Genomic DNA, 72089 nt, shown 5'->3' on the forward strand with positions numbered 1-72089 from the left:
TTACTTTCTCCTCAACTAATAACAATCTATAGGCCTGGAGTGTTAGAAGCATATCCAGTTGAGGATGGGAAAGATTATAATAGAAACTTTAACTTGCCATTAACATAGTGAGGGGACAGAAATACTTGAAACAATTAAAGGGGCTTCAAAATGTACTGGTTTGATGAGGGCAGATGTTGCTTTCTCATTGAAGTCAAGGATCTGATACTTGCTTAGATAAAGAGGAAATCACTGTTTTGGTAGGGACTGGTGTCTGATAGTATTAGAAGAGATGCAATTTTTTTTCTTTATGTGGATAAAGTCCAATAGGGCCAGCATTTTATTGGACTAACTCTAATCTAGCCAACCTTAACTAAAGAAAAATAGGCAGCATTTTAACACTATTGTCTGCTCAATGTTCTGTGGATCTGTGATTTTTCACATAGAACAAGCAATAATAAACAAGAAAAAGAAAATTAAGAATGACATTTTATGACAATCCATTTTAAAGATACTTTTATAATGATAATATTGAATGATAGTAATCTTAATTCTTGATAATTAAAGAAGTTTTATTATGACTGTTTTTGAATAACATATTTGATTTTAAATGTACATATTTAAAAATTTTAATTGCTATAAGAATACAATGCATTTATAAATGTTCAAGTGGTATCATCTAATAATGATTGTGGATAATATCAATGTTAAATGCAACAATAAAGTGATATGTAATACTTCATTATCAAATTGTACATTCCTGAAGAATATACATAATATATTCTTCAGGATTATTGCATTCAAATGCAATAATAAAGTATATGTTATACTTCAGTAAAGCAAAAAAAATGTTCTCATAAGAAAATGACACATTTTGGACTGCTTAGCAGGGGAGGATATTTTGAATTTGTTATCCTAATATAGGTGTCATATAACTTAAATATGTTATTGAATGAAGTCAGATACTATGCTGGTTATAAAGAGCTCCCCTAATATTGGTATTTGCAGTGAAAAACAGGACATGGGCAATTTAAAATGAGACCTTAGTCAAAAACAGAGGATCAAAATGTTATGTGGGCAGGCTGAAATATGAGGAATGTATCAATCAGCCTAACAGGAGAGAGTGAGGGTGTTGAAAAATAAAAACAAGATGAAATACGTAAATACCAGTTCAAATGTGATTACATGACAATACTTTGGGTGTAATAAGCCTTTTTTTAATGTTTGATTAGAACTTTTGTTTTATAGACTTAACAATCAGAACTAGAAACTAGACTGTTTCAATATAATAAAGTTCTGATGAGTTAACTGTACTCCAGAAAGCAATGTGTCTTTACAATGCTTATGTTTGCCAGATAAATTGAACTACCTTGCTCATATTAAGCCCTGAAATCTTATTTCTTTTGAAGATATTTTTTCACATCAACTTTTTATGATTTAGCACTGCATTTCATCAGTTGATCAATTTAAAAATAATTGATTTAGTGAAATTATAGTTTTGAGTCTGTATTCTCTCTGTTAGTCTTTTTTCATTCTTTGATTTCATGCATCGATTCTGTACATTCCTGAAGAATATATTATGTACCTGTAAAATTTCTTAGGTTTTATAAGCTGAGATCATCATGTGCCTATTCATATATGATTTTTTAATCATTATATTTTTGGATATTAGTCATATTAATGGATTTATATGTAATTTAATTATTTACTCTCTTATTATATTCATTCTTTTTATTCAAGTCCTTCATGTGGGTCAAGAATAAACAAGAAATGAAAGAGTTTTCTTCTTTGTTTATTATTCATTGACACACTTTGTCTTTTAACTACAAAATTAAATTAATTTATATATATTATAACTGACATGTTAAGATTTGTTTTACATATTATGTGTGCTTTTCTGTTCCTATGTCAAGACAATTAATCTCCTCAAGCTATGAGATAGTAAATGTGCTATTCTAAACCACTAAGTTTTGGGGTTTTTTGTTACATAGCAATAGATAAGTAATACAATTCACTAAAATATTAAGAGAAGACAATCTCTTAACTAACATTCTATTTGAAGGATGACTTTGATGAGGTATTTCTTACCTTCCTTCATTAGATCATTATGTAGTGTAAAAAAATTCCTTCAAATAACAGTTACATGGCAAGTGTTGAACAGATCTTCTAATTAAAACATAGACCTATGTAACAGAGCTTTTCTGTTCTTTTTCCCTTTTTTCTCTTGACAATCCTGTAAATATCAGACCCTTATGAAAGTTGTGGATAGGCAACCTTTCATTATAAAATTACCGAAAACACATACATTTTGGTTAACAAAGGTGATACCGGAAAAGCCAGCATTCATCCTGTCACCTGCCAGACCCAATAAGCAGAGACAGGGACTGAATCTTGATGGGCACTTTATTCAGGTGGCCCACTATGTGAGAAGACGGTGGGTTTGTACCCTAACAGACTGTCTTACATTTCCTTTCAAGCCAGTCTTTTTATAAGGGGGCAAAAGTGTAAGTAAGGGATTTGGAATTCAAGGGAAAAAAAGTGTAGGTAAGGGATTTGGGATTCAGGAAAGAGATTAATCAGATAAAAGCTGCAGTCTCACAATTTCCCTCACATCCTTTCCTCCCCTGACCTGTGATTTTCTTTATCTGTGTCCTGGGCGGCAGACTGTCTCTCCCTGGAACACAATGGCTGAGATAGCACCTTGACTGCTTATGGTCTCTCCTGGAGTACAAAAGTCAATCACTTGTGGTCTCCTAGAGTCAGGGAGGGTGGTACCTGCATTTCCTGAAAAAACAGCATTTTACATACATTAATGACTAGGCTTATTAACTATTACCTAAAACTAAAATTTTCTGACTCTTGATTTCCCCCATCAAAAATAATGTGAAAGGTCATTATTAGATGTAGCGCATGATAGCAGTTAAGAATTTACGTAAATATTGGATCTGCACTTTACTATGTGACCTTTGGCTGTTTGGTTCATTTCTTGAAGCCTCAATATTTTTACCTTTAAAATGAGGTTGAAAATAAAATACCGATCACAGAGTTGTGATGGTTAAATGGCCACTTCATGTAAAGTGGTGAGATCAGTACCTGGTTTATAACGAACACTCGAGAACTAATGATTACTTAAAGAAATATTGTCCTCGTGGTTTTTGCCTTTAGGGTGACTATATATATATGCACACATTTTTTTTCCTTACCCTATACCTTCCCAAATACCCAGGAAATCAGATTTCCAGTGGTATTCACTAGGAAATCAGGAAGCCAAAGGACAGACAACACATGGAAAATCTGAATCATAAAAGACTGATGTTAAAGAGGAAGGAGTTCCAGGGGGAGAAGTAGCTTTGAAAACCTTGAAGGGGAAGGAGGGAGACGTTTGATACCCTATTGTCAATAACTCAGTACCGGTGTCAGTGAAGAGAACCAGGAGAGGAGTAAACAGTAGGATAGGCTGCAGAGTTAGTTTTCAATCTCTACCAGATGAGAATATGGTAATTTGCAATTTGAAATGAAAGAAAATACAGCCCTGACTCATATACCATAGTGGGTTGGTGGTTGTTCTGCAAACTGAAAGATCAACGATTCGATTCCCAGTCAGGGCACATGCCTGGGTTGTGGGCCAGTTTTCTGATTGGGGACATGGCAGAGAAAACCAATCGGTTCACTTATCGGTATTTCTCTCCCCTCTTTGTCCCTCAATTCCCTCTCTCTAAAAATAAATAAATAAATCTTACAAAAAGAAAAGATTGACTTAGAGCTATTCATTTGCTCACTAGCTAGAAGTAATGCCATTGGTATTTATAAATTATATTTGTCTTTTGCTTTCATGATAAGGTGGTAGCAGTACTGTGAGTACACATACAAAAGGACAAACAATATTATTAAATGTTATTTTTAAAAATTTATAAATAATGTTGAAATTACATACAATTTTAAATCTCTTCATGTATGCTGCATGTATGAAGAACTAATGTGTACATAATATTTCCTTATTTTCTGAATGAGAAGAGTGTTTTTCAATTTATAACTATAGTGTGCATAATCAAATATTAATTTTCCATGTCTTTTTTTCTTCTACAAACTTTTTTTAAAAATTCTAATTGCAAACTATTGTATTGTCATTGTGGTTTCCAAAACCTCAGAATTTTTGCCAAAATATTAAAAGCTCTCTCCAGTATTTATTTACTTTATCTATGGACTTGTTTAATAAAATTATTGTGTTCCTGGCAAAATATATACCCTTAAAGACAAATATAATATTGCAGCTGTAGTTCACTTTTGGTGGTAATCTCAAGAGCTTTCAGAAACTGGCGATGTATGCTGTGATAAGCACTTACTGTAATTTAGCTCCATAGATGAATCTTTTGAAATGGTTTCCTTCATAAACAATTTAGTGATGTTAAGTTAGATTCAACAAACTCTAATTTTAATGTTTTAAAACTTTTCCTCTTGAGAGATTTTTTTGGGGGGTTTCTTTTTCTGCTTCTTTAAAAAAATAATATCAAAATATTTTAGAAAAGAAATCATGCAATCTAGTCAAATATGCAAAATACTTGGAGAAGTCTGAGTGAAGGAATGGGGTTAAATATATTTTTTATCATATAAATTTGATAATAAATAATTTAGGAAGCAGAAATGTTTAATCTTTGTTTTGTTTGTAATAAATAAAAATAATCCAAATATTTTGCATTTTTATGACTCTTCATTTTAACTAGTATATTCTGGCTTACTAAACTATTCTATTTACTGTGGATATAAAACTTATGAAATCATTTTATCTTTGTAATAATTATGGAGGAAATATATATGTAGTTTGTGTAGCATTTTTTCTATAAAACTTTCCTATGAGTTTCTTAATAATTTAAATGTATTATCTCAGTTACAATATAATTGCATAAAACTTGTGATTAGTTGTTGCTAAACATTATCTTTCATGCTAATTATTAGCTCTTCTATTAAAGCCATATTTTAAAATCGTTATTGTGAAAAACAATTATCATTGTTAAAATATTGAAGACACTTGATTATTTTTTCAATCATTTTCAGTTGTCTATCTAAAAGAGATGGGAATTATAAAAGATTTTCTGAATTCATTTTTTAAATGAATTTGAATTAGTTGTCATGTTTAAATTGTTAGACATGTTCTTACTCATTTAGTTTATGTCATTTTATACATGTAGTTTTGATTCCCCTGTGGGAGGAAAATATTTTGAAAGCAGCACATGGCACTTTATCAATTCTGATGCAAGTTAAATAATAACCAAGTAAAATGTATGTATTTTACAGGTGAAAAAATGTTACATAACCTATGTAATGACAGTTACTAATATGAAAATATTTGGAACAAATTTAAATAATTAAACAATTATTAGTTATTTCTTATTCAACATACTTATTCACTCATATTCACAATTGCAAGAGATGTCCAGATAACTACTCTCAACAATTTAGCCTTTAGCTTTAAAAAATATATTACTTTCAGTACATTACATTAATTCCCTAGAGTTACATATTAAGTAAATCCCAGATCCTGTAAGAAGTATATGTTTTATTTAACTTGCTGAGGAAAACAAATGCACTGAAATATAACAATCATTTTAAAAATGGAAAATATATACTAATTAAACTTTTTTGTTTAATTAGTATTACCTTTAATATTACCTTTTATCACAATGTTTTCAATATTCTATTTTTAATATTATGGAAAATTTTAAATTACCCTTGATAATATCTTAGATCATTCCTGTTTAACATGGCTTTTAAGTTTAATAGGTACTGGAGAAAATAATTGAAACCACAAACACCACCAAAACTAATTTAGAGTTCAATAAGAATTGATTATAAGAAGTTGACATTACAGAATTCTGAAAAAGACACATGTATTTTAAGAGTACAAACATATCTGCGGTTTTGTAAACTTATGCTACATAATCAAGACTTCTAACCTTTTAAACCTATAGATTATCCCTTTTTATTCTTTTTAATTGTGGTAAAAACACAACATAAAATTTAATAGCTTAACCATTTTCACCTGTGCAATCAGCAGTGTTAAATATATTTGCATCATTGTACAATCTCCAATAACTTTTCATTTTGCAAAGCTGAAACTCTATATCTGTTAAAAAAAAAAAAACTCCCCATTTTTCCCTCCCCCTAATCCCTGGAAACAATCATTCTACTATCTGTTTCTATGAATTCAACTATTCTAAATACCTCATATGAGTGGAATCACACAATATTTGTCTTATTGTGACTGGCTTAATTTACTTAGCAAAATGTTTTCAAGTTTCATCTATGTTGTATATATTATATTTGATTTATTTATTCATCCATCAGTTGAAACCTAGGTTGCTTCTACCTCTTGACTATAGTGAGTGCTTCTATTTACATTGGGAATGGGAGTGCAATTTCTTCTAGATCTTGCTTTCAATTGTTTTGGGAATATATACCCAGAAGTACCATCGCTGGATACACTTTTTCATTTTTTAATCATAAGACTTGATTACTGTAACTTTGACTATATATGTGATGATTTTACTTTGTAACTATATTTAATTTGCACATACACAAACACCAGAGTACCATAGTTATATTTATTCATTAATTAAATTCAAATTTTAGAGATATAAGCTGACAAATATTATTTTTATTAATTTTAAAAGTACTTATAAAACTCAGCACCAAAAGAAAAAAATACAAAAAAAACCCAACCCAATTTAACAATGGGCAAAGACCTGAAGAGACCTTTCTCTAAGAAGGACATGCAGATGGGCAAGAGACATCAGAGAGAAAAGATGCTCAATGTACTAATCATCAGAGAATGCAAATTAAAACCACAGTGAGATATCACCTCATACCAATCAGAATGGCTATCATCAATAAATCAAGAAACAGTAACTGCTGGGGAGGATATGAAGAAAGGGGAACCCTTTTGCATTCTTGATGGGAATGCAGATTGGTGCAGCCACTGTGAAAAGCATGGAGGTACCTCAAAAAATAAAAATGGATCTGCTTTTTGACCCAGCCATCCCACTTCCAGGAATATATCCAAAGGAACTCAAAACACTAACTGGAAAGAATATACACACACCTATATTCATTGCAGTGTTATTTACAATCACCAAGATATGGAAGCAGCCAAGTGTCTACCAGGAGATGAATGGAGGAACAATTATGGGACTTTACACAATAGAATGCTTCTCAGCTGTAAAAAAAGAAGAAAATTTTACCCTTTGCAATAGTATGGATGGACCTGGAGAACACTATGCTAAGCGAAATAAGCCAGTCAGAGAAAGACAAGTACTATATGATTTCACTCACATGTGGAATCTAATGAACAAACTGAACTGACAAGGAAAATAGGGGCAGACTCATAGATGGAGAGCAGGATGACAACTAGTGGGGAGGGAGTCTAGAGGGTGGAGGGACTGAGCAAAAAGTAAAAGGTCTCATGGACATCGACAACAGTTTGGAGATTGCTGGGGGCGGGGGGCATAAGGGGACTAAATGGTAATGGAAAACATACAATAAAGATTAAATTCAAACAGAAAAAAATTATTTCATTTATCATTACATATTTATTGAAGTGTTATATTCCAGTGTGATTCCCACCATCATGGATGTGAAATGACAACCATAACACAACTAACTATAGTGGGTTGATGGAAGGGAAGTTTATTGGTATTAAATAGAAGGAGAGTTGGGCTATCAGATACAAAGGCTGTCGTCTCCTGAAATCCCAATAAAAAGGTGATTCAAAAAAGGGTGATGTTGATCTATCTAACTGCTAAAATGCTATGGTGAAGTAGAACATAGCAGCAAATGTATATCAAATAAAGAATGTTCATATTAAAGTAAAAGTCATTGCCAGTTTAGGGAATCAAGTTCTTAGCCAGGAAATTGTGGGGAAATTTTTTCTGGAAAACTAAAGCGATAAAGATACAAATTAAAAAAAAAAATCTTGAACATCCTCTAACTCAAAGACAAAAAAATTTTCTATAAAAGACAAAAGTAAATTAGGAACTTACTACTATGCAATAAAAACAGGAACAAACAAACAAACAAATAAGAGCTTTGAAAAAATATATCTGAATCTAGAAGAAAATAAATACAGAATGACACAAAATGGTATTGTTGTATTTCTATATCCAAGAAAATATATTTGTTTAATTCCCATTTATGAACCTGGTTCCTTTTTTATACTCACAATGTAATGCCTAAATTATTTCTTTACTTATGGGAGTAAATAGAACAAGCAGATTGTGATATTTGACTATATAAACACAGTAAGATTTGCTGTGTTCCTTTTTCCAGACAACAACCTATAGATATTACAAAAACTGAACATGTAATGCTGTGTAATTGTTTTGGGAAATATTGTTCTGTATAGAAATTACTATTACTTGCTGGTTAATATATCTATTAGAGGTAGCCCATCCAGTGAAACTGTCTCAAATAAAGCAACATAGTTATGAGTACATATTAGCAAAGACATCATTTCCACCTCAAAAGGAGCAATAGATAAGAGAAACCACCTCTTCAGAGCAACCTCTTGTTCTTCTGGAGCTTAAATCAAGTTTTGGGTTAAACCACTTTGTGTCACCCCATCAATCAATAGAGCTTGTTTCCTGAACTACTGTTTAAAAAGAAAAAATCTCACAATAATGGTATGGAAAACTACTTCTACAACATCTGAATGTTGACTAAGGCTGCGTTTTATAAAACAAAATGGAAGGTAGCAAAGGAAAAACAACAAACGTTGATCTCTATTTCTTTATGTACTTCACTTTCAATGTCATTGCTGATATTAAGGAATCAAAGTTGATTTAGGAAAGAGAAGGCAGCCAAAGTTATACTTGTTCATAATTTTATACATTCATTTGTTTATTCATTAAACTATATATATATATTATGCTTCTCATTTAAAACTGTGATATTTTTAATTAAATCAATATTTTTGGTAGTCAAATGTTATGCCTTAATAAGTCCCTCTAGGCAGAGTTTCCTGAAGTCATATGAACTAGTAGATTCTACCAGAAAAATTAACATAAGAATTTGATATGCATTGATTGCAAACTTGATTAAGAGAACACCCTCAACAGAAGAGCATCTTATTGTTATTTCTACTTAGGAATATCACACACCTTATGTAAGCACTGTGGTAATATTTGAGATACAATGCTAACCAATTCTCAGAGACTTCATAGTTTATTGAAAGAACCAACATAAAACTATATATTCATGTATAATTTTGAAAATGTGAATGCAACATTTCTTTAAATATTGCAACATATTGGTATGTAATGTTTCTTTTTCAGAAATATACTCTATTACCTCCTTATGTCTTAGTAGTAAGGTTTTGTTAAAACTATGTAAAATACCTTACCATAAATTTATATGATGGAATTAATATCGTAATGTGAGGAAGGGCAATTTATGACAAAATATTAAAAGATAAATATCTCAGATATTTTTTTTTCTAGAAAATTATTTACTAACTAGACTATTGCCAAAATTATAATATTCTGTGTTGGGAAATGCAGTCTTATGCATGCATTTAGACCCACTCAACCACATAAGAATAAATTGGGACTGGAACACTTACCAAGGAATAATCCACGTAGCCTGTTGGCTTATCGTCCTGTGCGGGGACATCTTTCCTGGTTGCATTCAATAACTATGACCTTGATTTGCTTCAGTTTGTGTCATATGGCCCCTGGACATTCCTATAACTCTATCTGTCCTTTGCAGTGATGGCACATGTGATGTAGGTTTGCTTAGGCCACTTGCCCTGCTTCAGTTGCTGAGATTACCCCCGGCCATGAGGGACAGATCTTCACTATTTGAGCCAATCTTGTTCTTTCTCTTTTTATGTAAGTAAAACACTGTTCCATCCTGTGCTTGACTGTGTTGCAGATTTCCTGATGACTTCCATACCAAGATGCAATGTACAAAGACATGTGAAGTCTTCCCTGGGATCAAGAACTCATACACAGTACTCTATTCATATTCAGTAATTTGAATCTGTCAACTAGCATTGTGCTATGTAATTTTGGACTCCTTTGGGTAACTATCAGAAACTAACTTAAACAGAATAGGAATTAATAAGCTACTATAACTGAGGATTTCAAGGGGTATAATTATTATAAACAATGGTTCTGTTCTTAGATTTGGAGAGTGAAAATTTTTCTCCAGTGCCCCTCTCCTTTATTTATGGCTCAGTTCTGCTCATTTCTGCACTATTTCATTCTTATTAGACTTTGCACATATAAGATTCCCCCTCTTCTTGTCATCCAGCTCCAAGACCTTAAAACTGGTGAATATAGAGAAATAGGCATTTTCCTTAGCACCAGTAGAAACATCAGGGAAAAGTCTGATTGGACCTGGTAAAGCATATACCCATATCTGATTCAATCATTGTGGTAGAGAGATGAACTACTCTTATGGCCTAAGTCTGAGTCTCATGCTCACATGTAGAGCTAACGGGACTTGTTATGCATGATCCTAATCATTGTGTAAATTGCATTGTGTAAATGCATTGTGTAATGCATTGTGTAAATGATGTTTAACATAAAACATACTAAATCTAGTAAGGTCGTATACTTTAAAAGCACTCTTAACTTCACCACTTAGTAACAGTAAAACACTGAGCAAGTTATACAACGTCTCTTTACCCCAATAAATGAACTGCTTAGTTTGCATACTTTTATAAAATATATTAATGACCTACTGAAGATAAAAAACTTACTTCACGGGTATTTTTATATTTCATAAAATTGAATACAGTTACTTCATAAAATACAAATAAAATAAATGTACTATAGAGAAACATGTCTAATGTGATATGTTCAGATGTTAATTCAATGAGATATTGTTGATTTACCAGAATATAAATATTTTGAATGAAATTTACTATATTCTCATCAGCTAAAAAGAAGGTCAGTATAACTAATTTTTTTAATTTATTTTTTATTTTATTGTATTTTTTTCATTACCATTTATCTTCTCTGTACCCTCTCCCACTCCGCACAAACCCCTCCTGCAAGGCAGTGTGACTACTTTATGACAGGGATCTAAAGCTGCTGTGATTGAAATATTAGATAATAAAACTTACATCTCATCAAACAGCTTTAAAAACAAAGTTCTAGGATTTTGATGAAAGAGTAGTTTACAGGCTCATACTGAAAAAAAGAAAAATATTAAGAGGGTCATATTCTATGATTTTAATTTTATTTGTGAATGACAAAGTTTTTCTAAATAACATTAACTCGTGTTGAGAGTAGGGGCGATAAAATGGCATTGGTCTGATCAAGATAGCATGAAGTATGTAAAACAAAGTGGAGTCACTCGTGTCAACCAGGATGGCTGCCAGTTAACCCTGACATTTTGGATCAAGAGGGAAATTACCTAAGTCATGTAGACACATCTGACAAGGAGACACACCCAAGATATCTGCTCGTGATCAGAACAGCCCTGTCTGCAGAGCGGGACCACCCATGGATAGTCTCCTGGGGAAATTCCACACTTGCCTTCAGGGGCGTCATGACATTTATTGAAAAGATCCAGAAGGGTGAAGTACACCATTTTCAAGGTGTAACTGAGGCAGGTTCCAGACCACTGGTGAGAGGCTGAGCTCCCCACACCAGAGTGCCACTCCATGCCAGCTGATCTCCCTTGGCACTGGCCAGCTGGTCCAAGGACTTCACCTGCCCTGCTGCCCACCTTGCTCTGGAGACTCTTCCTTGAAAGACGCTGGCAACTCCCTAGCCCACCCTGCTGTCTCCTTGACCTGCACACTGAGACTCTGGAACTCAGGTTTGTTATCCCCCATTGATTGCTGTGTGTGTGTGTGTTATATTCCTCTTAGATTGTTAGAGTGTGAGTAAGATATTAATGTATGTTGATATTTGAGTGAACCTGCATTCAACAAAAACTGACTAAATAGTATAGTTACCGTGTGTAACTCTTGTCTATGCCTTGGTGCTGGGCTGCTCAGCAGGCAGCTAGCTGAGCAGTTGCCCAGCTGACTTACAAGAAAGTCTATATCAGGAACAAGCATGATATGGGGACTGGCAAGCATGACTTGCTGCAATACCCTTTTCTACTTGTATACACCAAACCACTTCATACCTTGCAGGTACAGAGAGAATTCGAGAGAAATGAATAGTTTAAACTGAGGCAGAACTGAAGAACTGACCTAAGGATGTCAACACTGAGCAGGAAAAGAAGTGGGGCACTGTATTTTGGCTCTCTGTACTGCTCATAATATAACAAAGTATTTGAAGAGAATTGATTGCATTGTCTCACACAGGACATGAAAATCCATGTTAGAGACTTTTTGGCTACTAATTATCTTCAAGGAATTTTTTTTTGTTATCAAGTGAAAATGTGTTTAGCCTATTTGTTTCAACCTTTCCTCTTGCCCTTCAATCACTTTTGGGCATTTTCAATATTACTAGTAATATACTTTTATAGATAGAATGAATCTTTTTATTTTTTGTTTGAATATTTTAAATGTTTATATGTTTTTAAAATCTTTACTCATAAGTCACTGGCAATAATAAATTCCAGATGGGGTAAAGGAGGTGCCCATTATAGTTTAAAACAATGTCTGTCTATAAAGGTAATAAACCTTGGAATTTCTGGATTATATAAAATTTTGAAAACTTTGGAAATCTTTATTGTGAAGAAAATATTTCTATCAATCATCACCTATAATAAATTAATGCAATGGAGATAAATTGATAAATACTTGATAGCTGAAAAATGATAAGCTATGGCACTGTAATTTTATCATATATTTCATATTATTTAAATTAAAATCTAAAAAGGAAATGGGTAGTTTATGTTTGATTTAACCAGTTCATTCTTTAATTGTAATGGGAAGATTTGTCTGTTTCATAACCAACATGTCACCAAAATAAAAGTTCAATATTTTCTAAAGGAAACTAGCCAACTGCATTTCACATGCAGATAACCCTCCCCCACAAATTCTCTGAGTATGTGTATAGATTATATTTCAGACATCTTCAGTGAGGGAAACTCACTACCTTTCAAATATGCCTATTTCTTAACTATACTGTGTAATAAATATTTTGCTTATATTAAGATATTCTTTTTAAAAGAAATGTTCACTTCTTAGTAATATCTCTGCATCTTGTGTTCATATTGAGTAAACTCACCTTTTTTTTCCAGAGATGATCTTTCCAACTTTTATTAAATTCATCTCTCTAATATTTTCATTGCAAAAACATCTGTTTTTCAAACTGACCTCTATTTGGCATTAGAGGTTGATTCAGCTCCGGATGCTAAGGATCCACACTCTGTAAAATGTGTCCTTGTAAAATTATTTTAAGTTGGCCACATTATGGTCATGTTTCTTTTTCTCACATTAACAAAATCAATTTCTTTGAAGACTATCATTACCCCACCCAGAAATAAACTCTTACACAGCCAGTTAGAGTAATGTGCCCAAGATTATATGGCTAGCAAGTTATGGAAGTGGTTTTCCAATTCACACAATAAAACACAATGGCTATGATTTTGTGGATAAGTTGTAGGACTAACTAAACCAATAATGGCCCACAGTCAGAAAAAATCCTAAAACTCTTTGAAGTTTAATAAACATTACTTTGAATAAAGTTGTTAAACATTTGTTTTAGCATCCATTCTATTTTCCTAAATGTTGTCAACAAGAATGAGATAATGTTTCACTGAAGTCTCAATACATTATGTTACATACATTTAAATACTGATCTAGGAATCTAAAACAATATAGATTTAAAACACCTATTCCTATTCAGCTACATAAGAGCTGCCCAATAATCCATTCTAGAATCTTATCTGAGATTAGTGACTTGGCTTACAAAAATTTAGTAAAATAGTAATTTTGCTTCTTGACTAAGCATGAAAAAAAATGAAAAATTCTGAAAAATAGAATAATAGGCCATATTTTACCCCAATAGTCATAAATACAAAGAATGTAGATTTCCAAAATTTTACAATATAGTATACTAAATCAGAGCTAATTTAGACCAGCTTTGGCAATAGAATTTTTTATAATGATAGAAATATTCTATATCTTTGTTGTTCAATATTGTAAGTAGTAGTCATGTGAGTCTGTTGAGCACTTGAAATTGGGGTAATGTAAGTGAGGGACAATTTTAAATATCACTTATATTTAATTAATTAAAATTAAAATTTATTTAGCCATACTTGGAAAGTGGCTACTTTATTGGCCAGCACAAAACTACACAAAGAACTTTGCACATATGCTGGGCAAAATATTTCTTCTTCATCCATTTGATGAGTATTAGAGATGGGGACTCACTTTAGTAGAGTTTTGTTTTCCCCAACAATCTTTTCAGTCTGAATTTCTCTACTCTTCATAGAAATGGAACTGAGGGTTCGTTGTTTTTTTTCATTTTACTTTCATTTAGATTAAATGGTCAGCTTAAAACAACAGGCCCTTTTGATCTTTCAGTTTCTGTCTCTGAACATAATTAATCAACAAACATAAAAAGCAGTGTTAAATACTAAGAACAAGACCCAGAACCAAACCAACAGATTATTTTGAGATCCATTTCTCTTAATATTTATTATTAGAGATTAATGTCACTCTTTCAATCTTGGCTATGTGCCCTCCATACTTTAATAATTTTCATACATTTTGTCAATGGAAAACCCTTTTTAAGACCACCATATTTTCTTCTGTTATTTTCTCTGCTTTCTCCCGTAGATCATTCATCTGCACAGTCAGAACTTTAAGAACTTCTCATTCCTTTCCATGAATGTCAGTCCTCTGCATTGGACTTGCTCTTATAACTTTTCTGGCATTTTAAGATTGTTTATCTAAAATCTAGAATGTACATGTCTACTTATCCTCCAGCCTTACACTCCCAAACTGTAACTTAGTCTATGGTGACATATTGGGACTACTTCATTTTTAAGAGTGTCTTCCCTGTCTTTCTCAGCTCCTCTCTTGCTCTCAAGAAATGAAATATGTATTTTGATATCTAATTTTTTTCACACCAAATGATAATAACAATCTCAATCTACATTAATTAAGTGAAATGAAATTTAACCTTCAGGGGATGAGAAGGAATATAATAATAATAATATGGGGCAGAGATTAAGTCTGTAAAATCAATTCAATTGGCAAAATAGAAAAGAAAATGCTAATATTAGGATCAATATAATAGTATTTTAGTTTATTTTTTTCCCCACTAGGAGACTCAGTTATCAGAGGGAAATTAAAATGCTTATCAGTTAAATGATGTTTTGGTAAATGAGCTTCGGTGAAGCTATGAAGACAGTGGAAATCATTAGACGCTTTGCTCCTATTTCAGGTTTGAGAGCCCTTATGATCCATGGTAGAAAAACCTCAGCTATTCTCTGCACCAGACAAGTGGGTCTGCAGTATATTATGTTTTAAACATATTAATTCTGCTCTTTCTTCTGGTATTTTAATATTCTCTTGATCATCTACTGCTCTTCTAAATAAGAAGTATTTTGCTTTTGAGAATCAGTAGCTATGAGAATGTAGTCCTGCCGATGCTGTCTTGAGTATATATACACAATACATTCCAAAACAAGGTAAATGACAATGCTTATTAAGTGATAGCATAATTTGGTATGAATAAGATGAATATGTCCATTTATATAAGGATTTTACAATTATATAAAAATTACGGACATTAATCTTAGAATTTGAAAAAGCGGTTATGGTTGTGGTAGCTAAGAAGGGAATAGGGACTTCATGATAAGCAGATAAACACATTTCTCAGTGTATGGTCCTATTTAAGATTTCACTATGCATTAAAATTCCAATTTTCAAAGTATAAATACCAAATACCCTAAATCATTGGAACTGGAGTTTGATAACTAAATTCTTTTGAAAAAGTATAATGTTAACATGCAACTCTAAATTCTACATTCATCATAGTATAAGAAGACATTTGATTTTTGCTGCAAGTCACAATATATTTTTTATTTTATAGTAATTCTCATTTGTGTGCAATTATTAAGTTATATAGAATGAGGAAACTGTTTTTCAGCCATGTGTTATTTTGTTTTACTTTATTTTTTTCTTAGTATTTATCTATTTGGCACCAAAAACAAAGAAACAAAAGGTAATCAATTAAGATCTCATTGCAAATTATTCATGCACTGTTGTTAGCTCAAGAGAAATATACTTTGATGTTCTTTAAAAGGTTGTCATGAATGTTATAAACAAAAATGAGAGGAAAAAAAATTTCCTGGCTGGTGTGATTATAACACACCATCAGTGAAAGTCAGGTTTCCTATCTTTGACTGCCAAAGGTGTAAATGAGCATCTGAGGTTACTGTTAATTACAACAGTCTAAAGGCAGAAACTTCTGTTCTTAAGTCTAAGAGGCAAAGTGAGATCCAGCATTGATTACCAAAGTGTGTAATTTTAAAACTCCTCCCTGTGATACTATGTGTTTGATCTTTCTAAAGACAGTTCACATTTAAATTACACAACTGAAGAACTGCATTTGAAACTACTTTTAAATCATTTATAAATACAAATTTATAATTAATCAGTATATGTTATTTGTAAATTATTAATGTTTTGTGATGTGATATATCGGATAGCCCAAGTTAGCTGGATATTCAAAATAATTCTGCTGATAATTGAAAGGGAGCCTTTCGAAATGGTAGTACTAAAAAGGGCCCATAAAAATTTTGGCAATGATGTATGAATTGCAGATATAAATGATAGATTTAGATTTTGAAGGTAATGAATTGATGTTGTTAAAGTATGTAAGCATCAGTCTCTGTCTCTTAGAGGTAGAGGAAGCAGTATGTTATGGCAGAGTAGAGTAAAACATGGCATTATGAAATACAGTCATTGAGTGAGTTACTCATTCCTTTTGCTCCTCGGGTTTCTAACAAATAAATAAAGATAGAACTTCTTTACTTCTTTAATGGGATTATTATGAAGACCTCTATACTGATTCATTCTCTTCTCCTTATGATCAATCATGTTAATTTTTTCTATCATAAAGCCATGTTCTATTGAGACTATGACTTACAAAATATGTCACCCTTTCTATCTTTCCTTTTACTGAAAACCTTCTTAAAATAATTTATATTTTGTGTCCCTAATCATCATAAATTCCATGCATTTTTATATATATACATAATTAGATATGTGTATAAATATGGGCTTATAATATCCTTAATATTTTGCCCTGATTCTCCTCATTAAATTATTTGTGTGAACATATTTATTGTTCAGCAAATTTATAACTGTATCATTTTTCATCATCGCATAACTATAGTACCATAATTTCCCAGTACCTTCATAAATATATAATATTTTCCTGGTTTTGTTTTTCCCTCTATTGGAAAAGTGGTATGGTATAGTGCTTCACATCAGAAGCTCTACATTCTAGGATGCTAAAGTACAAATCTTGGCACTGATGCTTAATAGTTGAGCAACCTTAGATGAAAAACTCCTTTGGGATGAGCAGAGTGTTGTTCCTGGATGCTACAATGAAAAGCATATTGCCCCATAAGGTTTTCAAATCTGAACCAATTGTCACCTAGAAGCTATGATTTAAAGAGTAAATTAACCCCCAAGAGTAAGAACTCTGCAATACTAATGCAAGTATATACATGTGTATCTTGTTCTTTCCACTAGAGTATACTGGGAAAAGAATACTACCCAGATATAGGGGTTGGATATACCAAGTCTGATTTGACACTGACATCAGGGGACAAAAAAAAAAAAAAAGCTATTATAGTCCCCTGATAATATTACTGGCGAAAATGAGCTTTTACGATGTCAAGAGAAAAGAACTTCAAACAGCATGTGCATGGAGAAGTTTAAACATGATGGCAAGATTTTATTAGGATTAAGGGAATTTATACACCCTCCGAGACATAGTGGGCAGACTCTAGCAGCAACTTCCTGGAGATTCCTGTTAATCTTCCATTTATTTTCTTGGTTCTCAGCAAAAAACAAGGTACCACGCAAACCACTTAGCTCACCTTCTTGATTCTTCCCATACTGGAGTCCAGGGCCCCCAACCAAACCGATCTCTTTCTTGGACCTTCTGGGGTTTCATATCCTCTATCCAATCAGATTACCTTTCTAGTATTTCCCAGGCTAGGCTCTGATTCCATAATTCCTCACCCTGGCTTTCACTGCACATGTCCAAAAATAGAAACACACCTCTATTATCTTGACTTTTTTTGAGCATGGGATTAACAAAGGAATTTTTCCTCTTCATCCCTCTAGGAATTGGTACTGAGCCAGAAGCACCCAGTACTGGCAGGGAGATTTTCCTGTGAGGATTAAGTCTCCTAAGAGGCAGTCCCCTGGGGTGTATGAATGAGTCTTTCTAAGCTGTATCTTCCTAGTAAACTCAATGAAATGTCCTAATACTGTCTTCAACTTCCCAGTTTATTAAGTTTAATATTTGATTAAGCTCCCTAGTTCATTAAGTGTAATATTTTACTCCCTTTGCTTTCTTCCTTATATTAATAATTAGCTAACTACACTAACAATAGTACTAAAGTGGTTGGGGACTGGGTGATAATTCGAATTTTAAACCAATTTTGTCTCTAGGGGTTATATTCCCACTTCAGGAGTTCATATTTGTCACAGATATTCTCAGCAGTTGGCAGAATCCTCCCATAAATCCTTGAACTGAAAAATAAAGGCTAGGGAGGCTAGGTGGAAGTGCTGAATTATACTCCCCACATGGCCAAGATAGTAAGTCAAAATAAAAAATATATCCCCAATGCAAGCTAAACATCTTTTTTTTTTTAAACTCAGAGACTTAACAAATATAGGAGTGATGGGATCCCATGATTCTTTTTAATTCATAGCTCTTACTACTGTGAATGACTGCAAAGGCAAGGTAAATCATGGTGAATATTGTTGAACAACTATAACATACCAAGGAGCACTTCCAATCATAGCTGTTGTAGAGAAGGTAGTGACTTTATTTTAATAGACTGCAGAACTTCTAGGTCTAATATGTGGCTATTTTTCTGGTGATTTTTTTTTTTGTTTTGTTTTTTGTTTTGTTTTTCCCTATCTCCATCAGTAAAGAGGATCAAATGCAAGTCACATGCATCTGAGATGGAGAGTTATATGTGTATATATTTACATCATGCCAGAGGTAAGTTATATACCCCTGTTTTCTGTTACAATATAATACATTTACCAAAAATGTTACACTGGTCTAGTATATTGATGGCAGAAAATGATTAAGTATTATGAATATTCTGAAATACATACAATGCAGATAAGAGATATTTCATTTTTGAAGTAATTTTAGGTGCTCAAAGATCTAGATATTCTGAGATTTCTCCCCAAGAAAAAGAATGAATGTTTTTCCTAAAGCCACAAGAAAAAAAGATGGCTTCTGTTCATCAAATTTGGAAAGTTTTAAGCCATTATTTTTTCAAATATTCTTTTGAATCCTTTTATTTCTCTTCTCCTCCGGTGACTTTCACAATGCACTTAACTGTGTCTTACAAGTCCTTTAGACTCTATTCATTTTCCTTCAACCTCTTTTTCCTTTCTGTTCCTCAGACTCAATAATTTCTATTGCCCTATCTTTAAGTTTGCTAATTCTTTCTCCAGCCTACTTAATCTGTCTTCAGTAATTTTTTTTTCATCTTAGTTGTTTTATTTTTCAGTTCCAGAATTTCTTTTTAGGTTTCCTATCTCTTTATTAATATTTCTATTTTGGTCATACACATTTTCTTGACTTATTCCACATCTTCCTGCAGTTTTTTGAGCAATTTTAAAACAAGTGTTTACAAGTCTTTATCTAGTATACCTGACATCACATCTTTTTCAAGAACTGTTTTTTTTATTAATTTTTCTATTTATGTTAGCTATACTGTTTTGTTTCTTTGTATGACTTGAGATTTTTTTGTTGTTAAAAACTGACACTTGAATAACATGGTAATTTTTGAAATCAGATTCTCTCTGTTTTCCAAGGTTTGATGGTTTTTGCTGTTGTTGTTTTTGTTTTTTGTTTAGTTTTTGTTGTTGATGATGTTGTTGTAGGCTGTCTATATGCCAAGAATCAGCCTGATGTATAAACTTAACAGTTTTCTCAGTTCTTTTGAGCATATATGATGGCTTTCTAGTTTCTCCTATATGAAGTTGCTTTGAATGTTCTAATAATTAATATCTGGCTCCCAAAAGGGGAAAAAAATAGAAAAATGAGAACAGAGAAAGACATTGCTTTCCCTTTAAAACCCCTGGAAGTCACTTCAGCAGGAACCCTTTACTGCAGGGGATCGCAATACCAGTGGCCACTGGATTCTTAGTCTGCCCCTCTGAGATCAGAAGGAGCAATCAGTGATCAGAGCACAGATTCCTTCATATTTTGAGTACAGCTTCATTTTGCTCCTTCTGGCTCCCCAAAATGTGTGAAAACTTCTGTAGGAGCAAGCGCACAGCTATCTGTTGCCTAGAAGGGCCAGGAATAGATAGACACTGCCAAACTAAGAGCTAAAATTGACTAAAATTCACCTCATTTTTTTCCTAAGCTTTTCCATGAAAGTTGCAAGTTTTCAATAGACTCTAGAGTTTCAAAATAGTAAAAAAACTCAGATTCTGTGAGAACAATTATTGTCTAGATTCATTGCACTTCCTACTCCACCATTTTCTATCTTTCTTAAATCAAAATTATAATAGCCTAGAAACCCACATTTATAATCTTTGCTCTATCCACTACCAGGAGAAAATTTAAAAAAGATCAAGACAATACAATTTTCCTTCTTTAAATTAGAGTTGAACAAGGTTGCTAATATCACCACTGAAGTTTCTTTAACATAAAAGATGTTGTTAAATTGCTCAAATGCCAGTCTTTATTCTTCCCAGAACTAAACACTTCCTTCTTGCTTTATTTGCTAGTTGACCTGCTTAAAATTTTCCACTTGTTGCTCTGACTGATATTGTCCAAAGCTTTTCAATTTACCTAAAAATCTGTTCTAAGTTATCCCAGTTGCTCCTGATGGGCTTTACATCCTATGACTTTTACACTGAAGTAAGGTATTCAGTGAGTAGAATGTGACCGAATCTTGACTTAGTGACAATGGTTGATAAAGTATTATCTTTAAGTGATTTGAATGTTTTGAAGTCAGAATTATATCTACATGTTGGCACTGTTTCATCTTACCATTTTTGTTGAAGAGACACTCATTGCTTAAAACTATTTAAGCAATTATCCAGTTATTCATTCACTAAAAAAAAAAAAAGAAAAAGAAAAGAAAAGAAAAAGAAGAAAGAAAGAACTATGATGTGAGGGACATATTTTTGGATGAAGCAGAAATGAGTAATACCTAATCCTTGTTCTCAGGGATGACCTTTCAAGTCACTAATTGCTGTATTATGCTTACAGACTTGATGTCAACTAAGGGATGTGATTATCACAACTAAGTGATGCGATTATCAGTGCAGTGTGTGTGTGCAGATGTGTTAGTTGTTTCATAGTTGTTCTTTTTTTTTTTTTTTTTTTAGCAGTCCTGGGAGTGAATAACAACATACTTTTGGATCAAAATAAAGGTTCCTTTTATTGGAGTTTGGGAACTCATGAAAGTAGAAATAATCTGTCCACTCATATAAACTATAATTCAGCAATTTTGAAGTTATCTCCACCCTGGCCGGCATGCCTCAGTGGATTGAATGCTGGCCTGCAAACCAAAAGGTTGCTGGTTTGATTCCCAGTCAGGGCACATGCCTGGGTTGTGGGCCAGGTCCCCATTTAGGCAGGTGCAAGATAACCTATTGATATTTCTCTCACACATAGATGTTTCTCTCCCTCTCTGTCTCCCTCCCTTCTTCTCTCTCTAAAAATAAATAAAATAAAAAAAATAAGTTATCTCCCCTCAAAAATTTACTGGCAAATAGGGTGCAGTACTACCGGGTAGTGATTTTGCAATAGCCTGTGAACCTGTGCTTTGAATGTGTATTTGTAGCATAACATGGTAATTACAGACTATCAGGTTGATTTCTCAGTTATAATATTTTCTTACAAAATATGTCTGCATAAGAACAAAAGAAATAAACTATAAAGAAATTGTTTTAAAAGTAACCACAATTACAAGTTATAGTTCTATTTTTTTTTCCTTCACTCATCTAAGAAATGTATCAAAAGCCTAGTATTTATAAACCTTTCTTCTGTGCCAAGAAAAAAATAAGAAAGACCAGGATAGAGGCTATATCTTAGCTATTTAAAATTACAATCCACTAGAACTGATAAAAGATGTACACATAAAAAATGCAAAGAAATATAGTTAATAATAAATGCCATAAAAATGGTCCAGACAGTAACTGTTAAAATAATTCAAAGGAGGATAAGGCTCTTAACTGTCATCAATTTTTCCAAATATTTTATTTTGTTCCTAGTTCTTAATTATAATGCTCTTTTATAACTCACCCAATTTTTCTTAACAAATAAAAATATAACTTCATCCCATCCAGAACTTATTCTGGAAAACCTGGTGTCAAAAATCCCTGTAAGTGAATTTTCTCATCTGTCATGGTTTCTTTTTCTTCATTTAGAGAGTTTTTCCCCACCCCTTCCAAATGTTACCCATTTAATTAAAAGAAAGCTTTGAGTTACCATCTATGGTTCAGTTTTCCTCTTGATTTTTTTCTGTACTCACGGAAACAACTAAGATTTTAGTTATACAGTTTATTTTATACAAATAGAATGGGCGTTTTTGTGTATATTTATTATTTAGCTTTAAATATTTTCTTTAACTTTTCCTATTATAAAATGAAATAATCAGTTTATCATCCTTTGGTGTGCTAAATGCTCACTATGCTTTCCATTTTATTAATAGTCTTGATTTCAATATCAAGATATTACAATATTTTCTTATTATCAATAATAAGATATTACAGAACAAATAACTACTTTTAAAAATAAAGTTATATTTTAAAGGACAATAAAATTATTTCTCATCTGTTTTCTAGACTCTGAGATATAGAGCCAAATTATGATAATTTTATTTTTAAGTGAGGATGAATTTAGCACATAATTAGCACTGGTTATAAATTTTGCCTATGTATTCAACAACTTTAACAGTTGATCAAACCAGTTTTTTTTTTTTTCTCTACAGGTTTTAGGTTAGTATCAAGCAGAATAATTCCAGATATACATTGTGTAACACTACAAGGGATAAATGGAATGAAATTAGGAAAATTGCATTTGTTGAACAATTACCACCTACCACATATTATGGTTACCACTGTACAGTACATTTGTTAGGATGGTTTTGTTTGTAAAGAATAGAATCTTAATTCTATTTAAATTAAAGGAAATTTTATAATCTCCATAACAAAAAGTCGAGTTATTATGATTCCAGCAACAGCTAATTAGATATTCAAAGATAACAGAAAGAATTATAGCATCTTCCTGCCATTTTCAGTTTTATTTTATCTGTAGGCTCCTAGCAAAATGGATACGCTATCTCTTGGTGTTATATCGAAGCATTAAAACATAGCAGGAAAGAGAATATAATATATGAAGCTTCATTTTCAGTGGTTAAAAAACTATTCTCATAACCTCCCTTGATCCTCTGGAGACTGTCCCCTCTGTTTGCTTCCCAGAATCGCGTCACATGCTTAGACCTTTATCAGGTGCTGGCAAGCAAAATGTGAGCACCATGACTGGATTAGACCATCTGGGAATAATCTTAATGCTGGAATAAGACTTCATTCCCACAAAGCACATTGCTTGTTGGAGGAGTATGGAGATCTGTACAACATGGGGCTTTGATAAGAGGAAGAAGACATAAATAATGGAGGCACTGTTATGGATGTGTGCTACAGTAATTAACAGTACCATAAGTGACTTCATCCTTTCTTCCTACCAACTTTGAAATGTAAGTTGTTTACAAAATAGAAACTGAGAACTAGAAAGATTCAATTTTCCCCAGATAGCCAAGCTACTAATTAATTGGATCACGATTAGGAACTTTGTCCAGCTCCAAAGCCTGCCTTCTTTCCACCAAACAATGTGGTGTAAATCTAGAAACCCTGAATAATTCAAAAATGTGTTGAAAGTGTTCTAATTTCCCCAAATGTTACAATAGGCAATTATTTATATGCTAATCCTAAGTAAAATTCAAAAATTTGTAAACACATTTTTTTGAAGATTTTCTTCTGTTTTTCCAGTTCTTTTCTAAAAACATTTACCAATTAAATCCTTCTGGGAAGATAAGTTTTCTTTTATGCCAAAGCAAAGCAAGCAAACAAATGACCCTATATTTTTTGGATTCCCGGTTGTGTTCAGAATGTTTACTGTAGAAACAAAAAAATCTAGCACATTTTAAATTGTGTCATCAAAAGAATCAAAGATTGATGAAGATTAAATTTTGTATCTACTCACAGATAATTTAAGAGCACTTTAGGGATGAGAGGATTAATATCATGACTTAGTCAAAATAATTAAAGCTGGAAAATAATCAAGGATCAGGCCTGCTGCGTCTTTAAAACTGAAAAAGATCTGCCATGACTGATCTTTTGGGGAGGGGTGTTTAAAATATTGGATCTAATTATAAGTAAAGCAGGACACAAAGACTGAGGATGAAGGCAGTGTAGAAAAGGTACTTTATTCTGTAAGCTCCAAACCCTTGCAAAGTATAATAAACATAATTATCAGGTGAGGTCTTTGCTGAGGCATTAAATCAAACATATAACTGAGGATAAACTACATGCCAGATGGAACAGACTGAGTGGTAAGCTTTTATGTGTATTATTTTAAAAATGAACAGGAGAATGGTGTAGGGTGTGTAGGTATATGTGTGTATGGGTGTTATGGAGAAAACGGTTTTAGAATCTTCCAAACCCTTGCCATCCAAACTACAGCCTCAAACTTAAAATAAGTTTTTATCTTTCTTATTTCAACTCCTTGCTTCAGTCTCTTAGTAGAGGGCATAAGAAAGAAAGTTGCAAAAGAGAAATCACTGACCACATCCATCTTTTTCAATGAAAACTTCTAAACCTAGTTAAGGGAGAAGAGTAAATATTTAAACCTAATAAGATATTGGAACTTGTTTTATATTATCCTGGATTCTTTCATGCTTAAAAAAAGAATTTGTTAATTCCATAAAGTAAAAATAAATGTTATTTGGTTTAGTAGAGATGACATTAAGGAACAGAAAAAATGAAGTAATCTACTAACACAGGAAAAATAAAGCTATGCCATGATTTCATCTTGATGTATCCAGATCATTCAATAAAATGCTTACAGATACAATGTCTGGCTTTAATGAAATAAGTTGGTTAAATAATGGAAAGAGATTCTTAAAGTCAAAGCAGAGCTTTTAGATATGTAAGCCCAATTCAAGGCTGCTTGTCATGTCTACAGGCCAAATGGTCAGATAAACATTCATACCTAATAAAGTCTGATGTTAGAGATAGATTATATTACAATAAATGAGTTAGTAAATTTTTAATGTTGATGCACAATTTTTGTGTAAATTTAATCAATTGCAGCTTATTTTCCTCCCTTTTCTATTACTCTTCCTGCTTCTCCTGCTTCTTTGTTTTTCTGGGGAAAACAGACATAAGATCTGATCCATAAGTTTGAAGACAACTTAATTACTTTAAACATGTTCAAAGACCTGGTCAATGATGCCACTTACTCGTCATAGTTTATATGACAGGTTTCAGAGACTTCAAAAGCTCCTAAGAGGGCAAATCTAGATTTTTTCCACATCACAATTTATATTATCTATTTTTCCATCATGTTTTGAGGAAAGTTTTTTTATAGCGAAATTTTTAAAAAAATTAATTTTGTCTGCCAAACTCCCAGGCTTTTTAGATTGCCCTCTCAAAAGTAATGCAAAGAGCAGTCAGGGTTATCTTATACACAAATAAACCTGATAGTATCATTGCTTTTTAAATAATACTTATCAGTATGTTTTTGCACATAACACCAAATTCAAGTTCCTTACCCCATGCTATGAGTTCGTGTGTGACTTGACCTCTTGGTTCATCAGACTCTTCAGACCTGCCTGCACACTTCCTTGATCAATGGGCTTCAGGTCTACACTGGGCCTCTATTTCTGTCAACATTCAAAGCCTGTTACTGCTTCAGAACTTTTATACATATGGTTCCATCTGCCTGGAACACTTTTCTTTTCCCCCAAAACTCTTCACATTTGCTTTAGGAGCACTGTGTTCTTTATATTCATAGAATATATCACAGTTTGTAATTTTGTGTATTGTGTGTTTGTTTTAAGGTTTATCTCATTATATAAGAACAAACTTGTTTGATCACACGGAGGACAAGAATGAATTCCTATTTATGAATATGTATATATTTATATATTTATAAAGGCACCCAAGGGCCTGGCCCTCCAAACAATCCCATCTTTTTTTCCCAGGCTAGACTAACAGGTCTTTCTCAAGCACAGTACTTCCCCCTGCCACCATCTTGACCTCTAAAAATACACGTGGCTGTGTCCTTTGGCCTCAGCCCCACTCAGGGACCAGAATGGAGTAGGGAGGGCTCTTCCCTTAGCCAAACATTTCACTAGTCTTGGGCACACTCACTGCAGTGATTTCCCCTGCTGTGTCTTTGCCTGGGGGCTGGGAACCTGTCCTCTTGGGTGAGCCAGCCTCCTGCAGCCCCTCCTCTCTGCTCCCCACTAGCACTTGAGGCACCTGTCAGGTAATGCTGGTATCAGGAACTCAGTAAATGACAAGGGAATGCATGCATAAATAAATAGATTAACGACTCTTTTTGCCAAAGCATAACAATAAAAAGGAAAAACTACTTTTTAAATTAAGATATATTTTTGTTTGTTAGTTTTAAAATTTCTTTCCATAAATTCGTATTGTTTTGGTTAGATCCACATTTTTGATCTATAAATAGAAGATGTTGGTGGTAGAATTTTATACTTGTGAGGAAGTTAAGGCAACTAAATGTCTCATTCACTTAAAAAAAATGGTGTTAATAAGGCAACGTTTATGTAGTGTACGATTAATTGGTTTCCTCATCAAACAAATTACTGAAGGACAATAGGAAAGAAACAGAGGCCAGGTTAATTCAGCCTAAATCCTTAATTATTTTTTAAATTAATAAGCTTTATTTTTAGAACAGTGTTGGTTTACTGGAAAAGGGAGTAGAAAGTACAGAGTTCTCATAGACCCTCTGTACTGACACATGCACAACTTCCCCAATATCGACACCCCCCCATTCCAGTGGGACACTTGTAACAATTAGTGAACATATATGACACGTATTTATCACTCAAAGTTCATAAGATGCATTCAGGGTCACTCCTGGCATTGTATATTCTACAGGTTTGGATAAATGTATAATGACATATCACTACCATTATAGTACACAGAAGAGTTTCACTGCCCTAAAAATCCTCTCTGTTCCAATTACTCATCCCTTCCATGCTGGTAACCCTTGACAATCACTAATCTATTTATTCCTCCATGGTTTTGCCTTTTCTAGAATGCCATACAGTCAAAATTCCACTGTAGCATTTTTAAACTGTCTTCTTTCATTTAATAACATGCATATACGGTTCTTCTGTGTTTTTACGGTTTGATAGCTCATTTCTTTTTACTGCTGAATAATATTCCACTGTCTGGAGGTATTACAGTTTATCCATTCATCTAGGAAGGATGTCTTCATTACTTCCAAGTTTGGTCAATTATTAGTAAAACTGCTATGAACATTCATGTGCAAGTTTTTGTGTGGACATAAATGTGCAATTCAGTTGGGTAAATATCAAAGACTGTGATTGCTGGGTTGTATAGTGAAAATATATTTAGTTTTGTAAGAAAGTTGCCAAACTTTCTTCCAAAGTAACCGTACCATTTTTCTAGTAATGGTACCACTAGCAACGAATGAGAATTCCTATTGCTCCACATCTTCATCAACATTGATATTGTCATTGTCTGGGATGTGGACCATTTTAATAGGTATGTAGTAATATCTCGTTGTTTTAATTTACAATTCACTAATGACATGTGATGTTGAACATGTTTTCATATGCTTACTTGTCACCTACATATCTTCTTCAGTGAGGTGTTTATTAAGATTTTTTTCCCTATTTAAAAAAAATTGAATTGTTCATTTTGATATTTTGAAGTTTCAAGTTATTTGTATATTTTGAATAACTGTTCTTTATCAGATATGTCTTTGCAAACATTGTCTCCCAGTCTGTGGCTTATTTTCTCATTCTCTTGACATTGTTTTTTGCAGAGCAGGAATTTTTAATTTTAATTAAGTCCAATTTACCGAATTGTTTTTTCATGGGTTGTGCCTTTATTGTGGTGTTTACAATGTCTCCACTATATCCAATATTCTGTAAGTTTTCACCTATGTTATCTTTTACAAGTTTTATAGTTTTGTTTTTGTACATTTAGTTTGTGGTTCATTCTGAGACAATTGAGCTAATTTTTGTAAAGTTTTAAGGTCTGTGTCTAGACTCTTTTTTTTTTTTTTTGCATGTGGATGCCCAGTGGTATAAGGTTTGGAAAGACTATCAGTACTGCCTTTGCTCTAGGAATGATATAGCACTTTTTTTAATTTGGTAATACTAGTGGGGCTCTAAATATATTTTTAAAATTAAGCCAAGAGTAATTGCTGTAATAGATTTAATGTTGAGTATAAAAGAAAACAGAGGAGTCAAAAACACCTCCATCCAATGTTTTTGCCCTGAGCATTTTGGAGAAAGCTGTCACTTATTGAAATGGGAAAGACTAAAGGAGAAACCATGTGGAAGTAGCAGGGTGGGGTGAAGAGATGGTGATCAAGAGTTCATTTTTGAAATGTTAAGTTAGAGATGCCTATTGGGCATTCAAACAGAGAAAGCAGAGTCAGAGAGAGACACAACTCTGCATTTCGAAATGATGATTAGGTCTGGATCACTCAGAATTCTTTTTGCATTATTTTTTACTGTTGAATTATAGTCATCCCAGGTCTGATTTCTAGATTTGTGTTTCTTCTTCCATAAACATTAACATTTCATTTATATTGTTTGGAGAAGTGAGAAGGTTTTTTGGTTATATTCTTATGTAGTAACATTATATAGTCCCTTATCTGTATGGGTTATCTCTATTCCCTGTTTATAATTAATCTGAATTACCCTAAAAATGCAAAGTAGAGCAGAAGGAAGGCCGTTATGAATTGTGAACCAAAAGTTAAAAATATTACTAACTCAATCTAGCTTTCTGAAATAATTATAGAATCTGAAATATAACAACAAATCTAGTCAGTAAAACTAAGCATAAGTAACATTATTTTTATGAGCAGCTTAGTGTCATAGTCTATGCTAAAACTTTACTAATGTACCTCGATCACTCAAAATTTTTCTGAAAATATAAGTATTTTTCACTCTTTTGTTCATTTTAGCAATTACAAAACATTACTTAACTGAATGCTGGGAGATAACTGCGAGAGGATAGAGTGAAACGATGTCCACAAACCATGATACCCACAAAGCAAAGATTTCATCAATGTGATAGGTGGGTTAAGGTTCTGGTACTGAAATCACAGGAGGACTATTTATCATAGATGTGTAATATCTACACATTATCTTTTTTTCTTATTTCAAAGTCTTAATTTTTCTGTTTACTCCAAATATTTGAAAGATATACCAAATAAAAGATTATCTTTGACTTACTTTGAGGTAAGCATGATAGCTTATTTCATTCATCTGATCACTCTTTTAATACCTGTTGAGAAGATAATGAAGAAGATTTTAGAAATCATTAAATACTACTTAACTTTAATGGCATATATCCTTCTAAACATCTGCTATCAACTGAAGTCTAGGCTGTTAGACTAGCCATGTTAATAAAAATTGAAAAGAGCTTATATAAAACATCATCTTTGATTATTTTACTTACTAAGCTTTTTGGAGTTTTGTAGCAAAAAGCAGAGAAGTGAATGTCTGCCAAGTTTGTGTTTAGATGATTGCAAGGGACAAATACACATATGTATGTGTATACACATAAGCACCATTTAATTAACAGCAAGACAGGTTTTAAAAGTAATTTTAAATTTTGGGCTCTCAAATTTGCCTTCAACATTTCTAAGTATTTTACTGGTTTGGGTTTTTGTATAGATATTTTGGTACTATAATCTTACCTTTTACATTGCACTTCAAAATATATGTTTCAGGAAAAGTTTTATACACACACACACATATATACATATACACATACACATATCTTCAAAGCATAAGTTAAAATATAAGCAACATTTCTATGTTTTATTATTTTAAAAAGCCTTTGTATAAGTTAGGGTTCAACCATAGAAGCAGAACTAATTGAAGATATATATCTATTATTAATAACTATATATCAGCTATCTGTATCATCTATCTATCCTCATCTACCTATAATTCTTCTATTAAAGGATCTGCTACAGAAAACTGTATTATCCAATTATGGGAGCTAGTGAACCTGTCTCTGTAAGATTGTTGTCTCCTTGTCTGATGCCAGAGCTCAAATCTTCACGGAAAAGCAATCAGAAAAGCAAGATATATGTTGGTTGAAACAGAATAGACTTGAAACCTTTATTCATTCTTGTTGCTTCTGACCTTGGTGATGAGAATACCCTGCAGAAACTGGAGCCATGAGCTAAACATACACCCTGGGTGTAGAAGTCTGAGCAGCTACGAGGAAATCAGGGGGTAGACTGGTAAGTGAAAGCCCGGCTGCTGCTTCACATCCAACATCAGTAGCCAATTCATGTGCTAGAAAATGGAGGCTGCTTTTCTTCCACTTCCCAAATCTCATACAAATATCCCTTGTGGCCCACCCCAAACAGAGACAAAAAACAAAAGGAGAATCCTAGAATATTTAGTAAAAATTAATACATCCTGTCAAAGTAGCACATCACAGAGGATAAAAAAAAAGAAAAGGCACAGGATTTTATCAGATACATACACTGGCAAAAGAAGAAACATAAAACATACAAAATTATCACATTTTGGGGGAAATTTAGTGCTCAGCATTTTATTTTGAAAATTTTTAAACTCACAGAATAGTAGAAAGAACAGTATGATAAGCATGGGTATTCCCTTTACCTAGAGTCATACTTGGAATTCTTATTTATTATGTTCTCTTAATTTTCCATCCTTCACTACACACACAAACACAAATGCACACACTTTTTCTTGTGCTTGATTTGATACATAGATCTGTAAACATGACAGTTCACTTTCAATCACTTCAAAATGTAACCCATAAGAGAAAAGTAATTTTCTCATAATTGAATTGATTTACCATTATAAATTATATATATCATAATCTATACTATAAAGATATTGTTATAATTATCACTCACTTGAAATTTAACTATTTAATACTAATACTTAATATATAATCTTTCTTAAATATATCCCATTTTTCCCTAAATGTTCTTTATAAATTTCTTTCACTTTTTTCCTAATCTAACATCGAATCAAGGCTCATGCACTGCATTTATTCATTATGTGCTTTTGGTCTTCTTTAATATAGGACTTTTCTCCTGCATTTAAAAAAAATTATGGCATGCCAAAATTTTTAAGAATTGAGGCATTTTTTTAAAAAAGATCCTTCAATTTGTGTTTGTCTGATGTTGGCATATCTGGGAAAGTACATTATAATGAGGCATCTTCTATTTTATCAGTCTTTTGACAAATGTTTGTTTTTGTTGCTGACTGAATACATGGAAGTACTACATAATACATTTGCAAAGTGTATGTCACTGTAATTTGTTTCTATTGTATTTTTCCTCTACTACTAGTTTTGGGCATGACAACAACAACAGAATATTTTATACTTCTAGTTACATTAAAAGGTCATTATAATTCTCTTTCTATGGGACCACGTTTTATAATCATTGTTAGGGAATGACCCTTCCTCAGGTGTATCATATTCATGTTCTTCAGCATTTGCATTGCACTCAGAGGTGCATGCCTAAAAATAGAAGTATGTCTATGCCTGAATGTAGATACATTGACCATTATAAATAAAGAGTAAGTAACCAAATCCATCAATCCTACTTTATGGATAAGGCAGCTAAATTGTAAGAAGATTAAATCAAATACAGAAAAAAATGGAAATAAATCAAATGTTAAGCATCATCTCTCATAAGAGGACTTTATGTAAGTTTTAAGATTATTTAATTTTTGTCTCGAAGTGAAATGTGAATGTTAGAGCTGATGGAATAAAAATTAGTGTGACATTATAAAAGTAAGAGTAAGTCAAAGTTAAGCAGTATTATTTGTCTTACCATTGCTATAACATTTATTATGAAGGCCTGGAAGTGGAAAGAATAGAGTAGTGTTTTTAAAAGACTAAATTAATGATACATTATATAATACTGTATTTGTTAATTTTAATACACTTCAAAAGAGTCTAAATCTACAATAATCTTTTCTATCAATGAAGACAGAATAAAGTATGGAGAGTGTTATGCTAAGTGAAATAAGCTAGACAGTGAAAGACAAATACCATATGGTCTCACCTGTAAGTAGAATCTGATCAACAAAACAAACAAATGAGCAAAATAGAATCAAAGACATGGAAATAAAGAACAAACTGACAGCAACCAGAAGGGAGTGGGAGGAGTTCATGTGGGAAAGAAGGGGAAGAGTCAAGTCAAACGGCATGTATAGAGGACACATGGACATAGACAAAGGATGGGGACTGACTGTGGGAGGTGCGGGGTGGGCAGGGCAGGGGAGAACAATGGGGACAAAATTGGGACAACTGTAATTGAACAACATTAAAAAAAAAGGAAAGAAAAAAACTACTATCATTTAGAGGGACGAGTAAATATTTTGACTTCAAGAAGACATCTATTTGCAAAGTCTGGGAGAACCTGTTCTACACTAATTTGTAAAAGTCAGGCATTTTGCTTTATTTTAGTTAATTTTTTAACAGTCATATAAAATATCCTTAACAATTTCCAGGCTGCATAAGTAATATTCTTTTCTAACCCTGTTTCCCAGCCATCTACTTTTTCCCAGAATCAACGATTTACCTGTTTCTTACATGTTCTTCAATAGTTAGTTAAGCTTTTATAATCATGCGTAGTTAACTGGTAAGCTCTGGAAAGGCTATAGAATCGGTTAAACTGTTGGAACACTTCCCACTACCCCATCTTAAATACAGTACATGCTTTCAGTTTTTCCAGGAGCTGACCAACCTTCATCACTCTCTCCTTCCAAGCCCTGGTACACCCCCACTGCCCCTCAGTATAACATTAAGTAATTAAGCATTAATGCCTGGCACAGATAGAACACCCAAGATCCTGTTCTGGCAATCAGCTGGTGTCTACCTTGATTGGCCACCTGTGTGCTGTCTCACATTCAGTCAAGTTTACCTATAATTTCAGCAAAAGTAGATATGGCCATTTCTGTGAAATTGTCAATTCATTTGAATTAATAACATCTTGCCTCAAGGCTACTGCAGCTCTTCAGTTTTGACCTTCTGGTTGTAACTCTTTTTTAAGAGAAATGTAATCTGACAACTTTCTCAAAAGCTGTAGCTGCGAGGCTTAATTTTTTTAATTTTTGTTGATAGAAATCCATTACTATACCTTCAGCAGTGTATTAATATTACTGTGACCTTGTTTGTATCCCCAACTGAGAAGGTCTAGAGAAATCTGATTCACATATTTATTATTCTTGGAATACAAAGTTTTCAAAGAACATAAGAACACTTGTTACTTGTAAAACTTTTGTTTCAAATATTATTGCAATATACTAGCAATCTAACAAAAACTTTATTTCTCTAAAATTTTAGTTCAGAGGGAAAAAGTAGTTTTCATCTATCTCAGGTTGATGCCAACACTATTTGACAATTTTTCAGTGACAAATATTCTAAAAGTAAAATTATGACACAAGAAAGGCACTTGATACCTGATAAAGCAAGTGCTTCATGAATACTGTATCTTTAGTTTCATAAAGTCTTAATTTTTCTCCTTAATTTATATGAGGTACTTGAAACTTCTAATTCTGATCCAGTGCAACTGAAATTTAGAATTTAAGAAATGACCATATATTATAGAAATAAAAATTCAAATTTATGTAAAAATGATTTGATTTGTGTTTAATTCATTGCTTTTTACTTCATTTAAAGTATTGCTTTATATAACAAAATATATTAGGACTTTTTTAATCACACATGCACACGTGCACACAGATTGTACTTGTCCCTTTTACATGAATATTCACGTTTTCATAAAATAATATAATTCAATCTTAACTGAACAGTGATATATGTAAAATATCTATAACTATTTTTAGATCAGAAAGAGTGAAATAGATGCTATCTCAAAGAGTTTTAATCACAGACATTATAGAAATAGGTATAAAGTTTGAATGTATACTAACCATGTGGTCAGGACACATCCATGGAATTAAATTAAGAATTATGGAGCTTTAATTGATAGCTAGCTAAATAAAGAGCAAATCCACCCTGGAAAGATATAACCTTAAAGCAGGCCTGTCAGAATTCCTAAAATTAAACTCTAGTTAGCATGAGTCTATAATCCAGAATCACAAATCTCACAAGGAAAATGAAGACAGTGATTATAGACATATGATTCATGAAGTTTGGTTATACAAATGAAGAGGGAGCCCTATCCTCAGAGAAAGGAAGAGTGAGAGACAGAGTTGGAGGAGTGAGTAGAAAGAAGCGAGGACAAGAAGGATAGAAAAAAAGAGATGCTATTGATTGAATGTGTGTACCTCCAAAATTTATATGTTCAAATTCTGACCCCCAATGTGATGGCATTAGGAGGTGAGAGCTTTGAGAGATGATGAGGTCATGGGGTCGAGCTCTCATGAATGGGATTAGTGCCCTTCTTAAATAAACTCCCGAATGGCATCACACTGTGATAGGAGTGCAGCACGGGAGCAAAGCTGTCGGGAATGAAGTATTAGCTACAGAGCAAACCGATGAGATGATCTTGGGCAATCTAGTTAATCTCTTTGGGTCTTAATTTCATCATATGTAAAATGGAGATAATGATACCACCCAGCCTATAGAACTCTTATGATTATAAATTGAATTATTATTTGTAAATTATTTAGAAGAGTGTTTGGTGCATAGTAAGTACTATGCGTTTGTTAGAAAATAATTGCAAAAGTAAAATTTCTTTATTTAATACTTTGTTTCAGAATGAATTGTGGTTAACTTTTAAAAACTTGAAGCTAGCTTATATATCAACATATCAGCCCATGTCTTTGGTTTTAGCAAATGGAACCTTGTAACATTAGGCTCATATAAAGAAAAAATGCTTATCAATTAGGTGACACTGATTAAACAAAGATACAACACAAGCCAACTAAACATCCACTTAATATTCCTCTCCTCCACCCAATGTAAGACACAAATATATTCCAGACATTTCTCTTCAGGCTGCTATGTCAGACCATGGTTGTTATGTTAATAACTTCTCTCTGAGTTGTGAGTGAAATAACATTGGATCCGGGTTTGTCTGTTTGTTTTTAATTTGCTTTTTTCTATTATGAAATAAAAGTGGCACAAATTTAGATTTCAAAGTGTGATTTAAACGGCTAAAAGATGTACCTCACAGTTCAAATCTTGTTCTACTTATTTTGCGTTGTCTCTCTATGCCTATGGTTTGCTTACTGGAGACAAATAAAAGAAGTCTTCAAAAATAAGGCTATTATATCATTAGCTGGTTTTTACTAAGATTCAATCAGAAGAATGATGAGGGTCTCTGTATATGTGATTGTGTATGTGTATGTGGATTGTAGTATCTGAATCACTGTATCTTAGTAAGAGCATAAAGTTGCCTGTGATTTCTGGTATATTCTAAACAGCAGCAAAAACCCCAACACTTAAACTAAATATACTTTGTTTTGTATTTGTTTTTCTTGTTCTAACGGTACTGTGTCAGAGAACTCCATATAATTCTTATAACAATCTTATTAGGTAGGGACTATTATCATTCCCATTTTGCATATCATGGAACTGAAATGTAGAGAGGTCAAGTGTGTTTCAAACAGCTGGTAAGTCACGATCCCTGGTGGCTTACTCCATAATGCTTGTCACATGGGCCCATCACCATCCCCTTCCTGCCTCCCTACCCCTGCCCTTCACATTCATTTACAGTATCCTTTGCAGCCTCTGTGACCATGGGATCAAATTTTGGCCAATGGGATGTGAGCAAAAGTGATACGGACACACTGACACAGTGTCAATTAAGTATGATGAGTGAGCCTAGAGATCTGCTGTATGACATCATATCTATACTCAACGAAAATGCATTGTACACTTAAACATGTATGAAGGGGTAAATGTCATGTTAAATGTCCTTAACACAATGAAATAAAGTTTCAAAAAGTGATATATGTAATTTCTGGATCTTACTTTGTCTTGATTTCCTTGCTCCTTTCTGCTTGCTGGACTGAGGGTGGAATAACAATATTTATTATGGATAATTTGATGGATAACACATGTTGAAGATAGACAAGCCATTAGACATAAATAATCTAGCACCCTGATGTTTGTTGATTGCTTACCTAAACTTTAAGTAAAGGAGACAAATATTTATTAAGTCTGATGTGGTCTTTTATAGAAGCTGAGCCTAGGCATTGAATAATGATGAGGTCATTATAATAGCTCAATAGGAATACGTGCACTGATACTCATTTTACCTCATGCAAATATTGGATCAGGTTTACCTGGCTTGTTTTGTAATTCTGCTTCCTATATGAAAGAACAAGATTTAACACATCTAGGAACAACCCTACTGTATGAGTGCTGTGTGTAGGTAATCTTTGCTCTACTTTTATAGCTTTGAGCCCAAATCTTTTCAAATACATTGATACACATTGTTGAAAATTATTCTAACGTGTTCAAAAGCCTTCATAGTTTATCTGTGATCTACTCTTGGTCCTTCTAAATTATTTAGAGAAGTAGTATACTAATCTAAACTTACTTCATCTGACATTGAATCACATGGAATGAAAAAAGATTTATTTTTTGTACTTCCTTCTTTATAGTTCCATCTCTCTCTCTCTCTTTATTTTTTTTAAACAGGAACTTCTCTGAACATGCTGGCCTCTGAATGAAATCTGTCTGAAATTTCTAAAAGTGGCACAGACTTCTCCCTTATCTTTTATTTTTATGGTATGTTTATTATTTCAGATTGGACCTGGATAAACATCTCTACTCAACAACTAGCATACCCAGAAATGTCATAATATCCTACTAATATCACTTAAGTTCATTTTATGTTTAAGATCTTATTCTGAGAAAAAGTAGAGTTTCATATTAATTGCAAATATAGGAAACGATGCTTAATTTTCTTTAAATTATTCTAACAGTAAATTATTTTAGAATAAACATAATATAGCATGCAAGATTATTAGCAAGACAAAAAAAATCTATTAAATTCATTTAAATGGTAGTAGAAAAATGAATATTTGTATCCAAGTGACTATTAAGTTTTTATTAACTTGAAATTTTATAAAATGGTTGGCATAGTTTTAGTATCCTGATACAAGCAAATATGTTTCTATACGAATATGCATGTTAATTAAAAAAAAATAGTTTTGCCCTGGCTAGGTGGTTCAGTTTTTTGGAGCATTGTCCCATACATCAAAAGGTTGTGGGTTTGATTCCTGGTCAGGACACATACCAAGGTTGCAGACTCAGTCCCTTATGGGAGGGAACTGATTGATATTTCTCACATGTTTGTCTCCCTCTCTTTCCCTTTGTCTCTCCCTAAGCATATCCTTGGGCAAAAATTATTTTTTTTCCTTCAAGTCCAGAAAAAAATTCTCAAAATATTCAAATTTGAAAACTATATCTTTAAAATTGCAAGGATTTAATGTTTTTGATGCCCTTTTAAAGGCAATAATTATCTTTATTAACTTCAATATAATGTCAAATACAATTATCTTCCAATTGTAAATTGGATGGCCTTTGTCTGAATATTCCTGCCCAAAGTTCTATAATTATAATCAAACTGCTCTATAACCAAACCATATAGTAGAATTTTAAAGAAAAATCATAAAGCCATGCCACAGGAAGTATCATTCAATAAAGTAGTTGACATCAACAAAGCTGCTGATGGAATTATCCCATTAACATTCACCAACAGGTTCATATTCTAACATACACAGTTTTGTGCATACTTGTTTTAAATGCTACCTATCCTGTTATGTGTATATATTATTAGATGGTGAGAATATACAGATCAAAGCCTTTGTTTCAAATTTTCACTTCATATGAGCCTTATAAGGGGAAGCTCCCAAAACGTGAAATTTATTTATTAAAAAATTGTGTATTTATTCTTACATGTTTAAACTTCAGTCATCTTCAAAGTACTCTCCATTTGATACAATGCACCAATTGAGACTTCTTTTCCCACTGCTCAAAACAGTTTTTGAACTCATCCATTTTGATGCATTTTAGTGCTTCTGCCATTTATTGTTTCACACCTTCCACATCAGCAAAACATTTCCCTTTGAGGACTTTTGTTCATCTGGGGAAACAAACAAACAAAAAAAGTTGCTCAGGGCGAGATCCAGAGATCTGGGGAATAAGGAGAGTAAAGTATGGGGTAAGGACATTTTTGGTCAAAAACTGCTGAACACTCAGCACAGTGTGGGCAAGTGTGCTTGTAAATCAGAGCATGAAATAAACCAATGTGTTGAAAGAGTTTTCAAAAAGAGTTCACTGAAGCTGAATGCAACCTCCCACAACAAGGCCAGCTGGTGCACTGACACAGATGGGTTCCAAGAACACACACCTAACAGGGGAAGCCTGTACTACAAGGGGCTTTCTCTACAGAAGATAATTCTGGTTGTTTTTGGGCGTTCCCCCTCATATTTGATAGATAATGTTTTCTATCATTTTTTATTTCAGAAAACACACTAAAGAGTAACCAAAATGACCCTATTTTTGCCTCATTTATTATTCCTAAATTTTAATCTAAAATTCTTAAAATTTAGGTAAATTTTAAATTGTATAACAAAAATTCTTTGTAAAATGCAGAATTACCTGAGCTATATTTTTTCTCAAATTCTTTCTTAACTCATAACCAAAATAAATTCCATGCTGCCATACCAATTTTAGCTTTTTAAAGAACATGAAATTTTTTTATATTCCGTGTACCACAGTATATGTGAAGAAATGAAGTCTCCCATACAATTTTGGTAGAAATGCACATTGCCTCAGTAAATTTGAAAATTTTGACAGTATGTTAAAAATGTCTATACTTTTGACCAAGTAATTGCTACTTGGTTAATATATTCTACAGAAATAAATAGAAATAAGAATAGATATTCACACAAATACATATATGGTTTATTTTACAACATTGTTATAAATATAATGATATAACAATAGAAAATATATTCATAATAAATTATGCATAAATATACACTCTTAAAATAAGTAAATGTACTAACTATAAAAATTTTTATGATACTATATTTAGTTTGATTCTATTTTTAAAGTTGTAAGTAAAAGAAACCCAATATATGTATTATATGTATATCTGACTTTTGCATACACATAAGAAAAGTAGAAAATTATACCCCCAAATTGTTAACATTGACCATCTTGGGGGTAAGAAATTAAAAGGGAGAAGAGAAAGAAACATTGGTTTAAAATAAGCTGTTATAAAAAACCGTGTTTCATTTTGACATTTTTAAAAACAACAGACTACAATGGACAGTGTTTCAGATGGGCATTACGAAGTTTAAATGCTCAGAACCATATAAAAGCAGCGTTAATAAATAATACAAGTTAATTGATAAAATTTGTTCTAAATGACTTTCTATTTTAGTTTTTCCTTTTCTGACATAACAGAAAGCTAAAAATTTTAAACCTGCTACTTCATTCTAGGTAATGATTGTCATGGAAAAGCCCACTTTATGGGGTTTAATGTGGAGAAAATACTTTTAATATATAAAATTCTCTAGATGGATGCTTTCTGGGATTTAGTTTAAGAAGAAGCATTTAATCCATCTATAAGTCAAGCTATAAGTCAGTGTGCTTAAAAATATGAGGAACATAAAAACACTCAGTTAATCCTAAGTGACAGATACTAATGGACTATTTAGTAGATTAACATCTAGCGCGGTGTTTTGCTAAGTCCATGCTGTTTATTTCGATCCTGGGCTTAAAAGGACGCACAAACCACATTCAGGCTTCTAAGCACATTTAACTCAAATGGACAGAAACACATGATTATATACCCAAGCCAACTATTGAACTTGCAAACTTTACTTTGTCTGCTCTACTCCTTCAAGCTATGGAGATATAAAACGCAAGCCTTGGGACAAGTATTTGAAACATCACCAAACTTTGATGAACAAAGAACTTACCCAGGGCTTTCTTTTTCTGATGACAAAGAAAATTTTTCATTTTTATAACACTGTCTCCCCAGTTCTTAATTAATATCATGCACAGGTGGTCCAAGGTATAACCACAGTAAATCACAAAAAGGCTTATGAACCTCCAAAGAACTGTTATTAAATATAGGCACATCATAAAACAATACTTTAGAATAATGGAACTGTTAGGTTCAACATTTTCAATCTATATTTTTGAAACTGGCTCTTCTACTTCTGCAAAAGGAATTTTAGATTGAGCTATGGAGCTTACTTTCTTATAATTAGGAGAAATGTTTCTCATTATGCAATGAAATTCAATTTGATTATTTCAGTGATTGCTTTCCCCATATATTTTTACATTTCTTTTTTTTAAATAAATTAGGATGAAAACTGAAATGGGCAACTTCAAGTTAATAACAGAGAATACACAAAACTACAGGAAAGGATTAAATTTTTTTTTTAAATGAAGCAAATCTCAGTAAAAATTAAAAAGTCTTCCTAATTATATTCTCACAGAGAAAAACATGATCATGGACAACATACATTCCTGAAAGTATTTTCATACACTTACCAGGTTATTGGTATCACTTTCATAGAGGATATTTCTAGATATTTTTACACAAGTACTAATTCTTTTCTTTATTAGTAATTCTCTAATAACGGCCTGTCTTGGCCAATATCTTAGACCTGACTCAGTTACTGGACTGCTGTCCTACAAGGCACTGATGTTTATGCATTAATAACATTCTAAGACTAATGCGTAGTTCTAATAAACTGCTGATCTTCACTTGATTTCCTTAGTTTTTCCCTTGATCTTTCCCTTAAAGGAATCATGAACAATTCCAAACATGAATTTTAACTTCTAAAATGACATTTTTTTTCTTTGATGTTTTCTAGCAGCTTGAGTGCTTTAATATGTGCCTGCTATTATATGTCAAAGCTGTCTGAAAACTAATATAAATGTCAGAATAGAGGTTGCAGAAGACATACAACCCAGAAATGCTTTGTACATTGCTTATTTTCACTGAATTCTTGAGCGGCAACACACTTCTATTAAGTAACCAAGTGGACATGGAAAGTATTCTACTTGCCCTGATGAAAAACATACTCTAATGTATGAACACACAAAAACTCATACTTTCTAAGGCAAATATTTTAGAGTTAATTGACATTATAATAAATCTGAGCTGAGTGAAGAATATGAAATGGAATAGAAATGCTTTTGATTAGATAATTTCACTCCAACCAAAATATAATGTAAAGAGGTGTATTTAGGTCCCATATTATGATACCATTCTACTACTAACATCATAGAATGAAAAATGTTTTGGTGTTTAGGGGTATCACTTAGCTGAAACATTGCCTTGGTATATTTTCCCATAGTGGGGATCTGCCCATAAGTGCTTCACACACACATAAAAGCCAGGCAGAGTGGAGACTGACATTACTAAAACAAAATGCATTATGTCACAGGAAGGATATGTTTTGTCCTTAATGTGATTTTATATATTATATATAAACATTATTTATACTATACTTGAAAAATATTAAAATAAAGAAGAACGTTATTTAGAACCCATCTTTAATTCTTCCTATCTTGATATATTGAGTATAAATCTATTTACTTAGCCTTTTTCCCTTTCCTTCCTTCTTTCCATTCATTAATCTATACATAAGATAAAAAATTGAAAATAGTAACTAATGCATTGTGAAAGTTGTGATCATACAATTGATCTGGTTAACATTTTTAAATTTGGTGTTAGTTTGGTAGGGCTACCATAACAAAATATCACAGACTCAAACAAAATAATTTATTTTCTTACAGTTCTGGAAGCTGGAAGTCCAAGATGAAGATCTGGCAGATTTGCTTTCTCTTGAGGCCTCTCTCCTTTCCTTGAAGGTGGCTGCCTTCTCATGGTGTCTTCACATAGTTTTCCCTTTGTGTTGATATATCCCAGGTGTCTCTCCTTCTTTTATAAGCACGTCAGTCATACTAGATTAGAGCCTACTAATATGAACTCATTTAATCTTAATTACCTCTCTAAAGGCCCTTTCTCCAAATGTAGTCATATTCTGACATATATGGGGGTTAGGCCATTAGCGTATGTATGCCAGAGGGATAGAGATCAGTCTAAAACATCCTGTATTTCCCCATATCATTAAATATTTAAACTGTAGAAAATTCTGATATATTGATATGTAATTGTTGAACAAAAATTCTATTGTTAAACATTTATTTTTCTAATTTTTCACAATTGTAAGAAGTGCTATATATTTACTTAAAAAGAAGGAGTAGTTTATATTTCAGATTACTGCCTTAAGATCAAATATTAGAGGTAAATTTACTGACAACCAGTACCCACCATTCTACCTTTATTCTTACTCTTATGGGTGGATTATTCGTGCTTGTTTGTTCAGTAGATATTCTCTTGTCCACTAAAGCTCATCCTTTTGACTACTCCTGGCAATGCCCCAAACAATTATACTCTCTTTGCATGTATCTATAATCCTTCCCGTTTTGCACATTCATCCTCATTGGCATACAAACGTGCACATATGTCAGCCATCCGAAAAGAAATTAACAAAACAGAACAAACACCTGTCTGGACCCCACCACTTCCTCCTGCTTCCACCATGTTTACTTTCTTTTCTTTAAAGCAGAATTCATTTAAGGTCTGGGGTGCAAGAAAAAATATATAGCCAAACATTTTTTTCTTACATAGAAGATGCTGAAAATACAAATATAAATAACTGCAAAGCATTGTAAAAAGAGACAGTATGCAATTGTCTCTCTCTCTTTTTTTAAAAAAAAAATATTTATTACCAGAGCAAAATACTCAAAAGTAACTTGTGAAAAATTTATTTTTCCTGATGTTACCTATGATGTTACCTATGTTAGTGCCAAGTTTGTCTCTCATTAAATATCAACTTAAGATCTTTTCTTTAAGATCCACAATAATATATATATATATCTTGTCTCTAGTCTCAAAGAAATTTACCTTCCATCAAAAAATATAGAAGAGACAAAGTTCATATTTTTTCAGAGATATAATAAAAACTGTTCCCTTCCATTAACTTTCAGAACAAAATTGTGAGAAAGGAAACTCAACTAATAATATAGCTTAAAAAAGAAGACTGAAGCCCAAAATCCAATGTAGATTTAGAAGAGCAAGCTTTACTACAGGATCTGAAAAGTCTAGAACCAACAAATCAAATATGGGAACTTCTTTCCAGTTTTTCTCTCTTCTCTTTTCATGGTAGATAATATATTTTCATAATATAATCTAGCTTTCTCCAAATGACTGCTTAATGACTGCCAAAAGTTTTAAACTTTACATCTTAAAGATGTAGAAATATGGGAAAAAAAAGAGGATTAAACATTTAATATCCCCAAAATTTTAAACAGAGATTCATTTTCCCAAAGTAGGTTGGTTTTCAACCCTGAACCAAACAAATGGCCTATGGTAGAGTCATTTATAGACTTCAAAGCAAAGAATCATATTTTCTTATTTTTATTTTAATGTACTTTGATAACTACTGAAATCTAACATTTGTTTTAATATGTTAGTTAACAAATTGTGTATTTTCTTAGTTAACTTACTTTTTATAGCTTTGTAATTTTTAAACTTGGTGTTTTTTTTATATTCTTTTAACATTCTGTATATATTACTTTCATGTAAATTTTAATAGTGTGCATATTGTAGTCAAATAACATGTTAAATAAATTTTACTGAATTTTTAAATAAAAACATGAATAAGTAACAGAGAGTCTGCCAGTTAATGGGGATCCAACTATCTGCATATATTGTTCTAAGCACTAAGTAGCTTTCAGTATAGTGGAGAAGAAATACCTGGTCACAGATAACAAACATATCATGAAAATCTAGTGAGATAAGTGTCATTCAAGAAGACAGAAATGCTCACTTAAACTTGACTTTAAGAAACAGTCTATTCATATTATAAATAATGTTCCACCATCTATCTTTCATCAAAGTATAGTCTCCTGAGCTTTAGATTGCAAAATTTCTAAAAAACCTGTGAACGCAGCATAATGACTAGCTAATAGCAACATATTTACTCTCCCAGAAAAGTTGAATTAGAGTAGAAGTAAGAATGCTAAAAGTCACTAGAACTAATGTACAATGGATTCTGGTAGCTGTAATATCAACTTGCTTGTGTCATAAATTCATTTTATGTGTACATATATTTTTATATTTTAAAATATGCCTAAGTGTATGAGTATAGATCTAGATTAAGCCTACATAGATTTAACTCACAGATCCTTAGTTTCCAATTACAATGTATTGATGGCATAACTGAGGGCAAATTGTTCAAACTTTTTGTCTTATAGTTTTATAAGTTGGAATAAGGATAATACCTAACTCATAAAGATTTTTTAAAAGTTTAATAAGACCATTTATATAAACTGATTATAATATACAATATTGATATAAATTGCATGCCAAGTATTTAATTTTAATGATTTTGCTTAAAATTTAAACAAAGAAAAAATTTGAACTTACATTGGAGGTTAACTTGGTAATGTTTCAAAAACTGAAAAAATAAGTATACCTTTGCCTCAGATTTTTACACTCTAAAGGTAATACTCTAAAGATATGCTTGCATTTCTTAGCATAGTGTTAGCTACAAAAATATTAATGAAAATATTCATAAAATAGAAATAGCAAATATCAAATAATGTAACATAGTTAAATAAACATGATGCATTTATATATGTAACCATTAAATTATGTCCTAGATGAACTTGGCATTTAACCTTAGTTTTCAAGCAGTATGTTCATTTACTCCTATATGCACAGAGCAGTTCTGATTGGATGAATATATAGTTTATATAAATATATATACACACACACATATATACAATATGTACACACACACACACATCAGGTAATTGATGAAATATATGGTTAATGAAATAATAGGTGTTTCTCTTTATTTTTACTATTTCAGTTTTCCAATATTTCCACAACATACGTAGGTTTTCTACATTAATTTTGATTTTATTTTTAGAAAATGTAGGTTTTAAGTTGAAAATATATTTAACTAGATATTCTGTAACCAGGAAGCAAAAGATATAAAATCATTTACATGAACTCCTTCTTATCTGCCTATTTGAAGTAAATTAGCAGGAAACATTTTCGGGAGGACATCATCTGTGCTAGAATGTTCTCACTACTTGGCTGACAGTGTACATCCTTTAAGAGGAATAAACAGTGTTTTCTTTTGGATTTTTCCCAAGTGTCTTAACAGAAAAGGTTTATTTTAAACTAATATGTCTCTTTTTCATCCATCAGAACTTCATAGGTAGTATTCTAAGAGATTCCATAGAGAGGTTTCTAAAGAAACAGATAACTGTGAAATGTTTTTGTTGTTTGCTTTGCAGCTTACACTGTGCAGAATGTAATGTCAGAGGTAGAGCAGCCTGGCAGAGTAATATAGGCGATTGATGCCAAAGCTGCTGCTAAACATAAAATCAGCACAGCGGTAAAAAGTATAGGGAATCAGAAAGGCATTTAACGTGGGTAAAGTTTTAAGACCTTTATTTCCACAATACACCACTCTGAATTCAGTATCATGAAATATGGAGTAACAAATAAGAAAATAAATATTTAAATGGCAAAACACCTTTCAACATCTTCATGGCTGCATACAGTTTAAATTTAAGAAGTTATATTTCAAAGTCAATTGGATTGCAGCTGTTCAAAGATAATAGTTTGAGCTACTATTTAAACTACATATTTTTCTCATAGAAAACACAATTTACATTTTCAATGAATGTTTATCTGGTCAACATGACCTTTGCCATCTTCTGAATTTTTAGTTGAGTTCCATCTTTGTTTTCTTAGTTATAAGAGGAAGATCTTTCTATACCTCTGTAATTTATGTTTCATATCAGTATATAAGCAAGATAATGATGATAAAGGTAAATTATTCATTGATATATTTATTTTCTGGCTACTAAATAGCGATTATAACATTAATTACATATAATTAAACTCCTCCTAGTGTATCACTCCATCACCTACAAACATATACCTCCAGGAAGGGGAGAGAGATTTAGTTCAATTGACAATGGTTCATGCTTCAGGTTGGTGAATACAGGGATATTTGGAGAGAGTGGCAACTTCAGAGCATGGTATCCCATACCTTTTCCCTTGCCTCGTCCTGTGCATCTCTTCCATAAAATATTTCTGAGTTTTGTAAGTCACTTCAAAAAATTAAATTGGAGGAGGGGATTATGGGAATCTCTAATTTATAGCCAATCAATCAGATGTACAAGTAACAACTTAAACTTGTAACTGGCATTAGAAGACCAAGCAAGAAAGGGTTATTGGAACTCCCATTATCTAGCAGGTCGGTCAGAAGCATTGGTGGTAATCCTGGTTTGTGACTGTCACTTGAGGCAGCAGTGTTTGTGTGATGGTGTTTACAGTCTGGTAGGTCTGAGCCCTTAATCTGTGAAATCTGACGTCATTTCTGAGCACAATGTCAGAATTGAGTTGGATTATAGGATGCCTACCTGTTATCTGAACTTTGCTGTTGGTGTGGCAGAACATCTGACCATGTTAAAGTTGGGTAGAAAGACAAATCAATATTTATAATCACAATTTCTATAGTAATTTAGGGAAAGTTAGAGTAATTAATTAAAAAGAAGAGGACAGAATATTAATTTTGACTTCCCCAAAACAGACTCTTGAGTACTTTCCCATAAAATACTTTGGTTTAAAAGATGGACATATAGGTAGCCATGTTTTGCTTCTTTGCACAACCAAAGAAGGATAACAACAGATTTAAAAACAAAAAGTAACCAGAGCTACCAGAAAATTGAACTGCATGGAAGTCTTACAACCAAGGAGTTAAAGAAGAAACATTCATGTCGACTATCACAAGGGGCAGAGATAGGCAGCCATGGCAGAGAAAGTATGAAGCAAGGCAGTGGACAATTTGGGTGAGGTGGTGGCTGGCAAACCCAGCCGTCTGATCCCACATTCGTGTACGGATAAACCAGAAGGAACAGCTGCGGAACGAGAGCACTGGGTTCCAGTGAGAGAAACAAAAGCCTTAAAACCTCTGACTGTAAAAAAATCTGTGGGGGTTGCGGCAATGGGAGAAACTCCCAGTCTCACAGGAGAGTTCATTGAAGAGATCCGTGGGGTCTTAGAATGTACACAAATGCACCCATTCGGGAATCAGCACGAAAAGGGCCCAATTTGCTTGTGGGTAACAGGAAAGTGACTAAAAGTGGGGCAAGAGCCAAACAAGCGGTATGGTTCCCTCTTTGACCCCTCCCCCACATAAAGCACCATCAACCTAGTGAAGCAGTTTGCCCAGTCCTGGCGAACACCTGAGGCTCTGCCCTTTACAACATCACAGGTGCCCTGAGACAAAGAAATATGGCCCGAATGAAATAACAGTCCAAAACTCCAACAAAAGAACTAAGCAATAAGGAGATAGCCAACCTATCAGATGCAGAGTTCAAAATGTGGGTAAACAGGATGCTCACCAAAATGGTTGAGTATGGACACAAAATAGAGGAAGAAGTAAAGGCTATACAAAATGAAATAAAGAGACATCTACAAGGAACCAACAGTGAAGTGAGAGAAACCAGGACTCAAATCAACAATTTGGAGAAGGAAGAAATTAATATTCAACCAGAACAGAATGAAGAAACAAGAATTCAAAAAAAAAAAATAAAAAAAAAAAGAGAGAGAGGATTAGGAACCTCTGGAACAATATTAAATGTTCCAATATCTGAATCTTAAGGGTGCCAGAAGTAGAAGAGGAGGACCAAGAAATTGAAAATTTATCTGAAAAAATAATGAAGGAAAACTTCCCCACTCTGGTGAAGTATACAGACTACCAGGAAGTCCAGGAAGCTCAGAAAGTCCCAAAGAAATTGGACCCGAGGAGGAGCACACCAGGACACATAATAATTAAATTATCCAAGATTAAAGATAAGGAGAGAATCTTAAAAACAGCAAGAGAAATAGACAGTTACCTACAAAGGAGTTCCCATAAGACTATCAGCTGATTTCTCAAAAGAAACCTTACTGGCAAGAAGGGGTTGGAAAGAAGTATTCAAAGTCATGAAACTCAAGGACCTATATCCAAGATATCCAGCAAAGCTATCATTTAGAATGCAAAGGCAGATAAAGTACTTCCCAGATAAGGTAAAGTTAAAGAAGTTCATGTCACCAAGCCTTATTGCATGAAATGTTAAAAGGACTTATCTAAGAAAAAGAAGGTCAAACTATGAATATTAAAATGACAACAAACTCACAGCTATCAACAACTGAACCTAAAAACCAAAATGAAAAACAAACTAAGCAAACAACTAGAACAGGAGTAGAATTACAGAAATGGAAATCACATGGAGGGTTATCAGCAGGGAGAGGAAGGGAGGAGGATGAAGTAAAAAGTAAGGGAAGAAGCATAATTGGTAGGCACGAAGTAGACAGAGGGAGGTTAAGAATACTATAGGAAATGGAGAAGCCAAAGAACTTACACGTATGACCCATGGTCATGAACTAAGTGGGGAGAATGCTGATGGGAGGTGGGGTGCAGGGTGGAGTGGGATAAGGAGGAGAAAAAATGGGACAACTGTAATAGCATAATCAATAAAAATACTTTAAAAATAATAAAATAAAGGAATATTTGTTTTTAATCAGCTTAAAACTAAAGTTAACAAGAACAATATGGTTGATAATAAAGTAAAATTTCGAAATGTTATTTTTATAAACATAAACATTGGCTGTGACATATTGTACTTCTTTGAATTTTCTGAAGAGCAACATGCTATTTTCTCTAAATAAAATTTTATTCACATATCCAAATAACAACAAAAAAAGATTACTTTGTATTCATCAAATGCCCTCTTGTAGAGTGAACTTTGAGTAGTTTCATGAATTTGAATAGTTCCCAGCATAATTTTTTAAATTGCAAGTGAGAAGAGAGAAACATAGCAAGACCACTTTCCTTTTAATTACATGTGTATGATTTACAATGCACACTTAATAACTAAATAATGAAAACACTGGAACTCTTGAAAACCATTAAAAGTTTAGGAAACCACAGGGATTGGAAGTTCAAAGGCAAATAAATTTTAGGATTACTGGTAAATTATTAGCTGCTGGTTAGATGTTATTAAACATTTAAAATAAAAAATTTTAGGGATGTTAAAAATGGCTAAACATATAAGTTATCTGATAATTACCTAGGAGATGTTCTGAGTTATACATATACGCAGCGATACATATAAAAACTTCTACTTACTCTAATCCCAATGATACCCCACATTTCTATCTGATACCTCCCAGCAAATGACATATTAGCAGCAAGAAATTAAAAATATTTAAAGGTACATTTATATTAATAAAAAGGTTCTCTGAAAGCAAAGCAGGAAACTGAAATAAGATAAGCTAATTCCTAAATTCAGAAAACACTATTTGTAGGACTATATAAAGAGATAAATAGAGATTCTAGAGTAAAATTCTTCCAGATTTTGCTTTGAATCCTTAAGGAATTGAAACATCATAAGGAAGAAAGATAAAGGCAAGATGTTTGTAGTACTAGATGTAATAATATTACATTACACCTAAAGAATGTCAAATTATCTGTTCGGTAGTCACATTTTTCAAATATGTAAGTTTTTTTAAAATTTTTATTGTATTTTCCCATTACCATTTAGTCCCCTTATAGTTATGAATATGTCATTCAGATATTTTTCCCCTTCTGTACTTATCCTCTGTTCTTATTTCAACATGCTTGGGATAAGACTTTCCTGGGACTGCTCTTGCTTGAGATACATTTCTCAAGAAATTGATGTGGGACTCAAGAGCTGGAAAATTTTAGTTTCAGGTAAGAGTTAATAAGCCTAGTAATTAATGTATGTAAAAAGTTATTGTTTCAGAAACTGCAAGTACGGCTCACCCTGGCTCATTGAGACCACAAGCGATTGACCTTTGTGCTCCAGAAGAGACCAGAAGCAGTCAAGGTGGTATCTGAGCCACTGTGTTCCAGGGATGGACAGTCCACTGGCCAGGATACAGATAAAGAAAATGACCTGTCAGCAGATGAAAGGATGTGAGGGAAATTGCCACACTTCAGCTTTTATCTGATTAACCTCTTTCCCGAATTCCAAATCCCTTACCTACACTTTTTTCCCTTGAATTAGAAATTCCTTACATTTTTGTCCGTTCATGAAAAAGTCTGGCTTGTAAGGAAATGTAAGACTGTCTGTTAGTGTACAAACCCGCTATCTTCTCAGATAGCTGGCCATACGAATAGAGCCCGTAAAGATTCAAGTCCTGTCTCTGCTTATTGGGTTTGGTAGGCAACAAACAATTTGAATGCCAGCTTTTCCAGTTTCAAAATAAAAGTTAATATTAGTGAGTTTGTCAAGTAAGGATGATAGACAGCTTTATATTGAAGAGGGAAAAGAAGTAGTCATCTAGTTTACCATAACATCTAAGACATCTCATCAAGAGGCTAAGAATTCTACTCAAAGTCATTTTTTAAATCCCATAGTGTTAAATATTGTATATTTGACCCTTATATTTTCAATGACATATCTTTTCATGTCTTAAAGAAAGTGATAAAGGTTATGTAAGATAGTGAGTAGGGTTATGGCTCTAAATGCCCCTATTCAAGATTTATCTCTCTTGATACAGTTTTGGGTTAAAACTTGGGACAATTACTGATTGTTATAATACCCTAAGTGATATAGAAGCCTTTTTATTCTTTTCAGTTCATATATTCAGGACTTAATATACAACATTATTGAGAACAGTTAAGAGCACAAACGGTGAAACCAGAAGGCTTGGGCTATAATCCCAGCTCTGCCATTTTTTAGCTGAATGGCCATGGTCAAGTGATTTCACATCAGCATACTTTGGTTGCCTCTATCATGAGAATAATTATAGTATGGACTTCACAGGCTTATGCTGAGGATGAAATTAGTTAACACATATAAAATATTAGGATGGGTCCTTTATTGTATTATGTTGTCAGTGTTATCTGCTACTATAAACTGTTCTATTTAACTTTCCTAAAATATTCACTTATTTATCAAGTTTACAGAATGCCAATTTACATATTTAAGCTACTGACTTACATGGTCAACTCTTTTATTAATAAACCTGTTTTTACATCAAACTAAAGTCATACTAACTTATAAAAGAAAAGGTGAACTCTCCCAACTGCTATATTGACTTTCAATAGAACATCCTTCAATTTTTTAGTAGTTTATTTAAAAGGTACACAAAGGTGAGAATAATGTTAAAACAAAACAAGAAAGGTATTAAAACTTTTGTTTGCCAGTCCAGTGCTAAATGCTTTGCAATTATTTCATCCGTACAATAAACTTAGTTATTAAGATGGATTAGTGAGACATGTTGTGCTTTTGTTTTTGTTTTTATTTGGGTCTACCCCTGGTATCCCCAGGGTAACTTGTAGCTCTTCAGTGGAGACCCTGAGGGTGTTTACTATGCTCCTCCTTCTTTGAGAGTCTGAAGCCCTTCAGAACAAAGTGAAGAACTTCGCTCTAATTTGCATCCATTTTCTATTCACTTCTTGGCTTTGTTAAGGATTTAACAATGACTGGGAAGTGCTTCCCTGTGTCTCCTTTCCCCCTGGGATTTGGCCATGCAGTCTCTGATTAACTTGTTCCCCTCAAACTGATTTTCTTTTCTTTTTGTTGAGCTCCATTTTTCCAAATGTTCTACTGGATTCTCTGACTATTAGATGAAACTCTCTGCCTAGTTTTTGGTCGCTCCTTCTGTATCGTTACTGGTAGAAGTGGAGTCTTTGTGGTGCCTCAAAGAAAAGAATTTCCCGAGACCTGAACAGGCAGATGGGGTTCCGTGGTAAACGTTGTTGATGATAGCAATGTTTCCTGACTTCCCAGTGTCCCATCTCCGCCTGTCTGGTCATGGAAACAGTTCAATCTTGTCCTCATCAAGGTCAAAACAAAAGCCAGTGTCCAGAGTTTCTGCTCCATATTCAAGTACAATCCAGTCTAAAATCTGGCTAGTTTAGCGTGTTTCCAACTGTGTTCCATTGCTGTGCTATGGTATTCCGGGTCCTCTTGGAGCATTTGTGTGCAGGCTTCATAGCCATGGGGCCATGGGGCTGCTAGGTCACATGACCATAGACAGAGGATGTGCAAGTGCATGAGATGAGAGCATTACTGTGTGTGTGTGTGTGTGTGTGAGAGAGAGAGAGAGAGAGAGAGAGAGAGAGCTTCTTTTTTGCCCTTGGATTATATTAGGTTGCTCTTGGAAAAGACCAAAAGCGTTTTCAAATTGCCAATGAACTTCCCAAGTTTTTGCAGGCTTTTGATAGGTCTGCCTCCTAGTTAGACTGACAGCCCTCTTTGGTCAAGTGCCTCCCTCCCCTCTTGGGTCCCCCAGCAGTCCTGTACTAGAGGGCAGAAGGGAGAAGTGTTAATCCACTTGACAAAGCAATGCTATGATCCCCTGCATTGTGAATCTGTAGCTTCCTGAGGAAGCAAACAGGCATATGCTCCCCAGTTTATTAAGTTCAATGTCTAGTTTCCTTTGCTCTCTTTTTATTATTAATAATTAGCTAAATATCAATGGTAACAGTAAGATTCATCAACTGTTTTGAGAGCCCAGTTCTATATAAAAAACCTAGGGTAAGCTTTTTAACTACTTTATAAGTTAAAAATGTAACTTTTATTTTACAGCTGTGAACCTTGAGGCCCAGAGAGGCCACAAAATCTTCTGAAAATGACACAGGTGGAGTTGGTGGCAGCTATCCCCCTAATCTCCACACTCACTCCACTGTACAGCAATGCTTCCCAGATGCAAATTAAGATAAATGGAGAAAAGTGTGGTGACAAAATTATAAATAGGAACTAAATTTATGAAGGTGCTAATTAGTTTTTACTTCTTCAAACATTAATTTATTTTGTTTTTTAATTTAAAGAGGTAAGAGTTAAAGTGCTTTTGAATTTTAAATATTTAACCATTTATTAAAATTGTAGGTATAAACTCTAGCAGTAAATAATTTTTGTAGAACACATTTACTATAGATAAGATAAATAAAAATTAATAGAATAACATAGTTAGAAAGGAACATAACCTATACCTCCCATGGAAATTTTTAATACCTCTTACCATAATTGGTGATCATTCCACCTTTGTACCATCTCCTAATATTCCATTTTAAAACAAGTTTATTTGAGGCAGTAAATAAATCTCCTCTCTCTGAGCCCCCAACCCTGTTTGTTAAAGAGAACAGGTTTTGATAAATAAACATATGGGGACGTGCATACACACCTGAGAATTATAAAAGCAAGCAAAGTATATTAAAAGGTTAAGATAAGCTCCAGAATAATAGGTGATATTTTTAACCAGAATAAATAAAAGAGAATCAGTGGGAGAGGTGATAATGCTATGCTGTCATGGTTAAGACTCTAATGCAGTGAGCAAACAGATTGCTCTGTGCTGGAATTTCAAAGAGAACTAAACAATAAAGCAGGTTTTGATGAAACTGTGTAAAAAGAGTAGTTGGTTGTTATGTTTTGAATCAATAGATTCTCAAATTTTTCTACAAAATATGTTAAAGTGCTGATGAGAATACTAATATAAACACATTAAATAATTAAAGAATTCTAATAATATCAGATATTGGCATTGTTTTAGATGAAATAATACTGTTAACTTGAATTTTAAAGTATGTGGGAATAGGAACTTAATAAGGGTTTCTTTAACCAATAGTAGTATAACTGATATTTTTGATATATTTCTTGTGTTTTCAAAAAACAAGTAACCAAACCAAACAAAAACTCAGGTACTTTAAAGACATGGGACATTTTAAAATCATCATGTAACTTGACTTTTGCTATTTGCCACGGTTAGTGACTCTTCTCAAAAACTTCTTTCCCCACTCTCCTGAGCCTCACTCGCTGTTGGCATTTCTCCTGCTCCTCACACCACTCATTTTATTCTGATTCTCCTTTCTGCCTCGACTCTTTCTACCTGGTTTAAAAATATTTGTACTTGTTGGAATTTCATTGTAGAGCCTCTTCTTCACTGGATTATCAATGTCTTTATGGTAAATATTATCCAATCTCAGATGTTTAAATATTTATTTTATGAGCCTCGCCCCCCACCCCTCCCTCGCCGGCCCCGTAATGATTTAGAGAGCCAGGATCTGGAATCAGCAAGTTTTGAGTACAATTGCTGAGTTACTACGTATGTAAGTTGCCTTAACTTGCTAAGGGGGGAAAAAGAGTTGTTATTGTAAGAGAAAGATTTCTCTTTCCTTAAAGGAAAAACTAATATTCTGCATTTGATCAGGTTCTAAGACAATACCATGACTATGTGTGTGTGAGCTGGATCACTGAGCTCACAGATGACTTTCCTTAATACATACTCACTCCAAGGGAAGACAAAGGCCAACTCATTTTACTTTCTTTGTTCACCTCATTTTTACACCTGGTGATCCTGCCTCCCATCTTTTGGGTTTCACTTGGTCTATCAACCACATTATAATCTATGACAGAGTTTCTAACTTAATTCTGCATAACTGCAGATTTATTTAAAAAAGTATCTTGCTTAAAACCAGCATTGCTTTTTGCAGACGCATCTTAACAGAGAACATAAAAAATGAGTGTAAATAGACTAAGGCAGAATTTAGGCAGTCTAATGTGTCTGAATGAAGTACAAAATTATAGTGGTAGGCCTTAAAGATGAATAATAATAATACTTGTTTTACAGGTTTATGTTAACAATTAAATTATATATCTTGCATAAAACGGAGTGTATGTTGGGCTATTCTAATTTACCACTGAGGTTGTTTGTTCATTTATGAATGCATTCATCTTTTCATGTTTTATTCATGAAATCATAAAAAAATAGAGAACATCTATTTTGCAACAAATATCTAGGGCACTTGGATACACAGAAGTCTAAAGAATATAGGGATCTAACTAAGGAAATTGATGAATAGAATCATCAGTGCAATTGCTGACAGAACTGAGTGACACAACTTCAGATTTTGTGAAGAGAGATGAATAAAATACAGATTCAAGCATTTTCAAGAGAGAAGATGTTGCTATAAATTAACAAAAAAGGTAGACAGATATTCAGACTATTTTTGTAAAACTTTGTCAGAAATTGGGTGATAGTCGAAGGGTAATGTAGAATCAAAGGAAATTTGGGGTGTTTTTTTTAAGAGGGTAGGTGGGTAGAAGGAAAGTGAGCAAAGGGAACACGGCTTATTTCCATTGCTCCCAACTGACCCATTATGGTTGATTTATACTCAAAAAAACATATTAACACTGAAATTCATACTTTATTTTGGTATAGGGGCAAATGTAGTTGTTCGTACTGACAGCTATTCTTTCAACTCTCATTATTTATATTTTCACTTGTTATATTCTCAAATCTATATATTCTTATTGTCTAAGAATTAATTGCCATTTTTATCATTAATATTTTTGTGAGTTGTTCTTGAGTATTTTGTATAAATTAATTAATTTGTGGTTAGTGATGTCAGTTCTACTGTTGAACTATGGCCTGACTTCTGTGTCTTCCTCCTTAATTGTTTATTCAAATGGAAAATGTTAAGCCTAACTTGGTATCAAAAGTCATCTTAATAAACCATCCTACTCCAGAATTATGGTCATTCAATCTTATACCTCCTTTTGTAATCAGGAGTAGGCTTTTATTCCTCATTGGTTTAGCTCTTCTGTAGAACGTTACATCAAAAGCAGTCTTGTTTTCTATAGACTTGGTTACTTTAAAGTCCCTTTTCTAAGATGTGAAGCCTTATTTTTCTTTGCCTCAACTGTTTATATTCCATAAGTAGATAAATTCTATACAGTAGTGACTAATACAGTCTTGTAATCATGTCAGTAGATGTTTTATATTTTTCTTGTACTTATAGTTCTTAAACAGTTTTCATAGTACTTACAGTTCTTAAACAATTTTTCATTCATTCCTTTCAAAATTGAGAAACTTTTCTCTCACGCAAACTCCACATGCAATTGATCCTATTAATACGACCTTTTCTATATCTCTTGAAAATATCCAATTTTCTCTACTGTTGTTTTCAATGCACAATTAATTTTGACCTCATCTATAACAATATATATTTTGATTTATCTGTTATTCAACTTCTACTCCAATTTGAGAATAACTGTTTTTAGTGTAACTATCCTTGTGTCCTACTGCCTCAGTACTTCCATATTTTTCTCACCACAAATTCAGATTCCTTAAAAAGTCTTTAAAACTCTGCCTGCTTTTCCAGGTCCATGTTTAACATCCCTACCACCTCTTCCCTTCTATTTTATAAATCTGGGGACTCTTTCAGAGCTCTAAAATACCAATGAATAGCAGATCTTCCTAGCCGATGGGTCCTTCCTTCTTATCCAGAGAAATTCTTTTCATTCTCATTCCTGTTTCATAGAGTCTCCTTTCATTCATCCTTCAAGTAAAACCTTGAATGTCTTTTAATTTTTTAGGGAGAATTTAGATACAAAATCACTTATTAATATTTTCATAGCATCCGGTGGTATTCATTATTTTAACTGTTTATTTTTTTTGTCTGTTTTGAACTCAAAATTTCAGTTACATTGAAGAAGAAATCCTTCTACCTGCCTTCTAATTATGGAATCTAGCTCTGCTTTTGATGGAGTTTGGTTAATATATAATTATTGACTGAATGAACACAAATATATTAAAAAGTAATACATTTTTAAATTATTTTTCATAGTGTGAAATACTTAATTTTTTTGTCTTCTCATTAGATGAGTCTGGGAAGGACTGGTAGTTATCAAGGATAAAATAACATTTATATTGTTTCCAAAACATTATGAATATAAATGGTATTCTGATATCATGGACCTAAAAGTGCATACTTAGCAAATCAAAGACAATGTGAGATTGTGAATTCCCAGTTTCTCAAAATCCACTGGGAAAAAAATACTTCAATGATACAGAGAGATGAAATGTAAGTATTGAAATTCATAGGCAACATATATTGAATGCATCAATAATGTTGTATTAAAAACTCCCTGTAGATTGCCTGTCGCATTTCACAACACAATACTAAAAGAGCATTACTGTCCATTATTTGTAGATGATCAGAGTGATGTTTAAGCTAACGTAACAAATAGTTACTAAGTGACATGTCTGTTCCTGGGTCTATCTGATTTCAAAGCCCATAACTGAAATACAGAAATCATTTTTTCCTCAAGATTAGTTTCTAGAACTGTGGATTCTTGATATTCAACTGCAATGCAATTTGAGGTAGTTTTATCCTTTTGTATTAATTAAGAAAACTGATAGAGTAATTTTTTTCTGTTATCTGAGTAGAATTTACTAATCTCATTTCTAATCATTGCTGCAATTCAGGTGATTTTTTTCTGTCTATTTTTAGAGTAAGAAATACAGGGTTACCATAAAGTTTGGGTGCAGGTGAAAAGAATAAGAGAGGAACTTGTGTAGAGATATTTCCACCAAATGAAGCTGAGGACTCTCTCTGTGGGAGGAGGTCAATAGGCGACACTCTCTTCCCCAAAAGGGAGGGGCTGCATACACTTGAAATTCCCACAGGATTCTTCAGGCAACCTGTGCAAATATGTAACTCCCCTGATTTGCTGCATTTATATTTGTCCTTTAATTAATTAGAAATGTGAAACAATGCTTTTCTCTTGGAATCAAACCCATAATGAGTCCAAATCTTCCCTGGTTTATGAATGCCTGTCTGTGGGATAATGAGACCTCACCTGACAGCATGTCCCTTACTACCTCAGCATTGCTTTAGTACAAAGCCTGCTCCATGCCTAAACATAACACTTTAATGGATGCATGATATATACTGAGATACAAATTCGCAAGAATAAGTTTACTGTGATATTATGCATTACTTACATAGGATGTCTTATTTACATCCTTTTATACTTGTTATGCACTGAAATGAACATGTTTATACATAAAGTCTCAATAGAGCTTTGTTTCTGCTTTGACTAAATATAAGATATACCCATAGTTTGTAATTATGTTTGGAATAGAGATAAGCACTTTTAAGACTGGGATGTTTCTCATGGTTGCTGATAATTTTGATATGGAATACAGAAATTATTTTCATTAATTTTTCATTAATAAAAAATTTGAAATGTCAAAATGTGAAGTCTTAGGGTAACATTGTTTGTTTAGATTAACTTTAGGCAGATGAGGAAAACAATGGTTTTAAGTAGCTAAGCACATTGGCCCTAAATTATTTATTTACTAAATATTTAAGCTTACTAAGACATATAGAGCAAGGTTGCAACTGTTATTTATATTACATTCAGATATGTAAAATAAATACAGCTTCTCCATGCCCAAAGCTAAGCTAATCTTCTTATGAACTAACATATGGCTATTCAGAGCATGGAAAAAAATACAATACTTTAAACTTTGCAACAAGATCTTAGTGCCTCCTAGTTTAAATAGTTTTTATTGATGATAAATTCATCTTTTAAGTAAAAGCTCTGTCACTTAGATTTAATCATTTTCTTCTGCATTTTTTTTTTTTTTTTGATGGAGCGGTCAAGCATCTGGCAGTGGAGGGAGACAAAGACCATGAATCCCTGTGGTATCATCTGACAGGTTCAGCCTTTGTTATGAATGGCTATTGTGATCATGCTTTGGACTGGTGATCTCTGAATTGTGACTCATCTCATGTGGTCTATGGAGTGTTATATTAACCCCTATCACTGACTCCCTGTCTTTGAGATTTGTCTTCATATTGGTTCCCCTACATGTGACATATTTATTATGCATTAAGGGTTTTAGTGGACCCTGACTCTGACAGCACCTCATTATATCTTTTCTCACCAGGGCTCCAGGGATTTCTGAATCCTATCGTTTCACACAGTTCTTTGTAGAGCTAGAATCGTTGCTTCTGTCTGTTCTATACATCTATCTGCCTCCAACACTGTGACACAATTCTCACTCCCTCAGGCTGATTGTTTCCTTCACTGGTCTCCAGAAAGCTTGCCAAATCCACATGATACAAGCAAAGAGCTCTACACTTAAGAGTTCCTTGTTCTAAGTGCATACATTCCATTACAATGTCGTTGAGCTTCCCGTATGTCTTTTTAGAATTCCAAGTGAGAAAACTAGGACACGCTGATGTGATCTCTCTTCTCTAAGTCTGTTTATCTTCTTCCTATTAACTATCCTGATCACAAAGAGGTTTTTTCCCTGTAGTTCTTTTGATATGTGTGCATTTTTGACCAATTTTGCTATCATAGCAGTTGTAATTCAGTGTAATGATGAAGAGAACAGAATTTTGAACTAGTTTGCCTATGTTCAAATTCGAACTCCATCAGTTATTAGGTATATTAATTTTGGTCAAGCCATTTATCTGTGCCTCAGTTTTCTTGTCTACAAAATATGGATAATTATAGTAACTATTTCATAGACCTATTGAAAGATGAAATAAGCTAACATAAATAAATGACTTAACATAATGCCTTACCCTGTAATTTTTCTGGAGAGACTTCATATTTTAGCATTCAATATTAGAGTTAAGTTATGTAAATTGTTAACAAAAGAACATTTAAATCTTTGCATCTTCTTTGAAGGACTTCCCATTTTGCTTTGCTTTCTCCCAACCTTTCCAATCTAACTAGAAATTCAAGCTTTAGTGACCCTAAACTCATTCACATGTATTGTTAAAACTTCTTCAACCCAGGAAAAGTATTAGTATACCTTGTTTAGCTACATAAGACATCTGGTCAACTTTAAATAACTATTGTTCCTTTGAATTTGGAAACTATATAACTTTATTTTTTAAATCAGGAAGCTAGGAAAATCAGGTGTATTTTATAAAAGTATACTTTCTCCAAGGTCACACATGAGTTGATATTTCTTTGTCATTTTGCCATTTGTAGTACCTATGATGAACAAGAATTTAGGTTGCCACTGTTCTTTTCAGTGATGAAAGTACCATTTTGCAAATAAAACACAATTCAGTGAATCATCAGTGCCTCCAAAACTGAATAACTCAGTTACAATGAATTCATTATGTGAAGAAAAATGACTGACACCATCCAAAACCTCTGAATTTTTATGCATTGAAATTACTGTTCTAGATATGGTAGGAAAGGAATGAGAGAAATTAATCATTTTTATTAATATGATATTCAAAAAAGTGAACTTTTTCCTCATTCTTAGGACTAACATATCATATCTGACACATTTATTTTTGTCCTTCACAGTGAGTTACATTTCATTTTTCGGGTTATTGGAAAAAGGAAAAAGTGATCGTCTTGCTCAGGGCCATTAATAGTTTCATATATCACTTTTTAGCTGTGACTCAGCATCTCTATTGCACGACTTTAATTTCTGATTGTTCAGTACTATTCATACATTTGTAGTGCAATTCAAAGAGGTTCACATTTATTCTCCTTATATCACACATTACCTGAAAAAGATCATTTTTCTTATAAATTGAAATTGAATATTTCTTGAAATATTTTAAATGTGATTAATGTAATTCACATCATAATTATACTTATCAAATATAGCAATAAAATTTGTGATCTTAATCAAGTCATAGTCTCCCTTGGTTCATTTTATTTGTGTATAGAGTTTTACATAGCACTCACTGTAAATACATATTGATTAGCCTATGGATTTGTTAAAAAAACTTTTTCGGTGTACCCTAAAGTTAGTAGAAAAAGCAAAATTTGACTTTTAACAATTAATACAGAAGTAGAACTTCTATTTTTTGTATTTCTCTGTCACCAGTAAATAACATACTTTCTTCTGCATTCCTATTATCATTGATCTTGCAGAACTTAAACTGATTTTTAACAATCCATGTAGAATAATAGATATCACTGTTTGAATTTTTGCAAAAATTGTCATGAAAAAATATTTATACATTTTGTATGTTTCTGAGCATGCAATCAAAGTATTTTACTCATTCCAGTTATGATTTCAAATTTTTTATTTTGACTCCTTTATATAATAGGTCAAAATTAGTTTACATATAGGCAAAATCTACAGGAAAATAGGAAATAGAAGCATATATTTTTGATCATTTTAAAGTCTACCATCAAACATGTTATATTCCTGCACTGTCTTGAAGACTTATGAACTCAATTTTCATAAGACTGTAGTATCTTATCCATAAGCAAGACTATTTTATAGAAGTGTAAAAATTGTATCTGTAAAAATAGTCTATGTAGTTTTAGTTTTTTTCTGATTTAAGTGACTTCTTCACTTATCTTTCTATTCATGATTGGTTGTTACATGGAAATTTGTTAGATAAGGTGGCTTAAGTAATGAAGACTTTTATGAGATTAAATATATTACAAAAAGATACAGAAAAGTCTTTTAATCACATTTTTCTTAAATAACATTCAATTGCTAGAAATACCAAGTTATTTGTTTTACAGATTTACTAAAATTTGGTGTGGCAAATTGCCTTTTTGTGCTGACATTTACCTAGTTTTTCTAGTCACCATATTTCCTGTAAAATGGAAATTATAACCATAGTTTTGATTGGAGAGTCTACTTTGGGGGTTAAGAAAAATAATGATTCTGTGTGTTTCTTATTGTATTAAATTATGAATCACAGATTGTTGGTCGTTCTACTTTATTAATGTGAACATTGATAAGTGGATAGAGCACAGTCAGCCTAATCACGCTACTATAAAATTCTTGACCAAATTTTCACCTAATAATTTAGTATCATTTTGATCATTGCTTAGATACATTTTTCCATTATAAGTTGCAAAATGTGAATGTTTTATTTGTCCCTCGGAATTTATTAAATACATTGTCCTTTAAAGAAAAATGTCTCTATGTAGCTGGTTATACTGAAATAAAATAAGAAAAGGAAACAGGATAATGCTTGAGAAAAACTAGGGTTTAAAGTTGAAAATTGATAAAGTAGATTTTGTTTTAATGCGCAGGTAACCATTAACAGTTATCATCATGTTCAAAATCTCCTAGAGGCTTTTCTCAACTTGTATTTAGAGACTGCATACCTCCTCAATTCCCAGCTATCATTTCCCTAGCTGCTGGAGATGTTGACTGCTGCCAGCACCCCGCAGAGACCCCCTCTAGGAGCAGCCCTGGACTAAATGATCCACACCCGTGACTGGGTGATGTGGGATATAAATGTCTAGCCTCCTCTGTATTGTGCAGGACAATTACGTAGGGTTACGCCAGCTCCAGAGCTCCCTCGGCTACCTTCCTTTTCTCACGGGTGTCAGGGCCCAGGGACTGCACCAATAAGCTTTCTGTATGCAAATCTCTAAGTTTGACACCCAGCAAACCTGATCTAAAACAAATTCTACGCTGCGAGAAAAGCTCCAAATCTCAATTCTTGCATCTTAATATTCACAGATCTGTTACAATTTTAAACTGTGAGTTAAAGGCAAATTTATACTCTCCTACTTAATGTGTAAGCTTTTTGCTCTTGGACATAATGGCTTAATTCTTAACATTTGTTCCCAGTCACTCATGTGACTATTTAATATCACGGTTCAGCGTTTCTAGGCACTCAGCCAGATTGCAAGTCCAGGTATAGATTTTTAACATTATCCTTCCCCAAGCCAAATACACTTAAATGAGTATTTAATTGAATTAATTAGAAAACCATCACTTAGTTTAAGTAACTTAATTGTTCTCAGCATTGGCAAGAATCCCAACATTTACAAACAATTAGATGCGTGTTACCAAGTGGACGGCAACATAAATTCAACTCAGATGTTGAAGCTTAAATGAGGTGCTGTTAAAAGAATTACAAAATTACATGTATAGATGGATAGTAGATGAAGATATACTGCATGTGAACTTTTAAGTGAACCTCAAAGCACGGATTAATAACTAAAGGTATGATGTTTATCTTTTGTATCTGTCATTTTTCAGAAAGTATAATTTATTTCTTTAAAATTAATATTTATAACTAAAAGTAGAGTTCTTTTTATTTTCTTTTAATGGTTATGTGTCTGTTAAATGTCATTCAAAATGGGTCAAATTGGCAAATATAAAATGCTTTATGAGGGGATGTGTTTTTAATTTACAAAAATTTATTGTTCTATAGATATAATTGTATTTATTACTTTTACATTCAAAACTATGTTTCTAAGGTCTACTTATTAAATTAAATTATAAAACAAATTGACTATATTTAATAGCTTCATGATATTTTTTGGTTTACTGAACCACTGTTAATTTTATATACCGAGTATTAAGCACCTATGTTACCTCCAATTTCTTAATAATAATTTTGAAATCAACTTTATGTAGTTTTATTTCTATGCCTATGTGAGAGTTACACTTACAAATCACAAGTGGGGTTTTAATGTACCAACATATGGAATTTTAACATATTTAATTTTATTAGCTGCTGTCTCTAACTTTTAAAATGGGTACACCATTTTATACCCTCATCAACTATGCATCTCACTTCCACTTTTCCAGATTATTTCAATATCACTTGGGATTTTCCAGATTTCTAACATTTTCTTTTCTTCTTCTTCTTTTTTTTTTTAACCTATAGCTAGGTTTAGATCTCATGTTTTCTGATAATGAAGGAGATTGAATATATCTTCTCAGTAGATATCACAGTCTATTTCCCTGTAATTAAGAGAGCCTTGGAGAACAATTTTTAAAATTTGTATGCAATCCCATTTTAAGTGTCACAATCACTTATTTAGTATTCCATGATGTCACAGGATTTTTTAAATTTATTTTCTGTATCAAATAATGCTCTAATGAATATTTTTATCTGAGTTCCTTTTCTATTTCTAATTATTTCTTTTAGGGAGGAAATTATAGAAATTTGCTTACTATTCAAATTGTGAAAACTTCATATACATTATGTATACACAGTCAGAGTTCTTGCATTAATTTATAGTTACGTCTTCAGTGTGAGAAGGTTTGTCTCATGGAACTTACCAATTTTTATAAGTTATATTTGGAGAACACAAGAGTTGTAACTGTATTTTGAGAGGGTCATAGTTTTCAATAATACTTCTTGCTTAACTTTTCTCATATGTGATTACTGAAGAGGAATATCATTTTCAAAATGTCTAAGACATTCCATCAAAAAATATTTTTACATGCATACCAAGGACAAACATTCTGCTTTTTGCCTGATCACTACATAAAATGAATTTTAATTAAAATATTATATTTCTTCATAGATTTTATATATTTTTTTTAATAAGAAAGAGTCTTGTTTATTGGAGAGGAGGCTGTTTCAATCTATAGAACAAAAGCCTAACAAAGGTAGCATCAGTCTTGCCGGTTGAGGTGTAAGGAAGGTCCGTTGGGTAATGGAGGGCGCCATGCTGCTCTGAAGTTAACAGGACTGGTGAATACAGGAAGTAGTTTGCTGATGTTAATGTGAGCGAATAATCTGAATTTCATTTGTATTCTTAAAGCTGAAATAAATGATTTCATTTTGAATTTCTATTGGAATTTCTTTTTGTGAAAGTCTGATACTTGAGTGTATCATACTGGGTTCACTGAGGAATAATCGTGAGTAGAAGTTAAAATATTGGAATAGAAAACAATTCCTTAATTTTATACACTCACTGGATGATGCTGAAGAATTTTAGTTTTTTTTCTTTTTAATTTATTTTTGGACAGGAATTATTTTGGGCTTATTTATTCAATCATTTTAATTTGACTTTGATTATTGTTTTTATATTTAAAATCTAGCTTTGCTTTTTCTCTTTTTTATTTTTTATTTTACTGAAACTTTATTGCTTTTTTTACATTATCTTTTAGTCCCCTAATACTCCCTCCCCCCAGCAATCCCCACACTGTTGTCCATGTCTACGTGTCCTTTTTCGCTCAATGCTTCTACCTCCCAACCTCCCCACCTCTGACAGCCGTCATCCTGCTCTCCATCTAGGAGCTTGTCCCTATTTTCCTTGTTATTTCAGTTTGTTCATCAGATTCCATATCTGAGTAAAATCACATAGTATCTGTCTTTCTCTGACTGGCTTACTTCACTTAGCATAATGTTCTCCCGGTCCATCCATACTATTACAAAGGGTAAACTTTTCTTCTTTATTATGTCTAAGTAGTATCAAGGTTAGGTACATGACATGTTCCCACAGCAAAAGACAGTGTGAAAAGACACAGAAACCTCCCCTGACCTTGACTGCTAAACATTCAATATAATAATAAAATCAAATTCATCAAGTTTTTGATAAAACATTACCCAGAATAAAAAGCATTTAAGATTATTTTTGGACTAAAGATACCAAAAGAAAAAGGGGGAGCAGAAACCAATTTTGAAAAAAAAAGTTAGTGTTCTTATTAAATGATAATTTTGTAGTAATTTAATTTTGACTTGAAAAATAAGAAATTTAGTTTAAAACTGTTTTGATGAAAAATAACTCAAGGGAAGTTATTTTGTACTCCGTTATTGTGTACAATATTTCACTTAACAGAGAGATTTGAGGAAGATGCTAATAAAATTCTTTATTATTATTATTATTTTCCTGTTGTTCAATTACAGTTGTCTTCATTTTCTTCCCATTACTCTCCCCTTCCCTACCTAATCCCACCTCCCACATTCAATCCTCCCCCATCATTTTTATTTTACAGAATTGAGATCTTTCTCAAGCAGCCCAGTACTAAATGGCAGAGTCCTCCCACGTTTCTGACTGCAAACTTGAGCAATAATCTCTATGTTATATAATTGATTTTAGAAAACTCTTTAGAACCCAAGTAACTTTATATTATGACTGTTCTATAACTTTTGTATGTAAGAGGAAGATGTTAATTATATGAGTAAGATCAAAGAAAACATATTTACTATTTGGCATCATAAGGTAACATTTTACTCTTTGAAATAGTGACTTTTCTTTCAAAAAAAATCTGTATTCCCAGTTTCTGTTTCTCCTAAAATCAATGAAAACCATACTTTTATTTTTAAATCTGTTTTAGATTACTTTATAAGTTAATAATTTTACTTTGCATATGACTCGGTCAAGAATAATACCAAGAAATCATGTTTTGAGGGCATAGAATTCATTATTTCTCAGTGTATCAACTTTTTCATTTATCACATTAAAATATGAAAGGAAGATTTGTAAATTTGAATCCAGTGTAATCATCATTTTTATCATATTTCTCTAAATAAATTGAGTATGTTTATGCCCAGCCTAAGTTAAATCTTCAACTGAGTGGATTTCATAAACTAGATGTAAATCAATACCCTATGATGTGTCTACAATAGTGGAAAAAAAAATAATTGAAAGAAAAAATTTTTCAACTCCCATGGATTAAGAGAGAATTCTTTAAAATATAGTTTCAACTTTTTTTTAAACTTATCTGTGTTTATTTTAAGCAGTCAGACATAGCATTCAAGCTAAAACAGTGTAAATGCTTGATATGACATTTTACAATTTTATTTGGTAAATTAGTCTTTAATATGTTTTGTTTTTCACATTTCTAGATTCATTTCTATTTAAATTTCAATTTTTAATAAAATAGCTATATAGCATAGTATTCTCTCTATGCCTGATGGATTTTGAAAATTATTTTTCCAATAAGCAGGAAAATTGTTTTATAATGCTACTAGAAAATTTTTTTTATTATAATAGTATTTTCTAAGAATGCATTGTATGGTGTCAAGCCCATCTATTCTAAACAGGACTTTACTGTTTTATAACACTGAAAAGCTTTTAAAAAGTCTTTGACTTTTGCACTAATTTCTATAAATGTGACTATGAAAAATAAATTGTCTGAAGTGTGAAACAAAACTTTCTTTAGAAGTGAAGTCTGTGTATCTTGATTAGATAGTTTTCATACTTTTATTTTTACAGAGGAAGAAGTTAATTCTGTTATTTTCATCCAAAACTTTGTATTGTAAAAAGGAGCTTCAGTAAGTCCTCCCCAATGTGATTCACAGTAATTTATGCAGTTAATGAATGAGTACAATATTCAATGAATCAAATACTAAGCTAAGTCCTTAGACATATGTCGATAGGAAATTCATAGTAACCCGTTGGCTAGGTGTTATTATCAGTTGACATACCTGGCACTTAAAAACTTAAATGACATGCCCAAATAATATAGCTAGAATGTGACTATAAGCTATAAAAGATATAAACCTGAGTCATTTAACTCCAAGTAATATGAAGTCTCTAATATACCATGCTAGTCCTCGAATAGTTTGGTTGAAGATATATAATAATTAGTTTATTGTGGAGAGCAGGACCAATAAAATGGCAATGGTCCAGTCAAGATAAGATAAAGTATATAAAATACAATGGAGTCACTCATGTCAACTAAGATGACTGTCAGTCAGGCCTGATACTTTGGTTCTAGAGGGAAACTACCTAAGTCTAGATACACCTAGACACATCTGGCAAGGAGACACACCCAAGATATCTGCACACTTGATCAGGACAGCCAGGCCTAGAGAGAGGGATCACCCCTAGCTAGGCTCCTAGGGAAATTCCACATTTGCCATCAGGGGTGTCAAACAGAACAGCCATGTACCACCAATAGGCCTCCCGGGGAAATTGCACATCTGGCATCAGGAGTGTCAAGACATTTGTCAAAAAGACCCAGAAGGGTGGAGTACACCATTTTCTAGGTATAGCTGAGGCAGGTTCTAAACCACTGCTGAGACAGGCAAGCTCCACACACCAGAGTGCTGACCATGCCACACTGATCTCCCTTGACACTGGCTGCTGGGGACTCTGTCCTGCTGGACTAAGGACTTTGAGTGCCCTGCCACGTACCCTGTTCCGGAGATTCCTCCTTGCAAGACGCTGCCACCTCCCTTGCCAGCCATGCTGTCTCCCAGGACCTGCAGACTGAAGCTGGGACTCAAGTTCATTATCCCCTACTAATTGCTCTGTGTGTGTTATATTTCTCTTAGATTGTTAGAATGTCAGGAGGATATTAATGTATGTTGATGTTCTACTTTGAGTGAACCTGCATTCCATGAAAGCTGAGTGAATAGCATAGTAACCGTGTGTGACTCCTGCCTATTCCTTGGTGCTGGGCTGCTCAGCAGACAGCTAGTCGAGTAGTTGCCCGGCCGATGTATCGGGGGAAAGATATCATGAACATACGCTCGTGACACTTACGTGACACTTGCCTCTGTAATGAATTAATTAGTATAACCAGAAAGCAAATGATCTTCAAGATACATAGTGATGATAAAAGAGTAGCTGAAATTAAAGGAATAGATTACTTTAGACTTATATTTAGGTAATTGATGGACAAAGAATAACCCAGGATAGTATTAAATGGCATAGAAAAATATGTTCAAATATAAGAGACTTTAGTATTGAAATACAACTGGCATAGTATCTACATGTTAAACGTTTAGCTAATAGTTGTCGAATGAATTGAAATGACAATATAATCTAAATATTTTTTTCCAATTTTTAAATAATGTAGTTATGGCAAGATATACAGCATAAGAAAAAGAAACCATTTTATATTAATAAAATTTGTCTAAAGCTACATAATGTAAAAATCAATCTAGGTATCAATTGTGTTTGAAGATTTTTAGATGACTAACATTACAATATCAGAATTATGTAAAAATTACATTAGAGTTTTTAAGAAATTTAATGTAAGACCAAAAATTATATAGCATATATAACCTATTGTAAGTACTCGTACTCAATAAATAAATTTAAGATCTTGATTTTTAAAGAATAAAGCATTGAGTGAAAACAGGGGTTACTATCATATTAAAGAATTATTTTTATTATGTGGTTTTCTGCATAAGCCTGTGTCTTGTGGTTTGGGGTGAGTTTTTTCTTTACTTCTTTGTAAAGCGGTTCTGCAAGTGGAAATAATGCTTCCTCAGCTCGAACACTATAGCGCAGAATCCTGCGGTGCTTTAGATCTATCTGTTCATTGATGAATGAGGATCACAGAGGCTAAATGCAGAGGACACACAGCTTATCAGGAAACAGGAAAGTTGAATGTCCTACTATCACCTCAGCCATTCAGGCAAAACACTGAACACAAGGTGAACCTCAAGGGTATATGTTGTGTACAAACAGAAAGCACCACATCAAAGGCAAACTATGTATAGAATTAGAAGTTGATTAATAATCAATGCTCTAACAATAGCACCATATATAGATGCTGGAGAACATGCTATTCATTTTTCTAATTTTGTCCTATTTAAAATAAACTTAATGTATTCTCACAGTTTATGAACATGACTCTCATATTCATAATCACCTTTATCTTTCTTATGAATGAATGTTTGCACTTCCTTTAAAGTTTAGATGTTAAAACCCTACCCCCCTGTATAATAGTATTAGGATGTAGGGCCTTTGGGAGATAATTAGTATTGATGAGATCATGAGGGTAGAGCCCTAATGGATGAGATTAGTGCCCTTATAAGAGTCATAGAGGAGCTTGCTCCCCCTTCTCTGCTCTCTGCTATGTGAGGATACAAGAAGTTGCTAATCTGAAATCCAAAAGAGTGCCCTCATCAGAATTTAACTATTCTGGCACTGTGACCTCTGACTTCCAAACTTCATCAATGTAAGAAAGAAATTTCTGTTTTTAGGCCACCCAGTCTATGATATTTCTATTAGAGCAGCCAAAACTAAGACAGCCACTCCCCCAGCTGCTGGGAGAGGGCTCCCAATACGGTATTTTCTCCTAAAACTTGCCCTCCATCCCCAGCCTGGGGCTGAGATCCCGACCTCTTTGGTGAAGGCATAACCATGACCCAGTGAATGACAGTAAAGTTGTATTGGTGTTTTGCTGGAAGAACTTGCTGGAAATCTCCTCTCTGAAACTTGCTGGAAAATTGTTATTGGGCATTACTGGAGAAACCACTTACAGGGAGGTACCACTCTTAGGAATTTGTTGTGAACCAAACCAAAAAAATGCCAAGGAAAGCTGCTTGTTGTTGCATGCTGCCAGCTACCTTGAACTGCAGATTCAGGAGCTGTAGAGGCTATAGGGTGAGAAAAGTACATCAGAATCTGGAAGAGGGGCTACTGGCAAAGTTATTGTTAGTTTAGCAGGCAAAGACAAAATTGGAATGTTGATATGCAATGAATTGATCATTGTCACAATTATTTATCTTATCAATGAATATGTTTCTTTTACCTTCTCATTTCTTCTAACTAGATTTGTAATACCAATTCTCCAGCTAGCTTTATTTCCCTTTTTCAACAGAATATAAAATGTATCAGTTTATAAGCTTCTCATCATTTTTATCTCTGTCCATTTTCTCTCATTATGATTCACTAAAGAAAGTAAAGCTTTAAGGTTCTCTCTTTATCTTTAATCTTAAAAGCAGCAAGAGAAAAGGAGACAGTTACCTACAAAAGAGTTCCCCTAAGACTATCAGCTGATTTCTCAAAAGAAACTTTACAGGCAAGAACGGGCTGGAAAGAAATATTCAAAGTTATGAAAGGCAAGGACCTACATCCCAGATTACTCTATCCGACAAAGCTATCATTTAAAATGTAAGGACAGATAAAGTGCTTCCCAGATAAGGTAAAGTTAAAGGAGTTCAGTATCACCAAGTCCTTATTGTATAAAATGTTAAAGGGACTTATTTAAGAAAAAAAAAGGTCAAAACTATGAACAGTAAAATTAAAACTAACTTCTCAACTATCAACAACTGAAATCAGTAAAGCAAAAATAAACTAAACAAACAACTAGAATAGGAACAGATTCCCAGATACGGAGATCACATGGAGGGTTATCAGTGCAGAGGGGAGGAGGAGAATGGGGGGAAAAGACACAGGGAATAAGAAGCATAATTGGTAGGTGCAAAGCAGACAAGGGAGGTTAAGAACAGTATAGGAAATGGAGAAGCCCAAGAACTTATATGTATGACCCATGGACCTGAACCAAGGCCGGGGGGGCAGGGGGGATGCTGGAAGGAATAGGGATTCCAGGCGATGGTGGATAAAGGGGAGAAAAAATGGGACAACTGTAATAGCATCATCAATAAAATATGCTTAAAAAAAGAAAGTAAAGCTTTACTTTTTTTAACAATATTCTTCAATCTTGAGCAGTTTAATTACCATTGACAATCTCAGGCCTATGAAGCTCTCAAGGCTCTCTAAGTATTTTATTTTAATAATAACCAAATTATATATTTTTAGCATTATGTTGAGTTAAAATACACAATAAGCCTGTTAAAGATGCAAGAAGTGCAAATGAATCATATTTGTATTTAAAAGTATTTTCCTGGCTTGACCTGGATGATAGGCTTTGGATTATACCTGCTGAAGCAGAAGACAGCTGCCCTCGCGGAGGTGAGATACGGTGGTGGGAGCGCTGGCAGGGCTGAGGGAGCTATCGCATTTAGTGTGTACTCGGAATACAGGCAAAATGGGGCTTTCTGGCGGGTTGCATGCAGAGAGTGAAAAAAGCAGGATTCAAGGATGATTTCAAAGATGATAGCTTAACAAATTGATTTGTCTAAAATTCAATATAAATGATTCATAAAGATCATACGCACACATATTTAAAATATGTACTAAAAGTAACACATCACTTGTCTTTTATTGCCTAATTATGACTTTCCTGAAATCTGATAATTGTTCTAGGCAGAAAGTAGTTGCTCTTGGGTTTTTAAGATATATGAATGATGAGTATGAAAACATCCATATTCCTCATGTATGACAGTTTGTTCTTGTTTTTATAAATAAATTTATTTAGGGGAAAAAAGTACAAAAATTTTTTAAAAGCTCTATTTCTTTTAGGATTTAATTTATTTAT

The sequence above is a fragment of the Pteronotus mesoamericanus genome, unplaced genomic scaffold, assembly GCF_021234165.1.
Source record: "Pteronotus mesoamericanus isolate MK-2021 breed Mesoamerican mustached bat unplaced genomic scaffold, CSHL_Meso_final contig_180, whole genome shotgun sequence".
Classification (NCBI taxonomy): Eukaryota; Metazoa; Chordata; class Mammalia; order Chiroptera; family Mormoopidae; genus Pteronotus; species Pteronotus mesoamericanus.